We start from the raw sequence: 72,089 nt of genomic DNA on the forward strand, positions 1-72,089 counted from the left end.
CAGTACTCTCTGCCTCACCTCCCTTATCTTCCTTAAAAGCATCAACACTAGTCTGGAGTTCGAAGCAGAGAGGCAGAATGGCTGACCTGGAGGTGCTTTGCTTTCTAACCTACGCTCTGCTATTAGACGTATTAGAATAAGCAGAACCCAATGGACATTTTTCACTCCTTCCTATGAATATATCACAATATCTATTGAGTATCTGTGACTCATATGACCTTGCTTGCACTGGGCAAAATGCTGGGTAAATGAGTAGGTTCTCTACCCTCAGGTCACCTGTAATGTAGTCAAGGAGAATAGCTATGGAAACAAAGGAAACCAATCCAGTGTCTTTGCTGCTGAGATAGAACTCTCTCAGAATATACCAGGGGCACAAAAGGGGGAGGAATTCATTCTACTTGGCACTGGAGAGTCAAGTGACGCGAGGGGACATCGTGAAACGTAGGAGATACTGCCAGGGAGATAAGACAGCACAGACATTCAGGTCAGCAGCATATGTTCAGCTGTATGACCAGGAAACCACACATAGTGCACGTACTTCAGTGCCACTGCAGTGAGCTCTCAGAGTAGGGCTGGAGGAATGGGGAGGGACCCGATGGCCAGAGCCTCCGATGCTGGCTGAGAAGTCTGGACCAACTTCTGGCAGTAGGGAAATCCTGAAGGGGATTCAGCGGGGTGGTAACGTGTCTACTCATTTATTTATTCACTGTTTTATAAGATAGATATGTTTTGAACAGGTTGCACACCAGGATTTTTCCAGGCATTAGGTACGTATCGATAAACTAAGAGATAAAAGCCTCTGTCCCTGTGGGGTTTACTTTCTACTGGTGGGAAACAACTGATATTATCACTAAGTACACCACAGAGTACATTAAAAGGCTGTATGTGCTACGGGAAAATACAGGGCAGGTTAAGGGGATCCGTAGTACTGGGTGGAGGAAGAGTTGCATTTCCAAATGGTGGGGGCGGGGGGTGGGCGGTCAGAGATTTGAAGTAACTGGAGAAAATAATGCAGATTGATGGACAGAGAAGGTGTCGCCTGCAGCAGGACCTCTTGGTTCCCTGGGAGCAGGCCTGACTTGTGTGAAGAATCTTGGAGGCCTGAGGGGCTGGAGTTAAGTAAACTAGGAAGAGTGTAGGTGGGGATGAGGTGAAGGAAGTCATCAAAAGGGGCCATGGGTGCTGCAAGGCCTTGTTGACCACCATGAGGACTTAGGTTTATATTGTAATGAGATGAACAGCCATTAGGGAGAGACCGAGAGACAAAGGGAGAAGAGAGAGAAAAAAGAGAGAGAGAGAATGAGCAAGAGTGAGCAGAGGGCGACATGATCCAACTTAAAATTCAAAGAGACCACTCAGCCACTGAGCGAGGCGCAGATTGCAGGGTAGGGCCCAGAGCAGAATCAGAAAGAGTCACAAAGGGGCCGCTGGAATAATCTAGGCAAGGGATGCAGGTGGTCTGGACCAGAAGGGTAACGACAAAAAGAGATGGGAAGTGGTGGATTCTGGATGTATCCAGATTTTTATTGCAGAATTATCAGTTGAACAGTGTAGAGGATGCCATTTTGCATGGGGTTGACATTTACTGAGCGCCTCTTATGTGCCGGATACCGTCTACACACTTGCCGTGTATTTACTCATTTATTTTCCACAGCCATCCAGTGAAAGAGAAATCATTATTATTCTCCACTTTATGTATGAGGGGACTGAAGCAATAGTGGGGCTGGGAAAGTCAGAAGATTATTCCAGGCACGAGATGATAAGGGTCTGAGTTAATGCAATAGGATTGGAAATGAAGCGGGAAATCGGGCTATGAAGTGGTGGGGGAGACGAGATAATATTTTCCATCTTTAGTTATTTTATTTCTTTCTTCTTGAGCGGGGCATCACATAAGTGGCCATTAAGAAGGCGCAGACAGCTTGAACCTCTTCTCTGGACAAAAGACTTGTGGAAACATTTTCTCTGTGAAGCCACGAGAGACGTTTATTGTTTGCAGGAGCTATCGTTTTGATGCATGGGGAACCAGTATTTTAGGTGATAATAAAGCAGATCGTTGAAATAACTTCAGTATAAATATATCCTTAAGCTGGGAGAGGTGATGGAAATGTAAAAATTGAGAGGGCTGAGGGAAGGTTTTTATAATAAATGTTTCAATTTCTTTCCCATACCATTTTCTGCTAAGTGGATTTGTGAAAGAGGGGCGTAATTTCGTTGTCGTCCCTGGAATGATAGGCGATGCCAATCTGCAGGTCCAGGTTGACTTGAAATGGGTCTTATCCAGGAAGTTGTCAGCTCTAAGCGGCAAGATATGGCGTGCCAGATTATGTATTGGATTTGGCGGTAAAGACCTTGACTCTGGCTCGAATGCCAAGGCTTGCCTTATAAAACTTCCTTATGCCTTATTTATAAAAACAAAGACAACAAGAGACAGCAAGGGCAAGGGATGCTTTCTTGTTGTTGGGGTGAAAAGGATGCTAAGGAAATGCAAAGGTACATAATGAAAACGAAGATCTCACACTACGAAACTTTGAAGGCAGAGAGTTAAAGTTGGGTACTCACTCGGGATTTTTTTTTGCTGGGTTTACCATTTTGACAGTTTGCCCAAAGAAAGGGATACAGCACTTAGAAGTTATTAAGATTTACAAACGTCATTTGTCATCACAGCTGGAAGACTCAATAACAGCTTTGCTGTCTAGACTGCATTTCAAGTCTCACTCTTCTTCTTAGGGCATTGGCTGTAGTTACAAAGAAGCCTTCCTTTAGGTTTCTCTGCCCATGGGAATGGTGGCTGTGTTTTGGTGCAGTCTATGTTTGTTTCTACTGCTGCATAAATCTCCATTTTGTACCCTCAGGCCTCCTTACAAATATATTCCAGATAGCTTAAAGATGGTGGCTTGGGCTGTGTCAAAATCTAACCTATGTAACTCACATTTAAATGATCGGGTGATTGACGTTACTTTGGACTTGTTGATAGGCTACGAATGCAGAAGTGGTTCAATTGTATCAAGTAGGAGACCAAATAGACCATGATTTGTAAGAAATACATTTCAGCATTTATTTTTTATTTCTCTGGGAGCAAGTGAGCATATAAATATTATGGGCCATAAACCAAAAGGATGGGTCTTAAATTAAATTGCAATTTCAAGATAGTCTAGAATATGGGGAATCCTTCGCCATTTATATGCTAATTTGCTTTTTAAATTATTTTTTAAATGTCTAGTTTCACGGCAGATTTAAGCAGAAATAGTTTCTTAGTGACCATCTGGTCATATTAAACCGTGTTGGAAGAAGAAATCTTGACATGTTGTATTTGCATTTTATGGCTGAAAAAAAGCTTTTAGGGCCATCTCATCTTGGGGCCTCAGGATCTCCAGGTTAGGAGTGAGACGAAACTATCTGAATTTCCTTTTCAATACACAGCATGCCCCTTTCCAGTGCCAGGGAACTCATTATTTCCCAAAGGAATCTATTCTCTCATTAGAATGTTCACTGGGACTGAACAGTACGAATATAATTTGGTTTCTATGTGACATCTCTTCAAATATTTGAAGAAATCTCTCATGCAAGCTACCTGCCCCCACCTTCATCCTTGCCTATGTCCTCTCTGCTTAAGGCTAACCACCCCAGAAAGAACTGTTATTTATGAAACAGAGGCAAGAACCCTTGCCAGTCTGGTTAAGTTTAGCAACCTATCACCTTCTTCCCTTTTGGGATCGCTAATAAGTATGTTTCCTTATCTTCAGTCTTTTGGAACTGATTTCACATAGATTGCTAATAGCTCATCCTCTCCCCTCCCAGACCACTGTGTCTAAGAATGTAATTCATATGAATCAAAACACTTGAATTCATCAAAGGATTTTGGACTCTTTTAAAATCTCTATATTGGCTTTGGATTCTTTTCTTTCTTTCTCTCTTTCTTCTTTCTTTCACTTTCTTTCTTTCTTTTCTTTCTTTCCTGTTTAAGTTTATTTATTTTGAGAGAGAGAGAGAATGTGTGTGAGCATGAGCAGAGGAGGGGCAGAGAGAGGGAGAGAGAGAATCCCAAGCAGGCTCTATGTTGTTAGCATGGCCCAACTCGGGCCTTGATCTCACGAACCACCAGACAGATCGTGATCTGAGCAGAAACCAAGAGTTGGGTGCTTCACTAACTGAGCCACCCAGACATCCCCATTTCTTTTTCTTTTTACATTCTATTTTATTGCGGTAAGAAGACAACATGAGATCTACCCTCGTAACAAAATTTCAAGCATACAGTATATTGTCGTTGGCTGTAGGGACAGTGTTGTAAAACCAACTTCCAGAGTTTATCTATCATGATTAACTGAAGCTTTATGCGGGTAGATTAGTAACTCCTCATTTCTCCTTCACCCTGGCCCCTGGCCATCACCACTCTACTCCTTGATTCTATGAGTTTGACTATTTTAGACATCGCGTATAAATGGAATCATGTGATATTTGTCTCTATGTGACTAGCTTATTTCACTTAGCATAATGTCCTCAAGGGATATCCATGTCGTTGCATATGGCAGAAACTCCCACCTGTCAGTATGGTTATTATATGAAAAAACAAAAGACAACAATTGCTGTCAAGGATGTGGAAAAATTGGAACCCTTGCACACTGTGGGTAGACTATAAAATGGTGCAGCCAGTATGGAAAATAATATGGGAGTTCCTCCAAAAACTAAAACTAGAACTACTATATGATCCTGCAATCCCACTTCTGGGTATTAATGCAAAAGAATTGAAATCAAGACCTCGAAGAGATATTAGCACTCCTGTCTATGTTTACTGTGTCACTATTCACAATAGCCAAGATGTGGAAAGAACCTAATTGTCCATCGACCGATAAATGGACAAAGAAAATGTGGCGTGTACATGCAGTGGAATACCATCCAGCCTTTAGAAAGAAGGAAATTCTGCACTCATCTCAGATTTTGATACCTTTTCAAGCACTCTTCCTGCCTCTTTTGTTCTCCTTGGCAGAATAATTAAATCACACCCAAAGTAAAAACTTGTAAAAATGTGCGTGTGCTTGTGGTGAGCATAGTGTAAGGTAGAGACTTGTCGAATCACTATGTTGTACACCCGGGCTAACGTAACACTGATACACAATTTTTTAAAAAGCTAAAAATAGGGATGCCTGTGTGGCTTAGTTGGGTGAGCGTCCAACTTCAGCTCAGGTCGTGATCTTGTGGTCTGTGAGTTCAGGCCCCGCGTGGGGCTCTGTGCGGATAGCTCAGAGCCTGGAGCCTGCTTCAGATTCTGTATCTCCCTCTCTCTCTTCCCCTTCCCCACTCATGCTCTGTCTCTCTCTCTCTCTCTCTCTCTCTGTCTCTCTCTCTCTCAAAAATAAATAAACGTTTAAAAAAAGGGGGGGAAGCTAAAAATAATGTGCACGTACATCCCATGTATGTTGCAGCATTGGCCCAGAGTAAATTGGTCGTGAGCCCATTTGCTATTTTCATTGTGAACATAATTAGGGCAAACTTTCCATGCTCCCAAATCATTTTCATGTATCTCAGCTTCTTCAGATGCTATTTTCATGGGTCTGTGACAGTTGCTCTTTTTTCTTTTTAAGTCTATTTATTTATTTTGAGAGAGAGAGAGAATGAGTCGGGGAGGGGCAGAGAGAGAGTACCAAGCAGGCTCTGCCCTCTCTCAGTGCAGAGCCCAATTTGGGGCTCCAACCCACGAAGAGTGAGATCGTGACCTGATCCAACACGGAGAGTACAATGCTCAACCAACTGAGCCATGTGACAACCATTCTTATCTGCACTTGGCCATGTGACTTTCCCTCCAGCTTTCATAGAATTCTTAACTGGAATTGTTAATAATTACATGATTGGAGTCGTGTTTTTTGAGAACTTATAATTCTTCTCAAGCATTCACTCTTTTTAACTCCTCAAGCCCTCTGAATATGCCTATTTGTCTCCAACATGCCTTTGAAAGCCTGTCTTCTTTCAGTTGAGGCTGCATAGCTGACTCCAGCCTTTCTCCATGAGGCCATGACTCATTCTAGGGTTGCACTGTCATTTCTCTCCTATGTTTTATTCTGCCTTTAACTTTACAACCAATTTCACCTTGTGAGTTAGAATTACATACAAAACAGCAATCCTGGCCCCCTACCCCCGTATCTTCCTCTGTATTTTGAAGAGATACAATTTTTTCAGGAAGTCAAGTGAGGAACTCATTAGATACGCTGTGATTCCCGAATGAGACTTCCAGCAGGTGGCTGAAGGATTGACTTTACCCGCCACTGCTATTTGAGCTGCTTAAAGTCATAGTCAGTGGTTTACTATTCTGGGTCATTGGAGTTGAGGAACGTGCTCAAGATTCAGCATTTGAATATATGACAGCACAGCTCTGCCATAAATCAGCTCTGTGATTTTGGACAACTTCTTTAACTTCTGTGTCCTCATTCCCTTATCAGAAAGGAGGAGGGCAATAGTTGATCATTCAAGATATAGTCAGTGAGCATTAAAAACTTAGTGTACATAAAATACTTAGAATGGTGGCTGGTATACGATAAGCATCACTAAGTGTTCATTGTTACTGTCACTCTGGCAGAGGGATGTGGCACTTATGTCCTCTTAACTGAAAAAAGCCATTTCTCCCCTACCTGTAAAGGGGGTCTATGGAATAACTAGGGTGGACAGGAACATTCACCTTGCCCAGAGTGGGGTCAAAGATGCTACAGGCCGACCACCCTCGTATCTGATGTGTTTATTTGGGTCATCCCAGGACTTCCTAACATATGACTGGTACAAGGTAAGCATTCAGTATCTGTTTGATGAACTGGAATATAGGGATGAGAGCAGAAAAAAAAATTCTTTTGAACAATTTTGCCATTATACGGGTTAGGAAAATATTCTCTATCTGGCCAGTTATTTGCAAGATAGTCTCACAATAATGTTACTTGTATGCCTCTATCTCCCCCTTTCCTTACCATTAAAACTTTCCGCCATGCTTCAGAAGCTCTGTTTTCAGGACCTGAGATTCCCGCAGAGGTATAAATCTCTACCTTCTAACAAATCTTCTTTCTAATGTCCCGTACCAATGATCGCTATAATTGCACCACATCTTGGGATAACTTGGAAGCCATCTTGAGTATCATCATCATGATACTCAGTTAATACTGAGTACTTACTGTGTGCAGCCACCATGCTACATGTCTTATAGGAACTCTCCCTCATTAAACCTGCTATAAGTTTCAATTTAGAGATGCAAAACTTTGGGTGCGGAAAAGTTAAGTGTCTAGCCCAGAGTCACAGAGCTGATAAGGGACAGTGCTGAGATTCGAACTAAAGTTGTATCCTTCCTTAAGATTTAGATTTCAAGACTGCAGTTCTCCTCACTTGAACGTCTTAACTTACTTTTCGTACTTATAACATTAGCACATATAAGACAGTGTTGTCTAAAAACTTTCCCAAATTCTCTTTCTCATGGAGTCCATTGTAACTCTCATGGATTGAGTGTCGGCCACTTACATTAATCTCTAGGGGTGCTCTCTTTACCCCTCTGTACTTCATCCCAAGGGAGGAATAAGATATAATGGAGTCTCCAGACATTGACAATTGAGCCGCTGTGCTAAGAGGTGAAGTGCTAGATGGAGGAGTGAGGGATCATTGCTGCTGTTTCCTTCATGGTACTATATTCTAGTTTGGAGAAAGAAGACTTTCAGATATTGCAGGACCAGGATATGGTACAGGGTAAAGGAGGTAGACAGACTAGACCAGCTTTGCCCTCTATCTAAGGGAAATGGCTCTCTTGATCCTGTGCTTGGTCTCTTCACCTTCTCTTGAAAACTGTCTGATAAAAGTCAGAGGACAGGATCAGGATGTGACCTAGAGAAAAGGCACTGAAGAGATGGGTATATCATCTTTTAGTTTCGCTATGCTTGGTTCATTGTAAATTCTCCAGGAAAAATAACCAATGGAGTAATCAAATGATGAACTAGTTACTCTAACAATTCAGTTGACCAGGGGTTTGTTCACGCTTAATATTCTTTCCTTTGTTTCCACATTTAAATTTTTATAGTACATTTATTTGTCTTGAGAACTAATTAAGAAGCTGGAGGACATAATCAACTTTCTAGATTTTTCTTACAGGTTTTTCAGCAATTTTGCATCTTAATAGAGGAAGAATTAGTCATTGAGATTATTCCTGGAAGGTCCTCTGAATTTTAGCTGTCCGGATTTAGAACAGCTCTATCCCAGATTCATCCAGCTTTTCAGAGTCCTACCTTTTTGCTACAGTCTATAAAGTTGGTCTAAGTTTCCAAAAAGGTTAAATTCTCTTCTATTGTGGTTGCAGCAGTAAGATGCCATCCCACCAATGCACACCTCCCACATCCAGGCTCACGTGAAGAAGGAAAGTTTGTCAAGGGCCTGGAAGATTCCATCTTCAGGATATATGGCACCGTCCCCAGAACGCATGTATGTAATTACCTGTATTATGTCCCCTATCACTTGACTTTACCTTCACAGCTTCAAAACCAGCAGAGAGGCCTGATCTTATGTTAGAAAAGTCTGGAGTTCTAAATGATAGGCTCTGAGAGCGAGACTTAATTATATCACATCCCATGGATGCATCCTTAAGCAAATCATCTAATTTACTTTAGCCTTACTTTTTCATCTTTACCATGAGGGAAGTAACACCTCGCAGAGTTATGATGACAATTAAATGAGAAAATACAGCAAATAGATTCTTTGTATATTATCTCCATTGAGGTTTTATAAAATTAGTAGCAGATAGTTGCACCATTATGGTGCTCATCTTAACCAGATTTTACCTGTGTGAATAGCAGGCACAGGAAAAAGGCCTGCTCTCCCCAGGTTCAGCTCTACCCCAGGTCGAGTGGGGAGGCACCTAGGTTTGCACGTCCAATGAAATTCTACAGATCTTTCTGCTAGTGGAGGACTGTAGGCCAAAGTGGACCATAAACAAAATGGAGGGGAAGCAGACTGCCTGGGATTTCCCTTCCCTGAGCTTTCACTGGGATCTTTCTCCCTTCTCTTATTCCCTTGACACGGCAAGCTGACCTAATTTTGAGACTCGCATCCCAGCCAGCAGCCTTTAATGATGCCTTATGTAGCAATCAGAAACTGCTTGTCACATCTCACCTTTTACACTAAATTTGTTCATTGACTCCAAGATGATGGCAAATGGTATTATCATCTCAACATGTTATCTCTCTCAGGTAACAACTCTGAAGTTTTTATGAGCCCCTGTGGGAACTTTATTCACTGGAAAAAATAATTTTAGTCAATGGGAGTTTTAGCAAACCAGAGAAGGGCAGTTGAGTGTTTATATTGGAGGCCCCTGAAATCACACAGCTGAGTCACCAGCATGTCTGCTGAAACTGTGCTGCCCCAGACCAGGAGATAGAGGAGTTTATAATTTTGAGTTCAAAATGCCATATTGTATCTAATATAAAATCCCATTGATAAGATGCATATTATTTTATAACAGTTAAGAAGGTTTTTGAATTAAAAAATTTAAACTATAACCCATCCTTTCTTTTTTTTAATAATGTTTCTCTATTTTTTGAGAGAGAGAGAGAGAGAGAGAATCCAAAGCAGCAGAGACAGATGCTGAGCTCACGTTCAAACTCACAACTCACAAACCATGAGTCATGACCTGAGCCACCCAGACGCCCCGTATACTTTCTTATTATTTAGAATTTTAATTTTGCCCTAGTTGAGGTATATATACATAAACCTCAGGATTAATCACATTAATACATGAGTATTGATACATATATGTCAACATTAGATGTGCACAACAAGGAACACATAATAAGTGAAATAAATTGGTTAATATATTTCTAAGACTTTTTCAATTCCAAGTCCTATGTTTCTTAACCATGTTCAACTCTGAATCTTTGGCATTTTTGTCTTTTCACACATTATTTTCCCTTATGCCTTTAAAAATGTTGGTGACGTAGCATTACTTAAAAGGGTGTTCCCCTTTGCTCTACGGAATTTTCTTCTAAGCCTTTGCAACTGCTCACAAGCCATGGCGATTTCATTGTAACTGCTGCCCGACAGCAGCAGGGATACATCCTGACATCCTGACGTCAAAGTATCAGAAAATATGCAGCTTAGGATGGATACATTCTAAATTAGTCATGACTGGTAAGGGTAAATATTTACATTTTCAATATGTATTTTTTTTCAGTGCATGAAGCTAAAATGAGAAATCACCATGATACTTGACCCTTGTGTATAACTAGTTGTCAGAGCATTTTTATACACATTATCTGATTAAAATTTCAGCCAAGAACCAAGGTTAGCAAGAGGGTTATTTTCTCTGGTAGTAGATAATGAAGATCAATGTATTCACCCATGTATTCCCTTTCATCTCATTTGCTAGCTGGGGCAGAGGCTCTACGTCCACCCAAATCCATTCTTCTCTTTCCCCAGGGCACAAAATCCAAAAACAACAAATTTAAACAGAGATGTTTGCTTTGTTTTCTTTGGATTACAGTTCTTTGAATCTCAAAAGTAACTATTGGTGTGGACCACCATTAGGTGATAATGCTGAAGACTAAAATTATTAAAGACCTCCTGTAGTTATCAGGAGGGACAATAAAAACTTTTAATTCATCAAGCGAACAGAAGACCAAAATAGCAGGATACTCTGCAGGCACGATACCAAATTTTCTGCGAAGTCATTTGACAACATTTTACATCGGTTCTAACATTTTAAAAATACTGTATCAACGGACAGAGAGCAGGTATACATTACAGGGCTAAGGAAACATTTCAGAAAAAAAATTTTTTATGCTATGAGAAATGTGAAAACAATTTAAAGCTATCATTAAAAGAGCACGCATGGTTTCCTCTGAAAAACAAACTCAAGGGATTTTGAGGTTAGGACATAACTGAATTGTCTGTGGGAATCATAAGAGCCACTAAACTATATTGATCAGGTTAAAGAATTATTTCAAGCTTACGTCTCCTCTCCTTTCCTGTTTTGCTGCTTCCTACTTCTTACTCTCTCTTTTTTTCTTTCCCAAAAAGTTGGAGGAAGGAGAGGGAATGAGCTTCTAAAGCCTGGGGGGATTTATCTTCTACTTACTTGTGAAAAACTCATGGAACATTAATTTCTTTGACTTAAAAGATTAAAAATTTATTTCTTTGGTTGGAAGACTAGATAGCTCATTTAGTTGGACCTTCAAAACATAGTACTTTCAATTTACTGTTTAATAAATTATTATACCTTGGGTTCTATGTCATCTTGGTCTCTAAAGAGGAGGAATGAAAAGGAGGGAGAAGAAGGTCAGAAAGGTCCGAGGGAGGATGAAGAGAATTAGTGCCCAAATCCCTGGAATTTCAGGCCTAGCATTACTTTCCCATCAGGGTTTTGCTGGTACTGTTTCCTTCCCCCCAGCACAACTGTTAGCAAGAGAGGGCTAGTGAAAGAAGCCAGTTCCTACTTTCTATGGACCTACAAACAGATTTTGATAATAATATGACACCCCTAATGCCCTGAATAACTTCTAGTATGCAAGATTCTTGCCTTAGAGATATACATCATTGTGAATCATAAGGATTGCAAATCGTTACCATCACATTTTACAGATGAGGACACTGGGCTCAGAAAGGTGAGTAATCTGTGACCCAGGCCTCCAGCTCCAATTTGCACAGAACTAACATACTCAAAAACCAATTGTACATAATAGCCCACCTCTGTTGTCCTAGCCAGAGTGTCTGGGACCGCGTAGGAATGGATGAAGCCACCGTGGAAGGTTTTACTAGGTTGGGATGTCTAGGGCCTTGCCATATTATAGCTTTAAAATGACACCACTTAGGCACTTGCTTACTTTGTCTACACTAGGGCCAGCACAAAAGCCCAGGTTAAAAAAAAAAAAAAATCAGCATTTATCTTTTTGGTGTATGTATCAATGGGTAAAGACAAAGATCATAATGATGGGCTGAAACTAATAGATATAATATCACAGAGAAGATTATATCTTAGATTTTATTAAGTTTGTATTAAGCTGCCATTTTGAAAATATGGCAAGTCAAACAGATTGAGGCATATACATTTAAAAAAACAGCATCCCTAGGAAAGGGGGGGAATGGATGAAATAGGTAATAGGGGTTAGAGCATGCCCTTGTTATAATGAGCACTGAGTAATGAGTAGAAGTGTTGAATCACTGTATTGTGCACCTGCAACTGATATGACACCGTATGTTAATACCTATACTGGTATTAATGACCTAACTGGTATTAGGTATTAATTAATACCTAACTGGTACTAAAATTAAAAAAAAGCTTAAAAAAAAGATCCTTGAAAGACTGAACAGGAAGGTACAATACAATAGATAAGAAAAAAATAAAAATAACAATCCTCTCCTTCCAGAAAAACTAGATTGTAAAACCAAATCACTTGAACGCAACTTTTGGGCAGTGATTTTTCACTGGTTTTCCTTAGAGACTAGGTCAGTGATTTCAAATGGAATATTTAAAAGCTCTCTACATAGATCATACTACTAATTTTCAACGAACTACAATGCAAAATGTTTACCATTACAACAGAATATTATTTTTGAAAACGTTTTTCACCGTTCATATTTCTTTTCAGCCGCCCACTCTTACTGGGTTAAATAAGGTTAGTAGCCGTTAGGAAGTCATCCTATACTACTGAATGCCTTAAAGCAATAATGGGGAGAATACAGGCTGACCTAGAAAGAATACATTCCCACATTTTCTTTTCTACCACCACCTGTGGCTTGTATGTTGTGCTCACAAATAATCACAAGCTTACATTGTCCTATCCAGAGGTGGGAAGAGTGTCCCAGCTGGAGGCTGATCTGTGTAGGAGAAGATTCTAGCATGAAGGCCCTCCAAAGGAATCCACTCAAGCCTCATACCAGATTTGGGAGGGCTGGTTTTACCAGCCTAAAGCTGGCACAGGAAAGACACCACTAAGCAGTCACGTGGCCGGGGACAGTGGGGATACAAATCCTACCTTGTGACTCTGGTGGGACTCTCCTTCCATCCTTAGTTTACAATCTTAAGCTCAGCTTACAGTCTGAAACATTCAGACACACCTCAGCTACCCGAGTGAGGCCACAGAAAGGTCAGTTCTTACCTTGTACTCTTCCAAAGTTTATGGCTGAAAGCATAAGAGACTCTTAAAAACTGAGAACAAACTGAGGGTTGATGGGGGGTGGGAGGGAGGGGAGGGTGGGGGATGGGTATTGAGGGCACCTGTTGGGATGAGCACTGGGTGTTGTATGGAAACCAATTTGACAATAAATTTCATATATTGAAAAAAAAATAAAACAAAACAAAACAAAACAAAAAAAACAAAGTTTATGGCTGGATCACAGATTGACCTTCCTCCACCGAGTGAATGAATTGAGAGAGAGTGGGGGGGTGGGGGGGAAAGGAAGGGAAGGAGGAGGAAGAGAGGTAAGAAGGAGGTGAAGAAAGGTAGGAAAGAAGGAAGGGAGGAAGGAAAAGGAAAGTGGCTTGACCTTGAAGAGATTGGACCTCCAGTGCCAGGAAATTTGGAAGGCATATTCTCCAGAGTGCTTATTTTATTTCCAGCATTACATAAAACCCTTAGGGAAGGCTATTAATTGATCTGTGTATTAAATTACACTCTTTCATACTCTAGAGGCCTGAAAAAGTTAATTTACCATTTGAATGGTACGAATGATGAATACTTACACCAAGGCCAGGCACTTTACAATACTCGACAGGCATTTAGCCTTTTTTATTGTTTTGGTGTGCTTTATTTTTTATTAGTATCTATGGAAAAGGAAAATAAAATAGTTATGTTCTGTTGGGGATAGCAGGACAGCTCCTCGACAGTGAAAGATGCGTCAACATAGGGCCCTGGAGGAAGGAGAGACTATCAGAAAAGAAAAGAGAGGGAGGGAGATGAGGCCAAATCCCTAGCCTCCTGTGCACCAACCCTTTTTATTTGAGATGGGGTAACTTTCTTTCTCACAACCTTGGATTTCTTTAACCCCCATGCCTGTCCTATCAATGCTTTATGAGCTGTCATGTGGGGGCTAGAATGGGATTCTGAAAATGAACAGCTGATTTTTATTCCTCTGGATATATCAGTTGCCTGGAGCACTGAAATCACGGGAATTGGTTTTGAAATGAAATGTCACTTGTGGAAGACACGTGCATTACAATTTGTTTAATTTAAACAATGCGGGGGGACGGCCATCGGAACTGCATTTCACAGGCTAATGAATGTTTATTGGACTTTGGATACTATAGAACTGGGACTTCTGTACTGAGGGGGCGTGATTACATAGCGATCTTGCAAGACGAATACAGATCAGCATGAAAACAGCTGTGCCCTTTAGTTATTTTGCAGGCAAATATATTTAATCACATAAGGTAACACTGGATGTGGCGGTAAGGATGTCTTTCTGTTCCAGAAAATGATTGGTGCGGAACCATCGGATTCCACGTCTCCATAAAGAGAGGGTTTGATGAGGGAGCGAGTGCGGGAGGAGCCCAGGCAAAAAGCGTTTTTTAAATAGATCCAATACAGTGAATGAAAATACAGTGAATAAAGGAGTCACTGGGCACAGAAGAAAACAGAACGAAATTTCCAAAGTAGCTCTCGGTGAGCCAAACTTCCAGACACGCAACACACGATCCATGTGAGAGAAAGGCTTGCAGATTGCCAAAGGCCTGCGGTTAACCACAGCGAATGTTGGCTCTGGTCCCTCCGGAGACCCCAGCAATTGGTTGAAATAAGGGAGGCTAGCATTCAGGTCGCGCGTGGGGCTCCAGGGCGTTCCAGAAGTCTAGAGCCCGCGTCCCTCAGTGCTGCCTGCCGGCCCAGCAAGTGGGCCACCCCTCCGGGAGCATTCTTCTCTGCTCCCCACCTACCTGGCTTACGCCCCAGGGGGGAGGGAAACCGAGAGCCAGGTGCGACCCAGCAGGGGGAGTGGGTGAGCTGGTCCCAGGGCAGCCCGCATGTGTCCTCGAGCGTGGGTGTGGGGTAATTTGGGTGGGAACAAAGTGGAGGCTACCGCGACCGAGTCCCGCGCCTCGCTGGCGGGGTGTGTGCAGAAAGAGCGAGGATAAATAGGAGGCTCCCTCCTCCCAGCCCCACTCCCGGAGCCGGCCGGCCGCCCGCCCCGGGTGTTTGCCCGCCCTGTGGCCGGGGTGCCAGCCTGGGGAGTAGTTTCGTTTCCTGCTGTCCCGAGAGTAGTTTCCAGGCCCGCCCTCGGGCGCCCGCGGCCAGGGAAGGGGCGCAGGAGGAGGCGGGGGACTCGGCCAGGGGCTGCCCGGCCCCGCAGCGTGGGGTTGATGGACCGGGCCGCCCCGGCCGGCGGCGCCAGCTCCCTGCCACTGCTCCTGGCCCTCGCCCTGGGTAAGTGGCGCGCCGGGCACTGGAACCCCAGGAGGAAAGTCTGGGGTGGAGTGGCCGGGAGGGCGAACCCTGATCCGCGCGGGCATCTGGACCCCCGGGCGCACTGGGGGCTGCAGCTCAGGGGCCTGTCGGAGCACCGGGACCATCCGGCTAGCGCTGGGTTAAGGCTTGGGCACTTGGCACCTAAGGCTGCACCTGTCGGGGTTTCCGGAGGGTGGAAGGATCCCGTGGGCCCGGCTGCTGGGGCTGCAGACGTGAGCTCAAGTGCCGGCGGGGCAGTGGGGGCGCCTTGACCTCCCTCGAGTGAGGCGCGTGGGAGGCCAGTCCAGCAAAGAAGGAGCAGGAAAGACCGGCCGGAGAAGGACCTTTGGAGGGAAGCAGAGGACCGAGCAAGGTGGTGAGCAGTTTGGCAGGTGTGTGCGCGCCCTGGGCGTGTGCGAGAGTTAGAGACTTAGGGGGATGGCTCCTGGAGAGCCGCATAGATTCTGACACCCAGATCTTGTCAGGGCAGTTGGGAGGGGCTGGAGGAGAAAAGGAGACAACTTCTGAGACCTCAGTCTCCTGCTGCTGATAGGGAAATGGCATATTCTGCCGAGGACACTATCTAAGAAAGGCAGAGGTGTTTTGCTTGGAATATATTATTTCCTATTTTCAGAAGAAAGTGGGGAGGGAAAACTTTTCTTCGTTGAGAAAAATTACACTTGGGCTGTTAGGTTCAGGAGCACTGGGTGCTTTGCTGGTGAGGAAGGGTGGTGGGGATGGGGGACGTCTCTATAACTGAAGTGTCTGCATGATTATCATTCCTGCCTTCAAGCCTGGGAAGGACTGGAGGGGTCCATTTCTCACGTGGAGGGGAAAGAGGTGGAATCTATATGGACACTTTGATTTGGCTGTGGTCCTTGGAGTAAGAGAGGTGGCTAGGTGTCACGACCTTGGTTGGAAGTGCATCTGACTTAGGGCCGTGATTAGAGAGAAGGGACTGACTGATTTAAGAAACCCAGCAGAGGAAGAAGTCGGTAACCATGTGATAGGGGCATCATGTGGAGTCTGAAGAAGAGCAATGGGGGTAGGGAGTTAGGCTCAGAAAACGGTGCTTATGCTTTGGACGGCATCACTCAGCTGAAGCAGGTGTTTTCTTCCTCCACCTTGTCTGGACTGTCCAACAGAGTATTGACTGAGAATCTGTTACCATCAGCCAGATGTTAGAGTATATGGAGATAGGGGTGGGAAGAGGGCTCAAGAGATTCCTAAGACATGAGTCTTGCCTTCAAGAAGTTATGCTGAATTTGGGAATGCCAGACCCACCGGTAGGAAACAGTAAGAGAAAAATTCATAAAACCAGGGAAGGGCTGGCTCACCAGTGACAGACGGAGTAGGGGAAAAGGCTGTGGTAAAGGACATGAGTGGGTGCTTCGATGCTTGGGTAACATTTGAAAATAGGGAAGAGAGGCCAATGATAGAAGGTGCGGTGTGGGTCGAAATGGGGGACCTGTGGGCCCAAGGACCTGATTGTCTGACAGGCAAAATCCAGGGGTGAGCGAAGCAAGGCCTAGGTGAGCGCACTGTGCCAGCAGAAAGGTTATGGTAGGAGGGGTTGATAGACATTCTCCCCCCTGCACTATCACCTCGTGCTTTATTTTTTCCTCAAAACATGTCGCAAGGCAGAAATGGAAACAACAGCAACAACAAAACTCTACTCCGGTGCTGTTGTACCCCCAGGATAACCTGGTTGTACATCTGCCCTGTTGAATGTTCAGTTTAGGGAACTGAATCTAGGCTCCAGATCCCCTAAGCTCCACTGCTTGCAAAATTCCGAAGGATACAAGTGGTTGGCGTCAGCGTTCCCGTAAAGTGATTCTAGTTCTCTCGCACACGCTTAGCTTAACTTTTCAGTCTCGTCCCTAATTTAAATCACATGTCCATGTTATTTACTTTTTGAACAAAATGTGAGCAATGCACTGTGTGCTGCACTAACGTGTGTGTGTGTGTGTGTGTGTGTGTGTGAGACTGTGGAAAGTGCCTTGAGAACTCTGTGTGTGTGTGTGTGTGTGTGTGTATGTGTGTGTGTGTGACCGTGGAAAGTGCCTTGAGAACTGGCCTGGAGCAGACATGAGACCTGGTTCCAGCTGGGCCATCCTGTGACTCTGAGATGTCTATAAATGACAGGTTTCTGGACATTGTTTTTTTCATTTGTAAAATGAAGTGGTTGCTTTAGATGAGCCTACGGTCCTTAGCAACATGACATTGTACTCATCTTTAACTAACATTTCCACTGGGAAGTTTAAGAGAATTCTTTGTACAACACTTTAACTTCCAGTCACTTTGTAAAGGGATCTTTGTTTCATGCAAACTTTGTAATAACAGAGAGAATCATGGATGCATATTTCTTTGAGAAAGAAATTTCTTTGGGAAAGAGGCAACAACTGTGCTTAAAGTATTCTTTTTTTTTTTATCTCAAAGCAATCAAACTATTCCTTTTTAAATTCTGTTTTTGAATTCCTTCCTCTCATCCAATTTCCGTGTAAAACTAAAACTGAGGGGCTCCTGGGTGACTCAGTCGGTTAATCAGTCCCACTCTTGATTTCGGCTCAGGTCATGATCTCCTGGTTCTGTGGGATCGAGCCCCGAGTGTGGCTCTGGCTCCTCACTCTCAGCATGGAGCCTGCTTGGGACTCTCCCTACCCCTCTCTCTCTCATCCCCTCCCCTCTAAATAAATAAATAAATAAATAAACAAACTTAAAAAAAAATAACAAAAAACTGAAATCATAACCAGTGAAAAAGGTAAAAAAAAAAAGTTACCTTTTAAAAATTGAGTGAGTTTTAAAATTAAAAATATGTTCCCCTCCTCATTAGAATCAAACACATTAGTGTTTGTAAGTTGGTTTCAGTTCTGCTTGAGAATGCGGGCACTCATGCCCTTTACCTACCTTCCAAGTTATAGAGCAGGTAGGTGACAGCAAGCAAAATTCCCATTAAACAGATGCAGTAACTGAAGCCCCGAGTGCTGTAAGATTTTGGGCTTTTCCTCTTAAGTCGTACTTCCGGTTTAGAAGAACGGGAGGAGTGTTTTTTTTTTTTTTTTTTCCTCTTCAGAATCCCAGGTTTTGCACATAAGCAGCTGTTGCTAATTGATTTTTGCTATTGCCCCATTCTCAGTTGTTGTGTGGAAATTCCCAAATAATTCTGGAAGATCCCACCATGGCAGGCCTGCTTTGTCATGCCCACAGGAGGTGCCCCTGCTGCTGCTTCGGCCTGCCAGTGTCTGTGCTGAAGTCAAAGGCCCTGAGGATAGAGAGTACCTACGTCTGTCCCAGAGTCTCTGCTGACACCACTCGTCCCAGCACCCCCGTGTTCCTCAAGTCCTCAGAGAACGCAGCGTGAGAACCTCATCTTGTTTTTTCTCGCTCTTTTACTGTAGTCCGCTCGTGCCAGGACATAGACATGAGTGTCACGAAGAGGACAGTCAGGCGGATAGTCAGAGGCACGGGCACCAAGCTTGTACCTTGAATCAGCTCTCGGCACCACCAACTTGGCTTGTAAATGTCTCCATTAGGACTTAGCGTCTTCCCAGGAGGGTCCAGACAAGCCGGAATCTAGGCTGCATGCAGTTGGGTCTAAGCCATGGTCCTGATACGCTTCCAAAATTGTTATGACAGACTCCTGGATCCGCAAAGAATCCATAGACCAGTGTATCAGGGTCAGGAGGGCTCCGAAGTAATATGTAAGAGGAAAGCAATCTGATTAAAATGGGTATGCTTTGTAATGCTACTAACAGCTAGCTTTCCCAGGCATATTAGTATCTTAAAGAAGGAATCTTGGTAGCTCAAATGACTCTCTAATTGCTAAAACTTGAAGCAGTCAGAGGGTTTTTTAGATGGTTGGAGAGAGAGGGGGGATTTCCTCTTAATTCAGATCAGTTAGGCAATAACCTACTTTGATTGTCAGCAAAGTCCACTCAAATAGCCACGAAGTACTTTTGCTCATTCTTTACATTTTTTGAGAATATGTAGCATGTTATTTGGCTGACCTGTAGAGTAGAGGCACTGAGTCCAAAATAGTGATGAAAAGTGTAACAGATGTTTGTGTTCAGGCTTTTTATTGAAATGTGCCTGAGTTGGTGGTATAACAGGATGAGTTATTGATACAACATTTCCCCCTTTCCAAAGTCATGGATTTATTCATTCATGTAGCCTTATTTACTTTGGGGGGAAGGTGCATAAAGAGCGCCTGGCACATAGTAGGAGCTCAAAACATATTAGTTACTTGAGCGGGTGAATGCATGTGTCTGTTGGTGACAATGCCCAGTCACTGAAAAAAACGGCAGATTCGGTAAAGAAAGCTGTTCCATTTCTTGTTGGCAAAACACGTGCACAATCCAGAGATGCAGAAAGACTTGTCTCTTCGTCTCTTTTTACTTGGGACTTGCTTCCAGCAGCGCTAGAGATGCTTTCACAAAAGGACTTGTGTTCTGCCAGTAGGAAGTTTACTTCTGTTTCTTATGTGCTGTACGGGCGGCTCAGAAATGCTATAGGTCTCTCACATGTTTGCTTCGAGGACAGACCTCATCGTTCATAATAGGAGTTTTTAAAACAAGTGTTTAGGGGCACCTGGGGGGGCTCAGTAGGTCGAGAGTCTGACTTTGGCTCAGGTCATGATCTCATGGTTTGTGAGTTCGAGCCCCACGTCAGGCTCTGTGCTGACGGTATGGAGCCTGCACGGAGCCTGCTTCGGCTCCTCTGTCTGCCTCTCTCTCTCTCTCTCAAAAATAAATGAACATTAGGGGAGTCTGGGTGGCTCAGTTGGTTAAGCGTCCGACTTCGGCTCAGGTCATGATCTCATGGTTTGTGAGTTCAAGCCTCACATTGGGCTCTGTGCTGACGGCTTGGAGCCTGGAGCCCGCTTCAGATTCTGTGTCTCCCTCTCTCTCTCTCTCTGTCCCTCTTCTGCTCCTGCTCTGTCTCTCTGTGTCTCTCAAAAATAAATAAATGTTAAAAAAAATTGAAAAAAAAAACATTAAAATAATGTTTAGGGGTGGCTCGGGGGCTCAGTTGGTTAAGCATCAGACTATTTCTGCTCGAGTCATGACCCTAGGGTTGCGGGATTGAGCTCTGTGTCTGGCTCCATGCTGAGCATGGAGTTTGCTTAAGATTCTCTCCCTCTTTCTGCCTTTGTTGCTATCCCCTTCTCTCTCTTGCTCTCAAATAGATAGATAGATAGATAGATAGATAGATAGATAAATAAAGCGTTTAAAGGGGGAAGCAGGAAGGGCATTGGATTTAGGGTGTTGTCCAATGGGTCACTTAAAAATGCCCTTTGAATCCTGTGAGGTGTGAGGTAATTTGCGCTCTCGTCTGATGATGACTTTTCCTAACACACATACGTTGCATCGACTGGGCGTAACCGAGTTGCTATATTCATGGCTTCTGCTTGGTATTAAATGGAATAAAAACTATAGAAGTTGAGATAGATTTGCTGTGCAGGCCGACTGCAGTCTGAGTTTTTAGTGTGGAGGAATCCTTACGTGATCTAACATTGTATGTAAATATCTCACAGCCATCATTTGTCAGGAATGACAGGCCCATGTTCCCCTGTCTTGAGGTGAGTCACATAGTCCAGGCCTTTCCAGAGCAGGAGAGGACAGCCTGCCTCTGCCTCCTACTCCTGGAAGCCTAGTGGGAAGGCCAGGAAACTGTCATCAGAGCTGAATGAGGCCCCTTTAGGAGGATTCACCTTTGACTTTTTCATGACCACCTTCCCACTGAAATGCCATTCTGTGTTTCTGACACTTGACTGGTCCCGTCTCCTAGAGTGCCCGACCCAACACGTTGCTGATGACACAAGCAGATACCTGCTTGACCTTTGGTGATGGAATCTTCACATAACCCTTTACATTTTGGGGACATTTACAATTGAAGAAGCATTTTCGTGTCCTCGTCTCATTTGATCTTTACACCAAAAACAACCAGAGGGCAGTTATGTGGTATGCACGCCCGGCACTAGTCTAGAACCTAATGACCCATTGTATCCGTATGACGCTATCCATCTAACACACAAGCTACACATCGTTCCCGTTCCCATTTATACAGGAGGATATGAAGCACAAAGGCATTAAGTAACTGGTCTAAGATTCTGGCTCTATGAGCGTGACCTATGGAAGATCAAGTAATGGTGCCTGGATCGTAGTCGGTAAATACTTGTTGCTGAAGGAGGTAAACAGAGGGGAGATGGGACAATGATATCTCATTGGATTGCAGAGGAAGCATTGAACTTCATCCTAGCCGTTTTCTACCATCTTTGCTTTCCCTTGCTGCCTGCCCATGTATTTGTGGCATCCCCAGCTCTGGATACACCTCAGCTTCGTGGATTCCTGGCTCTTTATCCCAGCCAGGAAACCTGCCTGCTTATATTTTAGGCCCAGGGCATCTTAGCTGTTGGTGAACAGTTGGGGGAAAAAATGTTCCTAATTGAATCGCAGGCCTATGGCTAAGAATGGCTAAAAAGAACATATCCTGAGGCAGTATGGTGTTGTGGTCAAGAGTGTAGACTCTGGGATGGGCGATGTCTGGACATGACCCCCTGGTGCGGTGACTTACCAACTCCTTAACCTTGGGAAAATCTTTTAAACCCCCGGGCCTCAGTTTCTTCATCAATAAAGGCCAATAGTGATAGAACCAAGGCTATTGTATGGTTCAATTAGCTAGTGCATAAAGCACTTAAAATGTGCCCAGAACATGTAAATTCTGGATGAACATGGGCTATTATAATAGATAATAGGAAATCACAGAAGAAATGATTAGTTATAATCTGTGTATTTTTAAAATTGTGGGTATTTTGATTTGGGGTACTTCTTTCATGTAATCCAGGTCTACCAGTTGATGGGGTAACTGTCTCTTATCTTTACTGAGAAAATTCCTTCTCCCAGTAGTTATGAAATAGGAACTAGACAAAAATTCTCAAGAGTTCTATTTGACTGCTTTGTTAGAAAGGAACAAATGTAAAAAAATAATCCTGCAAAAGCCAAATGCCTGTCTGCTTTCTAAAAATGTCTCTATAGATTCTTCTTCATCTGCCAAATTTGATCCTAGTTTTATGCCATGAAAAGCTTTACAGCGCTCGCCTGGCATTGACACTGAATCCCAACATCTTAAGGTTGAACCAGACCCAAAAGTCATCCTGCACCAGCAAAGAAACATGAAATATTTAGGAGATCTTTTTAATATTTTAAGTACTCTCATCAAAATGGGGTTATGTCACTTATTTGAATTATACAACTAATTGGCTTAATTAAAAAGAAATAAAACTCATCTTGGCAAAATGGATGATAGCACAGTGTCAAAATTTGTTTCTAGAAAATCAGAAAAATGGAAAAATAACTAGAAATTATTTTAGGGAGTGCTCTTGTGACAAAATAATTTTTTTCAGGTTATAAAGTGTAAACAGCCATGCATAAATATTGTTGTTCTACAATATTGTCTTGTAACATTGAGGAAGTTATTTAATCTCCTTGTGCTGCGTCATCTCACCTATAGAATGATAGTGATAATGATGTCTGCCATCTAGGGATACAGGATTGTTTTGAGGATAAAATGAGATAATTCAAGAAAAGATTTTAGCAGAACAATTGGCTACTAAATGTTCAGTATGTTACTAATATTCTCCCAACTTTGTGAAAATGTAGACTGAAGAGGAGAAATGGAATCATTGTGTTTTGTAAGCGAATTCAAGTATTAGTGTTTGTGCTTTGATCAGAGGAAATTGCTGTAATATTCACCACTGGAAGCAAAGGGGAAAAAAACAGGAATCTGCTCCATCATAACCATGCTTTCAATAGTGCTTTAAAGAGTTCCATTGGAATGTAAGTTCCATCATGGCAGAGATTTTTGTGTGATTTGTTCCCATCTGTATTCCTAGAGCCTAGAACAATGACTGTACATCGTAAGTGCTCAATAAACATTTGTTCAGTAAATGAATCTGAGTGCCCATCAAGGAGTCCTCCTAGACCAGTAGCTTCTCATAGTGAATCACAAAGATTGTGATGTAAACTTTGTGTATACACACACACACACACACACACACACTAGCTTCTATATTCAAAAACAAAGAACCCTTTATGTCTTCAATAACTCTTTATATTTCATCTTCACTGTCTCTGAATTTGAGAACAATGACTTAGGTAATTCTTCACTTGGATGGAAGCTCTGCCTGGTTTTACTGAGTAAGCTGACCTGATAGAATGAGATTTGCTCATGAAATTTTGGTATTGACTGTCACCACCAGCAAAAACATGAACTTATCCAAAAGCAAGGGTCTCTTGCCCATGGCATAGTGTTGGGGGGGGGGGGGGCTGTTGGAAAGTACTCTTTATTTCTAAACCATGTACTGATAAAGAAGACATAATCTAAAATTTTTTGCTAGCGTGTGTCTAATAGCATTATAAAATGTGTCTAATACTGTGTTTAGCATTAAGGAGAATGGTCTAAGTATGCCATTGTCTTTCCACAAAGAGTTTGCATTATAATGGGAAAAATGTTCAACAGAAATGAATACCTAATAATGTTCAAATTACATAGTAAAACCTAAATATGACCTCAGAGAAGGAGAATCTGTTATGGGCTGGAGGGATTGGGGAAAAAAAATCATGAAGGAAATAGGGAACTGCGTTAGTTTTTCCATGATGATGGTGGAGGAAACAATGGGAGAAAAATTAGAAAGTGGACAAATTAATAATTACCTTTTCTTTGTGAGTGCAGCAGAGAGTGAGCAGACCCAAATGTCTAGAACAAAGAGGTAATTTTGTTTGGTATTGAGGGAAATGTTGACTGGATAAGGACCTGGTTTCCAGGATGAGAATATTAGTTAGGATCCTGAATTCTTGATGCAGTGCCATTTTTTCAGGATTTTCTAGGAATTAGAGCCAGAAGATTTTGTAATTTAGATAAATACATGCATTTAGTTATATGTTAAGACTTTAACTTTAAAATGTTACATGGTCTCCTACCTGGGGAACTTGTTTGAATACTATGGAAACATCCAGATGCCATTTTACTGCATGCCCTGTAGCTTGGTGAAGAGCTGACCTCGTCCCTGTTTAAGTCCAGATTAGAGGCTGACCTGAGTGGTTTGTTTCTCATTCCTAACCATGTACTGCTAGGCTTTCCATGGCTGAGGGTGGCTTATAATCATGAGGTAGCCCCAGGCCCATCTTAGAGTAGTGAATGCATTTGGTGAAAGAGGCTAATCCAAGAGGACCGATTCAAGAGCGTTAACTCCTGACCATAGAACGTTTAGAGAAAAACAGAAGTGAATGAGCTTAATGTGCCTAGCTCTTGACAGAGAGAAAGCACATTAATGGAAAATTGGTGGAGTTAGAACGAAGTCTTGAGTTTATTTATTCTTCTCACTGGCTCCCCCACCCCCGTTTTCTATGACAGCTTCATTCTCTAACATTAAAGATGTCATTTAGTGCCTAACTCATGTCAGAAGGCCTCTTTCTTGGGAGTGTAATAATAATGGATAATGGGTAGCTATTGTAGTATTTTCAATAGGGGATTAATACAGGGAATGCAGTGGTTTTAAGATTGCTTTTCATTTGCAGAATGGATCAGATGAGGAGAGGTTAATAAGAGGCAAAGCAGAAGCTACTGTTCTAGGCTAGGAAGTAGCCTAGAAAGTCTGGGCCAGGCATCGGAGAGAAAAGAATAAATTCAATAAATACTTTTAAGTAAGAATTTATGAGACATAATGACAAGTCATGTGTAGGTAAGAAAGGGGAAAGAGGAATGAATTAAGGTTGTCTCCAAGACTGCTAACCTGAGAGAGAAAAAGAATTTACGATGCCATATGTGAAATAAAGCTGCTTTTTGTTTTTTGGGGGTCTTGTTTGTTTGTTTTTTGTTTTTTTGGTGGGGATGTGAAATGCTTTTGAGACATTCAAATGTCTTACTTATGAGCATTTGGAAATTTGGAAATTGACTTCAAGTTAGAGCAGTGGATCCCAAATCTGATTGTTTTCCCAAGAAATGTAAAAAGTACAAATTATCAGTCCTCTTCCTAGACCTATTAAAGTCTGGTAGAGATGTCCCTATGAAACTAAATTTTTAAAGACTTTCCAGGAGAAAAAAAACCCCAAGTATTTCTTATGGAATAATTGCAAATAATATATGTAGATTTTCCCCCAAGTAGGGAGTAGAGATTAATTCCTTGCTCCTTTTGAGTGTAGGCTAGTTTTAGTGACTTGTTCCCAAAGAATAGAGTATGAACAGGAGAAAGAAAATGGTATCTTTATAGTGTAAAAATCTGGCAAATGCTACTTTAACTAAGTGGCCAGGATTAACATAACAGGGTTAATGATGTCATATAGATATCATGTATCTTTCATATAATGTGATGAGGGAACACGTCTCTTTAGTGTTGTTCCTAAAATCCATAATCCCAGTCCAATCATTACAAAAATACCAGTCAAACCCAACATTGAAGGGAATTCTACAAAATACCTGACCAGTGCACATCAACTTTGTCAATGAAATCATAAAACTAGCAAAACAAAGCACAGAAAGAATGAGAACCTGACACAGACCACAGGAGACTAGGAAGCTTGACAGAGAGAAAGCACATTAATGGAAAATTGGTGGCATTAGAACGAAGTCTTGAGTTTAGTTAACAGTAATATACCAATGTTGGTTCTTCATTTTGATAAATATACCACCTCGAATGATGACATTAGAAGAAAGAAAAGTGGGTGAGGGGAGTACAGGGGTACAGGAATGCTCTGTATTTGCAACTAGTCTATAAACCCAACATTATTATGAAATAAAAAGTTTAGTACAAAAAAAAAAAGAGGCTTTATAGGAAATTCTAATGGCTACCTAGTTTGGACAGTCACCTGGTCAGAAAATACGGCTAAAAGCATAAAGTAATTATTTAGCTGATGATAATTTCAGGATCTACCACAGTGCCTAGCACATGATAAATTCTCAGCCAATATTTATTTAAATACTGAGTCCATGGGTATTTTGTGATATTGTCTGGCATTGTGAAAAAGAATACCAAGGCAAAATCATAGCGATAGAAAGTAGAATGGTGGTTGCCAGGGGCTGGAAGAGGCGAGAATGGGGAGGCATTATTTACCAGGTAAAGCATTTCAGTTTTGCAAGATGAAAAAAGTTCTAGAGAGGGATGGCGGTTATGGTTGTACAATGGGTATGAATATGTATAGTAGCACTGGGCTGAACACTTAAAGATGGCTAAGATAAAGAATTTTATGTTATGTGTGTTTTACCACAATAAAAACATTTGGGAAAAAAAAAAGACTGAGAGCAGAGTGCTGGTGGCACCAATTTATGTGGTGTGGGAGACAGGAAAAGGGTTGGCAGAGTTGAGTGAAAAAGGAAGGACAAGTCAGGAAGCCAAGAACGGGGGTGGCTTTTAGATGGAAGATTTGGGAAGGTCAACCATATCAAATACTATGGAGGTGGAGGAGGCTGAGGATCAAGAAGATGCCACCGGTCGGTGAGCTATGAGGAAATCACTGGTGCTCTTACAAAGTCTGAGACAAGACACTGGTGGTAACTGAAGACCCCCCCCCCCCCCGCCCCACACACACATGACTGAGAGGATAGAAGTTGAAACGGTGGGTAGAAAAGACAAAAGTTTGGCTTATGAGAGCCGATTTCACCCCACTGAAAAGTTGTCTCAACAAACGTTTCCTCTGTGCAGTTCAGAGGGCACAACTTGGATTAATGAACTAAAATTCCAGGAAGACATCTCTCACCTTAATTTTCTCTCGTGTGGAGCTTTGAAAAAAGTGGAATCAGCTGCTTGGGATGTGGTGGCTTCCCATGCGTGGACATGTTTATGGTCTGCTTACACTTATGGAAGTTGTGTAAAAATGATTCCCGAGTTAGGTAGGAAGTGTGTCAAATGACCAGCAAGGGTTCCTGTGTCTCTGTGAACATACGTCATGTTACTGCACTTTGGGAATGCTTTGGAGTTTGGAAGATAGGGTTTTAAATCAAGACACTGTCAGAGGACCTCTCTGAGAAGAGAAGAGGCGGGACACTTGGAGCCTTGTGAACCAATGGTGTTGAATTTTGAAAAGTAGCTTGAGTTTTTCCTTCCTAAACTGTATTCAGCGACCTGTCTTCTCATGAATGGAGATATCAAGGTTAACATCATCAGTGATGTCACGTGGGTATCATGTACTCGTCACATGATGTAATAAGAGGATATTTTGGGATTTAGAACCAGTCCCATGCCCAGGCTATTTTGATCTTCTATTTTACCATTTATTAGCACAGTGATTTATCAGTGGGGATCTGATTATGAATGCAAAAAAAAAAAAAAAAAAAAGAAAGAAAACCCAAAACCTCTGGCATAACTTTAACTGATAAATTATATTGACAAAAGTTTCAACTGTGATTCTTTCAGGAGACACATGTTTAACAGTGCCATCCTTTGTTAGGAAACATCTATGTGAAAATCCTGTAATCACTTTTAGATACCTGACAATTGCAATGGAGGGTAAAAAAAGTGATTGAATGTGTGATTTAGACGCAAGAAGAAACTACACCCAAGAATAAGCTATGCTTCCCATTTGCCTTTGCAGAAGCCCACCAAAGGAAACCCGTCCCTTTTTCTTACTCGTGTCTATCCATCAGCATTCACCACTATTAAATACTTCTTAAGTGGTTTTCTAGACTGGTCAGATCCTTCTGTTGGGAATCTGTCTTCCAGGATGTGGTGAACAGACACTACAAAGCTTCATCTGGAAATATGTGGTGTGACCATGTCTTAATGCATCTTATTTTCCTAGGTCACACAAGGAAATCAATTGAATTATTGCACAGTCACACCATGCACATCAAGAAGGCCCTTGTTCTTAATACCCTTGGTGGAATTCTTCCCTCCAGCTGGACAGCTTTACTCATTATCTCCCAAACACACTACACTCATTTCTATGTCATTGCCTTTGATTCAGTTTAGTTCCCAATCTCTGAAACTTTTCCCTATGATTTCTCCAGCTTAACACATTGCCTCTTTTTGGGGTTCCAATAGAATCTGTTTTCTATATGCCTGACACTTAAACTATATGGCCTAATATTTCTTTCTTTCTTTATACTTTTGGTCTCTGCAAATAGTTTTATTGGTAAAGAAAATAATTTATTAATGTTAAGTTGGATTGGCTTTCCCTAACGCATTTTTTTTTTAAATTTTTTTTTTTTAACGTTTATTTATTTTTGGGACAGAGAGAGACTGAGCATGAACGGGGGAGGGGCAGAGAGAGAGGGAGACACAGAATCGGAAACAGGCTCCAGGCTCTGAGCCATCAGCCCAGAGCCTGACGCGGGGCTCGAACTCACGGACCGCGAGATCGTGACCTGGCTGAAGTCGGACGCTTAACCGACTGCGCCACCCAGGCGCCCCTCCCTAACGCATTTTTAAGACCCTAAATTCTGGGGCTTTTTCAGGTTGGGTAAGCATCTACTCTAAAATTCTATGTTCTTTTCCTTACGATTATTAAAGTTTGATGACTGTTTCGTCATGGGTCAGAGACTGTGTTATCACTAAATCCAGAGGCCAACTCCACATTTTCTCCTCATTCTGCAATCGGATAATCCTCCCTGATAACAAATTGTTCTTTTGGTTGGTTCCTTTCGCCTCCTCTCTATGAACTACTATGGAAATTCAGTGAGCCAAGAGCTTTTCATTTAAAGTATTATAATGTCTGACTGTCTGGAATGGTCTTATCATAAAGGAATGGGAATCAAAAAGTCAAGTTTTGACAACTGATGATTTCTAAGAAACTAGCTCTAGGTTATTATGGGGCTCCCATTCAATTTAGTCATTGTCACAGATTTAATAATGGTCATGGTGAGAAAAAAAGAGGTTGATTTACTGGCAAAGGCATTATTGTAGTGTTGACAGTTTTCAGATATATTAGTTAGTTTATGTGTGACAGGTTGTTAAATTATTTCCCTCTCTGGGCTTTAAAATATGAGATTGTGGAGTACTCTTATCAAAAAAGTGTTATCCATCATTCCTTAGCCTTTCTTAAATAACAAGATACTGTTTCTGCCATTTGGGGTAAAATTTTACATTGGAGAAGGAAAGAGTTTATATTTTAGTTTCTTAATTTTGAATGAACATAAAGTATTTGTGAGGACCCCCTTATTTTTTTCTGTCCTATCGCTGCTTCTCTTCCTAGCTCTGAAAATCCAGAAGCCTGTCCTTGAGTTTTATAGCATACGCAGTTTTCCAGGTGATTTGAGAGATCTTGGAAAAATACATCCTTATCTTAGAACATGTCTTTCCGTGAGATGTCCTGATGCCCCAAATCCTCACTGTCCTGGGACTCAAATATTACACCCCTCTTAAGAGTCTTCGACTATTTCCCTTGTCTCTGCTCGACTCCCTACCCATAGCAGACTGCTGTTCTTTTTTCTTTTAAAGTAAGCATTTGTGTTTTTTTTTAATGTTTATTTATTTATTTTTGAGACAGAAAGAGAGAGAGAGAGAGAGGCAGAGAGAGAGGGAAATAGAGAACCCCAAGCAGGCTCCACGTTGTCAGTGTAGAACCCGATGTGGGACTCAAACTCATGAACCATGAGATCGTGACTTGAGCTGAAAACAAAAGTCAGATGCTTACCTATCTGAGCCACCCAGGCACACCTAGGTTGCCCTGTTTTGGGACTTGGATAACACCATGTCCCAGGACATCAGTTCTGGCCTCTCATTCAGCAAGGGCCAGAGATGGAAGGAGTTAGCACTCATTATAGGGAATTTTGTCCAGGAAATGGGTGATGAAAGTGATTGAGGCAGATAAATTTCTCCTTCATCCTTTTTTCCATGATCTACTTCAAGATGCATTCTTGAAAAATGCTTTGTGTAGCTTATGTATGAGTGAACATGTTGTCTGAGCAAATTTCAGTGTCTTTTTGTGGTGCAACTTGGAGCTGCATCGGTGTGATGAGTACACACATTGCATTCATTGCTTTGCCTTCTTCTTTGCTTCATTTCCTTTTTTTTTTTCATTATCATGACCCCAGAGCATGTACCTCCCAAATAAAGTCATAATCCTTTCATCTGTATCTCAGACTTTGCTTTCTAGAAGACTCAGGTTGAAGCACTTGATTTTAGAGTATTTGAGTTAAGCCATTTCTCTCCTTGTATATCTGCACTGAAAGCAAATACATTTGGAAAGGAAATTATATTTAAAAGCTATCCTCTATTTGGAGGAATTTCAGGCCAGGACAGAGATTCTGGTTTATAGGAGGGCAAAACAACAATGGAAAAAGAGGTAGTTAACAAAACATGCTGGAAGAGAACACTAATGTCAAACTTCACCTATTTCAGTTTTTGTCTCAGTCAACCACAAGCCCACGGTGATAAACATCATTCCATTCCCTTATAGTTTTTTTCGACTGCGTGTTAAACATTATTTCTTTTTTCACCTTAGAAAATTCTCTCTGTATAGTATTCATACTCAGGATTCTGTTTTTCTTCTTGACAATGAAGATACAATGAGAAAATCCCCCAGATCCTGATAGCTTTTACTCTGAATGTTGATTAAAACTTCGAAGACTGTATGAACTTTAGTTTTTTTAACTAGAGATATGATTTATAATCCACTTGGTTGTTAGTACCATCCCAAGGATCTGCCTTTATCTATTGTTTTTGTATCACTGAATCACTTAACCAACCAACTGAATCAGTAATCCCATCAGACATACACAGTGTGCTAAGTCAGGAGCAGAAGTGTCCTGAGCCTACAAAGAAGCATACAAGTAGAAGATGCCATATTTCTATTCATCAATTAAAAATTCTGGAAAGGAACAGTGCGGGGGAAAGGCCAACATACAGTTTTGCCTCGCTAAGTACATACATATAATTACACTGTAGGAATGTGGTGTGGTATGCATACATATATGTGTATGTATCTTTTGTACTTTATTTCATAACCATGTTTTATACGTGGATCAAATCACAGCATAGGTGTAGAAAAATGTCAATATCCACTTATGAGAATGATAATTTACTGTTTTACCAGAGTAATTAGAATTCTCTTTTTTACTTCAGGTCTTTATAGCTGCCACCGTGTGGAGTACCTACCCTGTGCCAGGTGTTACCAAGGTTAATAATTCATAATTTCTTTTTCTTTTTTTTTTTAATTTTTTTTTCAACGTTTATTTGTTTTTGGGACAGAGAGAGACAGAGCATGAACGGGGGAGGGGCGGAGAGAGAGGGAGACACAGAATGGGAAACAGGCTCCAGGCTCTGAGCCATCAGCCGAGAGCCTGACGCGGGGCTCGAACTCACGGACCGCGAGATCGTGACCTGGCTGAAGTCGGACGCTTAACCGACTGCGCCACCCAGGCGCCCCAATTTATTTTTCTCTAAGCACATAGCTCTATCTCTACCATGTAAGTTACTTACAGTTTACAGATGGAGACCCTGAAGTTCAATGTTCAGTGTCTTAATCATAATCACAAAGCTAGTGATGAGAAGGTGTACCCAGGATTCAAATGCAGTGCCATTTGACTCCAAACTTACTCTTTCCCCATTAATCTGTACTGCTCCTTTCTAATATAAATAGAATTTTAGGGATTTGACTATGAAATATTCTTCCAGTTTCTGCTTACATTCATAGATTGATAAATTCTCCTCTGACTTACAGTTGGATTCTCTTTCTTTTTCTTTCTTTCTTTCTTTCTTTCTTTCTTTCTTTCTTTCTTTCTTTTGAGAAGAAAAGAGGGTGCAAGTGAATGAGGGGCAGAGAGAGAGAGAGAGAGAGGGTGAATTCCATGAGGGGCAGAAAGAGAGAGAGAAGTGGGGCTTCCCTAAAGCAGGGCTCACCCAAAGCGGGGCACGAGCTCTCCAGAAGCAGGACTCGAGCTCCCCAACTGTGAGATCATGACCTGAGCTGAAGTCAGACACTTAAACTGACTGAGCCATCCAGGCACCACTACAGTTGGACTTTCTAGTGGGGCATGGAGTGTGGTTCAAATCCTAAAATCAGATATATATGATGTCGTAAGAAATCATTGGATTTGAAGTTGTCCTACATCATCAGAATACAGATGAATGGCCATTTTGTGATAATGTTATATTTTTTATTTTTAAAATATAAAATGCTCTTGGCTCTAAAAATGGAAAATTCAGCTCAGAGATGAGGCAAACACAACGCACATGACTGTTTAGGTTGGTCACATTTGATTTTTTGAAATAGTTGACCCAGCTGGCGTATAACTTACCTCAGCATTTAGCAGTTAGCTGTGAGACAGTGGGTCATGCTTCTTGTCAAGCTGTGTCTCTTTCAATGCTTATATTGTTCCCAATGACTTCATTCTCCGTGTTGGCTGACAGGGATAATACTTTTAGTAAATTCAGTCATTTTTAATTTGAGCATCTTGTAAATGGAGCTTTGACGCACGAAAGTAGAATTGGGTTGCTTTTCTTTTTTATCTTTAATGTTATGAGTACGGTGGATATTTAAAAGCTAGCACCAGAAATACTCAATTTCCAGTCACTTTGCAAACAACTGATCTAACGTTATTTTGTTTTGTTTTGTCTTTATCGCGTTAATGCATCTTTCAGAAATTCTGCCGGCCACATGAAGTAGGTTGGATGAAAGAATAAAAAAGGAAAAAAGACTGTGAAATATATGAATGATAGGTGACATCTAATACAGTTCTAAAAGGGACATCTAAAAAGTTTAGAACTATTTTTTAGGTAAAAAGTAAAATATGAAACAAAACAGAACAATGACAAAAAAGAACAAATAGACCATCAATATACCACTTCCCAGGAGTACAAGAGATTTAGCAGTTTCCTTTAATTGTACGGAGACTAAAACCCCCGTGTTTAATCAGACAGCCAAAAATGGCCAATGTGCTATGGGGCTGCATTACCAGAAATAAGGTGCCCTCAATTTGGGGGCTGAGAGCCCCATTCTATTCTGTCTTTGCCAGACCATGTGAAATGGCACCTTGGTTTGACCTTACATATAGAGGACCGTGGCAAGGCTTCTAAGGGTCTTGATGATGACAGGGAAAATGTACTTGAAGGATCCAGGATGTTTAGCCTGAAGAGAAATTCTTTCAGGGAGACTTGATAGCTGGTTTCAGATAGATGAGAATCTGTCATGGGAAAGAGTAGATTTATTCCAGGTGATTCTAATGAGCAGAGTAAAATTACAGGAAGGCAAAACCCGGCTTCACATAAAGAAGCATTTATAGAGCTTAAGACATAGGTGCTTAATAAACGTTTTAAAAAAGATGTTTTTTAATGTTTATTTTTGAGAAAAAGAGAGAGAGAGAGAGAGAGAGAGAGAGAGAGCACAGGGGAGAGGCAGAAAGAGAGGAAGACACAGAATCAGAAGCAGGCTCCAGGCTCTGAGCTGTTAGCACAGAGCTGGAAGCAGGGCTCGAACCTACCAACCAGGAGGTCATGACCTGAGCCAAAGTCGGATACTTAACCAACTGAGCCACCAAGGCACTCAATAATCTTTCTGAATGAAGGAAGGACTGCAGTTGAAAGAATGGATGGATGGTCTCATTGAAGTGGACTGCCTTAGAAGAGAGTGAATACTCTCTCTACTGAAATTTTGAAGGCCAACTTGGTGAACTCTCCCAGAGGATGATTTTAGTTGGTTGGTAGGATATTTTAATACGTGTAAAATTCTTACTAATTCTGGAACTGAAATTTAACAAAATTTGTGACTCTTCTGAATGAAAATCTTGTCATGTTTTCCACTCTGAGTACGATATTTTCTCTCATTTTCTCTAAAGTAGAATCCATACTTTCTCTGATGCAAATAGGGATTATTTTAATAACATGTTGTTTTAAACAAATTCTTTTACTCTATTATTTCATTTAATTTTAATGAACTAGATTATTGGATGGGCAGAGAACCTATGATTCTAATTTTTCTTGAGGGAAAAGGTCAGGAGAGGTTGCTAATTAGCTCAAGGTCACATAGTGAATTAATGACTGAGTTCAATGATCTTTCCGTGAGATAATGGAACTCTCCTTAAGAAAATTTTTAAGAAGCCAAAATTCGAGCCTTCAAGGTTGTGTGACTGATTTATATTAAAACAACACATTAAAAATGAAAGCTGTATTTTAGAGAAAAAATATTAAAACAGGTTGGAGAGATTGCAATGGTTCTCAACCAGGTCAATTTTCCTCTCAGGAACATCAGGCAATGTCTGGAAATTTTTTGATTGTGACAACTCAGAAGTAGGGGGCGGGGAAGGGGTGGGATGCTACGGGAATTTGGGAGATAAAAGGCAGGACTAATCATCCTAGAATGCACAGCCTCCCATAACACAGAATTATCCAGTGTGAAAGTTGAGAAACCTTTGGATGTTTTGCATCCATTTAAACCAGAACTTGGATTCCTTTGAACAGTGAGGTGAGATGTATAGCATGTAAAATACCTTTAAGCTCTTATTTTCTAAAGACTTTTCATTTACTCAGAATAAAGTTATATTTGCCAAATTGCTACCTTTGACTGCCAAGGATTATACGTTGCGGAAGAAGCCCTGCCTTTCAGGCTAAGCACTGTAAGTCTTTTCTGCCTCTACTAATAGTCCTTTCTTTGCCTCTTTCCTATACCTTTGGCATCTTTCTATCAATTTTCTCTCACAATAAAACCAAAAACAACCGGGGCCCCTAGGTGGCTCAGTCGTTGACCATCCGACTTCAGCTCAGGTCATGGTCTCACGGTTTGTGGGTTCGAGCCCCGCATCGGTTTCTGTGCTGACAGCTCAGAGGCTGGAGCCTGCTTCGGATTCTGTGTCTCCCTCTGTCTCCGCCTCTCCTCCACTTGTGCTCTGTCTCTCTCAAAAATAAATAAAATGTAAAAAAAAAAAACCAAAACTTAAACCAAAAACAACCCTCTTTTTTTCTTTATATATTGACTGATCTTTTGCCTCTCTTTCTCAGTTTGACATCTTTGAAGAGTCATCTGCAATTATTTGCATGCTTTCTATGCATTAATGTTTCTTCCTAATGTTTGTTTTTTGGCATCCCTCATACCTGCTTGGTACAGCAATCCAGCGAATCACGCAAGCCACAAACTCTAGTCACTCTAGACTTCTTTTTTTCTCACTGCCTACCTTATCCCACCAGTCACCGAGTCTTTTCTATTTTACTTTGTGACTGAGTCTCGCAGATTCATTTCTTCTCCTCCATACCCACTGCTGCCACCTTTGTGTTAAAGTACTGGTGTTAAAGTAACCTTTCCAAACCAAAAAAATAATTTTGTTGTTTCTCACTTAAAGGTTTTCAGTGACCCCAACTTAAGTGCCTAAGAATCCAAAGTAATTAATATGGTCATTTGTTGTTACCTACCCTCCCCCAGCCTTCTCTCCAATCACAATCCCCACCAGACAAACCAGAATAAGTTGGGTTATGCATATTGTGTCTTCTTACAAGTTGTCCCTTTTGTTCAGAATGCCTTGGTCAATTACAACTTTATGTGTCCTTTTCTTAAAAATTAATTTTAGTTTAGGGCTCCTGGGTGGCCCCTCATTGGGCTCCACACTGGCCATGAAGCCTACTTAAAAATTAATTTTATTTTAATTAGTATGTATAATAAATCATCATAATATGTATAATAAATATTTTAATTAAGTTATGTATAATAAATATACATAGGTTTTTAAAAGTCCAACAGTACTAAAAGGTTTATAACCAAAAATAGCATAAAAACTTAAAAAACAAAAATAAAACACACAAAATAAAACAAACCAAAAACAAACAGCAGATCTTTGCACCAAAGCTTCCTGCCTCTCTGCCTCCTGGAAGCAACCACTTTTGTCTATTTGAAGTGTCTCTTCTGCATTTACCTCCCTCATGCTAAATAACTTGCTTGTAATGCTATTTCTTGGCTTGCCAACTTAAACTTTCCCTACTGAATTTCTCCTCTCCCATAATTTCAGTGGGGTTACCATTAGGGATGCCGCTGAGAACATTGAAAAACCAGCACAGCAAAGATACTGATTCATCGCAACGGTCTCCCCACATGGTGTAGGTGGGCTAATTACTGGCCTTGATTTTATGACAGTTTTTGATGTAATGGATTTAAATAATCAGTGTTTACATCACTATTACCATGTAAGTACTGTCTCCTGCAGAAACAAATAACATCAATGATTATGTCATCTTGCTTACACAATTTTTTTCTTTCTAGAAGTTACTGGTTGATGTTTTCAACAATCATTTCTTCCTTTCTTAAAACTCACCACAAGCCTCACCTGTTCTATCAAGTCTTTGCAGCTAGGTAGAGCCGATTCTCCATCCTGTGTTACCTCTGTTGGTGTCCTTGCTACATGCACGACCCTTCAAGATTTCTGTGTCTCTCTTCCTCACCAGAATGAGAGCTCCTTCAGGTTAATGACAGTATCTGTTATCTTTGAACCCTCAGTGTCTTGTGCCAGTGCAAAACACATAGTACTTACTAAATATTTGTTGCATTATGGATGGAACAAGAGTGTCTTTTGTCTTTGAGGCTGCCTTCAGTATCGAGCAAAATGGTTTTGTGTGCATTTCTCTGATTTCTGAGTCACTTCGTATAGATCACAAACTGAAATGCCTGTCAAGATGTAGGCAGTTAAAATAAATGAGTGCGGCCACGTCTGATGGGGTCCGTGGCATTAAACGGGTCACCTGCTGCTTGACTCCGGCTAGTCGCTGCCCGGAAGGTGTTTCAGACCTGTGTTGCCAGCCCTTCTGCTTTTTCGGCGGAAGTAGAAAAATCCAGGTTTGCTACGAACTGCCATGATTCAATTTTTTAAGACTATGCAGACTGAGAACATGATTCCTGGGAGCGGATTTGGTTCGTGGCCACCAGCTTGTGACGGTGGCCTGAAGATTGTGGGTGAGCAGTGGCATAGCACATGCGACTCCAGTGCCTTGTGCTGGGTGTTTGGTTTGCCTGGGCATGGATCTTCCCTGGGGGGGTCCTCTCCAGGGCTGTCCCAAGTGGTGGCATCCCTTCACCAGCTGACGCCAGCGTGTGGAGTGAGTCGGAACAGGAGAGAGTCTGGGCACAGGCCCCAGCCTGCCAGAATGTTTGAAGGCGCTGGGCAGCGTTTCAGTGGAATCAGGGCTCCCACTGTTAGGTGGAAGTGGAGAACGATGGGTTAAATAATACGTGGTAGAAGAAAGCACAAGTAGACTAAAAACTGTATACTAGGTGCCAAGCCATGTGCCTTCTCATACGTTATTCAATTTTTTTAAATTTTTATTTATTTTTGAGAGAGAGAGAAAGAAAGAGATATAGAACATGAGTTGGGGAGGGGCAGGAGGAGAAGAAGACACAGAATCCGCAGCAGGCTCCAGGCTCCGAGCTGTCAGCCCAGAGCCCGACGCCGGGCTCGAACCCACAAACCGTGAGATCATGACCTGAGTGGAAGTTGGACATTTAACCGACTGAGCCACCCAGATTCCCCTTATGTTACTTAATTTAATTTTTACAATAACCTTGAGGAGATGGTGTCATCTCCAGTTTGCAGAGGTTGAATCTCTGTAAGATTTAGGGGTTTTTAGTAAAATTCCCACCATTAAAATAGATTAACACCAGAATTAAGGCTTCCTGATTCTGCCCATGCAGAAAGCCCATGTATGGGATTTTAAAAATGAATTAAACCTATTTTATTTATTTTTAAAAAAAAATTTTTTTTTCAACGTTTATTTATTTTTGGGACAGAGAGAGACAGAGCATGAACGGGGGAGGGGCAGAGAGAGAGGGAGACACAGAATCGGAAACAGGCTTCAGGCTCTGAGCCATCAGCCCAGAGCCCGACGCGGGGCTCGAACTCACGGACCGCGAGATCGTGACCTGGCTGAAGTCGGACGCTTAACCGACTGCGCCACCCAGGCGCCCCATAAACCTATTTTATAATAATAAAGACATGGATTGAAATTTTCAACTAGAAATGGATCCTGGGATCTTTGAATCTGAAAGTTGTTTTCTTCATTTACAGATGGATTATTCATTCTTTCAACATTTGTAGAGTATCTATTGTGTTCTGTGTTAGTTACCAGGGTTACAAAGATGCATAAATATACAATCCCTGTGCTTGGAGAGCGCTAAATGATTGTATGTTTCTGGTTTGTTATAAGTGTGAAAGGAGGGTGGCAGGTGTTGGGATAAAAGATATGAAAACTCTAGAAATTTGATGGCCAAATTGTTTTTTTTTTTTTAATTTGGGAGATACTCCTTTGTTTGTTGTTGTCACAGATAAAATATGCTAGTAGGAAATTGAAAAATGAAAATAAGGAAAATTAAGGCAAAAGTCTCCTAACCAGTGTGAGCAACTCTATGTACTTAATTACCTACCTTTTGATTATCTATCAATATAAACATTTTTTACATTTATCACACACAGATGCAGAGAAACACACAGATCACACTGCATTATTATTCTATAGCCTATTTCTCTTATTTAGGAATATATCAAAATGTTCTATTACTATTTGAATTATGCCTGAATAATGTTTTATTGCATGAAAACAGTTCTGTGTATTTAATCAACTCTACCTTGTTAGATATTTAGGGAATTTCCAATTTTTTATAATCTATGTCATAGAGAATTTTTACAGCTAAATCTTTTTATGTATCTTCAATTATTTCCTTAGGAAAGATTACTAGAAATGAAATGACTGGATTTAAGCATTTGTATATTTTTTGAGTTTTTTGCTTTTAGAACGTAGAGCACTAAATTGTCCTCCAGAAAAGTAGTGCCAATGTATCCATCACCAGTGGATTTGATTTTCCATTTTTATTCACTATTTCAAATGCTAGTTACAATCTTTTTTTTTTTTAACTTTTCTAATTAGACAATTAGAAAAAAGTCTCTATATTGATTCTTTTTGAAAACTCTTTTGGCCTTTGAACTTGCTAGATGCTATTGTCCTCTGGTATAATACTCTCACTTCTTATTATGGTTAATTGGTTGGCTGATTACTTGCCTTACTAGCTTTGGAACACTTTGAAGGTAGAGCATGTCCTCTCTGCCTGGGTGTTTCTGGATGCTCATGGATGTCTGTTGAATTGAGTTGAATTAAAGAAGATGCATAGCTTAGAAACCATTGGCTAGATGGATAAATGTCAATACACCCAGTGGGCAAGTTATTTGATTCCTGCCAGTTACATGATAATGAGTAATTTAAGTGATCATTGGTCACATGCCAGCACTGTGTGAAGTGCTTTGCATACTTACCTGATGGAATCCTCACAGAAATGCTCTGGAGAAGAGATAATAATTATCTCCACTTTGGCAATGAGGAAATTGAGAGATTATGAAATTTGCCCAAGGTACATGGCTGTAAAGTGGCAAAAAAGGTCATGAACTCAAGACTAGCTAACTCCCAAACTCTCTTATCTTTTCCCATCTGTCCTCCCTTACCTTCTCCTCCCCTCTCCAACTTATAGATATTTAAATATATTTATACAAAAGTAGATAGAAGAGCATAATAAACCTTGGTTTCGCCAACACCCAGCTTTCGTAATTATCAATATGTGGCCAATCTTGTTTAATCTGTAAGTTTCTCCCTCCCCCTTGCACCCATCTTCTCTTGTTGGATTATTCTAAAATAAATGTTGGATACATTAATTTCATTTATAAGTTTTTAAATATATATCTTTAAGAGATATGGACTCTGTTCTTTGACCTAAACCACAATATTATTAGCACACTTTAAGTTCTCTAGAACAATTCCTTAATATTATCTAATGTGTAGTCAGGGTCTGATTTCCCAGATTATCTCATAAGTGACTTTTTACATTTGACTTGTTTAAATACAATCTGCACATTGTATCCTAAACTGTGCTAACCACAACACAGTATTCCTCTCTCCCCCATATTTTTTCATGAGACCTATCCTTCTCAACAACAGAGATACTTAGCTGAGGGAAACTCAAACTTTCAAATAATTCCCACAAATTGAATATCTAGTTCACATCTCCCAAGAAGGAAGTACAAACACTAGTTAATACCAGAGAAACACTGAGTCTGTTTGGAATGGAGAAAGTACGTTGCCACATGGGTTTGTCATTCATTCTCCCTGGAAATTCATCAGTGTATTTGTGCAGCGGCTGAGAAGTCTTATTTCTCTGCCTCTGTGATGTCTCCCTCACAAGCTATGGCCAAATCTCTTCACTTAAGATGCATACTTAGTTGCAAGTGTTGCTGGCTTTTAAATTCTGTCTTTGGCATTGAGCTTAAAAAACGAGACGTGCTGGCCTGTGTACCACCCCCCCTTCCTGTGGGAGAATGCCTTGGGAATGGAAGGCACAGGCTTGTTATTTTCATAAATGGGTCATGGCTTCGATAGAGTATTTTGCATTGAGGAAATTTTCAAGTTTTCATGCTTGTTTGGTTCTGTTTTGAACTTGAAGGTCTAGTGATCCTCCACTGTGTCGTGGCAGATGGGAATGCAACCAGAAGTCCTGAAAAGGATGGCCTTCTCTGTGGAGATCCTGGGGGAAACTGCGCAGGTAAGGCTTAACACACAGTGCCTTTGTGTTTTACCAGCCTCGTGTTCAGTCTTGGAACGTTGATTTCCCTAAGTTTTAATTTTTAATACTACACTAATCATAAGACTGGTTAGTTTTGTGAGCATATATAATGGACCAGGCTCTCTGCCAAGTGCTTTATATACAGTAATGTGTTCTCTCCTCGCGAGAGCCCTCTGAGCTGGATCATATTTTTGACTTTATTTCAAGGTGAAGTCCAGAAAGATTAAGTAACTTGCCAAAGGCTACCCAGCAGGTAAATTGCAAATCTGGGATTCATACAGGTCTTTCTGATTCTAGTGCTTCCATTTTTAATCATTACATTATTTTAGGTATTGCAGGTGTATGCTCCAGACTCTGGCATGGGATATTTTGGACTGGATGCATACAGAGTTGGCATATTCTATTCAAATTAACTTCTTTCTATTCCATAACTTAAAAGAAGGGAAGAAGGCAATGACTTTTGCATATTTTTGCCCTAGAGATGCTTCAATCAGTATTCTCAAAGTTGTTAGTCTAAAGCAAAGGTGAGCCTTAGTAAAGGGTCAGGTAATAAGTATTTTAGGTTTTGTGGACCATGCAGCGTTTTTTTGCAGCTACTCAAAATTGGCCACTGCACTGTGAAAGCAGCCATTGACACTTTGCAAATGAGTGGCGTTGGATATGTTTCAATAAAACTTTATTTAGAGAAACAGGCTGTGAGCCAGATTTGGCCCTTGTGCCATAGTTTGCTGACTCCTACTTTAAGGTTCTGTCTGTCCTTTATAGATGCAATGGTCTGTTCTTCTCCAGGGTTGTGTCTGATTCAAAACAAAACAAATCAAATCAAAACACAACCCAACACAACGCAACACAGACCAATTCTAAAAGTAGGTGGGAGAGATTCCTGTATTCCCTGGAAACGTTTTGGAGCTCGGAGGGTAGTGACCTGGTGTAAGTGCTCCTGTCCTAGCACCCTGGAGAAGTCATAACTGAGCTGGGAACACGCTGAGCAAGTCACCGTGACGTGAGCCATCAGTTCCAGCCCAGTCTTCTGCTTTCTTCCCTCACGCTAATGGGTGGTCTGGAAAGTGCCTCCAGGCTGTGGAATCTGTTGGTGTCTTAGATCATGCTTGTGTGGGTCTTTTCACTCGCGTAGAGAGAAGAACAAGGCCCGTGTTATGTGTTTGTGTGCTTTTCTTCAGTTGGGTTTTAAATATCTCCAATGATGGCATTTTCACATTTCCCTTGGGGGTTATTGCATGATCCAGTGACTGACAGTTCTAAAAAACTTGCCTCATCATTATCCTAAATGTGTTTCCTATTTTTTTTTTATTTTAGTGAGACTATTTAACATGAGATCTATTCTTTTAACAAAATTTTAAGTGTACAACCCAAGATCGTTAACTATGGGCAAGATGTACAGCACCTCTCTAGCAATTATTCATCTTGCATGACCCAGACTTTATACCCAGTGAATAATGACTCCTCATTCCCACCCCCCCTCCTCCCTGGCCCCTGGCAACCACCATTCTACTCTCTGCTTCTGTGGATTCAGCTGTTTAGATTTTTTTTTTTCTTTAATAAGTGGAATCATGTAGTATTTGTCCTTCTATAACTGACTTATTTCACTTTGCATAATTCTTTCAAGGTCCAATCATGTTGTTGCAAATGGCAAGATTTCCTTCTTTTTTAAGACTCAATAGTATTCCGTGGCTTGCATAAACCACATTCTATTTATCCATTCATGTGTTGATGGATATTTAAGTTGTTTCCACATCTTGGCCATTGTGGATTGAATAGTGCTGCAATAAACATAGGAGTATGTGTGTTTCTTTGAGATTCTGATTTCTGTTCTTTTGGATAAATACCCAGAGGTAGGATTGCTCAATCGTATGGTAGTTCTGTCTTTAATTTTTAAAAAAAACTCCGTACTATTTCCCATAGCAGTTATAGGTTGCCTTGTCAGTCTATTGTTTCTATCCTGTGCAGAAGAATTTTAGCTCATTGAAGGTCACACAGTAAGCAGAGTAGCCTGACATGAATTTGGAGAGACTGACTCCATTGTTAATCACAATGCTAAACTCCTAGAATCGTGGGGGAAGGTCAGAATGCTGAATATGTGAAGGAAATTCTGAAAAATAATCCTTGAAAGTAAAGCCCAAATAAGGGCAAAATGTTCTTTTTTTAAAAAAAAATATTTTAAGTGTTTACTTATTTTTGAGACAATGTGAAAGACAGAGTGCAAGCAGCAGAGGGGCAGACAGAGGGAGACACAGAATCTGAAGCGGGCTCCAGGCTCTGAGCTGTCAGCCCAGAGCCCGACGTGGGGCTCGAACTCACGAACTGTGAGATCATGAGCTGAGCCGAAGTCGGACGCTTAACCGACTGAGCGACTCAGGCGCCCCAAGGGCAAAACATTCTTAAAAAGGAATTAATATGGAGTAGGAGAAGATTGTCCTTATTGACTGTGTGACCATGGGTGAGTCACTTAAGCTTTCAGACATCAATTTGTAATCTATAAAATGAAGGAATAGTTCAGATCATCTTTAGGAGTTGGTCTTTTTTTTTCTTTCAATTTTTTCATTTTTTATCTTTTAATTTTTTTAGAGAGAGAGCACTCAGGCATGCAGGCAGAGGAGGGGCAGAGAGAGAGAGAGAGAGAGAGAATCTTAAGCAGGCTCCACACCCAGTATGTATCCCAACACAGGGCTCAATCCCACACCCCTGGGATCATGACCTGAGCTAAAATCAAGCATCAGGCAGTCAACCAGAGCTATCCAGACACCACAGGAGTTATTTTATTTATAAATGATTTTATTCTTTTATTGTCAAATAGCCCCAATCTCTAAGCATTTCACTTTTAGTTTGTCCTTTTCTATCTTGAGTAAGGAATTTGTTCATTCCTACCAATACTTCTGCAGCAGGCTCTGTCCCCGGTACCAAGGATGAAACAATGAACAACATAGTCAAAGATGAGGTCAGAGAGGTAATGCAGAAAGAGAGGTAATGAGTAATGTCATGCAGAGCCTTGCCAGGGATTATAAAGCCTTCAGGTTTGAGTTTTAATAGCATCACTCTGGTGTCTGTGTGCAGACTAGACAGTTAAGAGTGGACAGGATAGAAGCAGGGAGACTAGTTAGATGTTGTTGCCATGGAGACTACTTCCAGCCTAGAGATGCTGTCAGGCTTAGACCAGGCTAGTAGAAATAGAGGGACGATTCTGCATGCATTTTTAAATACAGCCAATAGAGTTTTCTGATGAATTGGATGCATAGTAGAAGAGAAAGAAGTGAAAGTGGCTCTAAGATATTTGGCCTGAATAACAAAGAAAGTATCATTTACTGAGATGGAGAAAGACCAGACTTGAGGGAGAAAATCAGGTGTGCCCTTTGGAAGTGTTCATTTGAACTGCCAGTTAGGCAACCAAGTGTTGGTTGGACAGTTGGACACTGAAGGAAGAGATCGGGGATGGAAACATAAATTTGGGAATTGTTACCATAACGGTGTTTAAAACCAGGAAATGCCCAGAAAGGAGTGTAAAAGCCCTGAGTCCCAATGCATTGCAAAATGTAGAGGTTGGGGGATATAGGGAAGAACCAGCAAAGGAGACTGAGCAAAGGAGGCATTATATACATAAGAGTTCCCAAACATGCACTCGTGAAAAACAAAAGAAACACAAGTTTTCTTCCCGTTCATTGTTCTTTGTTTGCCCCTCAGCTATGGATAATTATTAACATGCAAATATACACACACATCTACACTAAACTCTTTTTTCTTCCTTTAGAGGGATGGCATGAAAAAGGACAGCTCTTTTTTGTTTTGTTTGGTTTTATTATTATTTTTTGATTTTTAAATTTTATTTAAATCCAAGTTACTTAAGATATAGTGTAAAAATTTAGTGATTCATCACTTACATACAACACCCAGTGCCCATCCCAACAAGTGCCCTCCTTAATGCCCCTCACCCATTTAGCCCATCCCCCCCCAACACCCTCCAGCAGCACTCAGTTTGTTCCCTGTATTTAGGAGTCTCTTATAGTTTGCCTCTCTTATCTTATTTTTCCTTCCCTTCCCTTATGTTCGTATATTTTGTTTCTTAAAATTCTACATGAGTGAAATTATATGATATTTATCTTTCTCTGATTTATTTTACTTAGCATAATACCCTCTAGTTCCAACCACGTTGTTGCAAATGGCAAGATTTCATTCTTTTGATCGCTGAGTAATATTCCATTGTATATACACACCACATCTTCTTTGTCCATTCGTCAGTCGATGGACATTTGGGCTCTTTCCATACTTTGGCTATTGCTGATAGTGCTGCTATAAACATTGGGGTGCATGTACCCCTTCGAATCAGCATTGAAAAAGGACAGCTCTAAGTGAGGGCCCACTCTTGTAAGCTGAGAAATCATTGGCCTAATCCTCCTGCTTAAAACACATGCTACCTATTCTGATTAGCCCCCTATATGAACATATTCTAGTAACACTGGAGGGTTAGCAAGGACATCTGTGAGATCTATTTTTCTTTTCCTGGAGTAACGAACTCTTTTACATTTCTGTAGGGAATGGCATTGGATATGAAACCAAATGGTAATCCTCAAATAAGAGAAATTTTCAAATTTTGCACTTCTTCAAGGGCATTGTGAATTTACCTTCCCCTGTCTCAGGGAGAGAGTGGGCAAGATAAGACGGAAAATTAACTTAGAAAATACAAATTTTTTTCCTCACCTCCTGGCTTAACACGGTTGTAAAGTGAGGAAACTCATATTGAGAAGTTGCCAGGAAGCCAAGGACTAGATTAAAGGCTTAGGTTCTACTTCATGGAGTAGGAAGAAATTTTTCTTCAAATTTTTCTGTGACTACTTAAACTCTTCTGTGCATTAGCTCTTCCCTTTTTAAAAAATTGTTTATTCATTTTTGAGAGACAGAGAGACAGAGCATGAGCAGGGGGAGGGGCAGAGAGAAAGGGGGATACAGAATCCGAAGCAGGTTCCAGGCTCTGAGCTATCAGCACTGAGCCCAAAGTAGGGCTCGAACTCATGAGCTGTGAGATCCTGACCTGAGCCAAAGTCAGATGCTCAACTGACTGAGCCACCCAGGTACCCCTACCTGTTCCCTTTTTAAGATCAGATAGCTATGTGGGAAGATAAATTTATAGGTATTTGTTTCACTTCCTCTCTGTCTTTGTTAACACTTATGGGACTTTTATCTCAAAATTTAGCACCTCCTTTTAATCTCTTGCACAGAGATTTAACTATGTATTTAACTAGGGGGTTAGAGATACTATGAGGTTATCCACATTGTAATGAGAATTACATAAAATAATTGTATATTGTAATTTTATAATAAGTATATATTACCCTTAGAGTTGATTTTAGAAGAGCTGCTGATATTAATATTTATGAAATCATTAAATAAATTTGTAACAAGCACAACTAGAATAAGTAAGTGAATGTTTTATGAAAAATAAACCTAATGTGTCAATTCTGAGGAGTTTTTTTTTTTTTTTTAGTTTATTTATTTATTTTGAATGAGAGAGAGCCAGCATGAGCAGGGGAGGGGTAAAGAGAAAATCCCAAGAAGGCTCCGTGCCGTCAGCACAGAGCTAGATGCAAGGCTCAAATTCACAAACTGTGAGATCGTGACCTGAGCCAAAATCCAGAGTTGGGCATTTAACGGACAGAGCCACACAAGTGCCCCAATTCTGAGGGGTTTTAAGCAGAAAAGCGTCGCAAGGCCTGTTTTGGTTTGAGAATAAGAGTTATGTACAAGAAAGACTAGAGAGCCATACTGTTTAATCAAACCATTCATCCATCTGAGGAAAATTCCACATTTAAACTAAGTCATTTGAGTGTGTGCTATATTCCTCCGATTTAGTTTGGCCCAAGAGAATCTCACGTCTCATCGAACTATTCATAGGGTTCAAGAAAGATGACCGCTTCTTGTCTGTCTGCCCATATGAGGGAAGAAAGACGTTCTCGCTTAGAATTAGGTTTTGACGTACACCGATCTGCAGTAACCCTAGTAGTTCCTTATTTAACTGGCTTTAGCATCTTTGGAATATGGCGTCTCAAGAAGAGATTGAGATACATTACCCCACAAGTAATGTGGGGCCCATTCACTTAGGAGATCGTGTTGCAACCTGGCCTGCTAGTGGGTGTAGCTTTCCAGTGCGATTTTGTGGGAAAGACTCAATCCCAGAGAATGCTTTGGTTTTGGAAACGGGTTAGAAAAGAGTAAGGGCGGCGGGCGGGGGGGGGGGAAGAACGACTAAGTTCCAGCACCCCCATTACCAGGGGAATTTTCATGTCGCATTTTCCGGACCAGGCGATTCACTTCTCAACAGAGAAACACAGTACATGGGACTAATCATTCTTTTGTCATAGGATTAACTTTTCCTTCTTGATAAGCATCTCTGGAATGGAAGGACAGATTTTGCCATCCTCTACCCTATGTCATCGGGTCTCGTGACAGGCAGAAAATGTTAGATTTCACAGTTGTTCAATTTTCAGATAATGTGACCTTGATGAATATTAGACGAAAGCAACTGGAATTTTAGGTGCATTTTGAAAGGGGGTATGCTGATAAGCCTTCTCATTTCCATCAGAGAACTGAGATGATCCCATCTGTTTTGGGGAGGGGGCAGTGTGTGTGATGTATTATTTTTTTTTTCCACGTTTTAAACTTCCATAGAGAAATCACTGGACATTTTCTGCGTGGTGGCATGGAAGGGTTTTCAAATCCAAATAATGCTGGGAATATTTAAGATCATGTTTATTTGGCAAAGGAGAGAGCTCTGGGAATGATCCGAACAGTGCCTGGCAACCGTTTCCCTGGCATGGATCTGTGCTGCTTGGATGGGCTGAGGCTGGTCAAATCCCTGCACCCAGCAGCTGCCGGTTAAGGCACTTTTTGGGATCATGCTCTGTATGATGTTTATTAAAAGGGCAGCTACATTTAAAGGGACATAACCACTAGAGAAATTAGTAAAGCTCAGGATACAGAGCCATATGGCTTATATTTAAAGTCAGGTATGCTTTGCAAAGTAGGAAGGACCTTCCTGGATCACAGCAGATCCATGACTAAGTCTTATTGCTTCTTACATTCATCTCCTTGACCTCAGTTCCCCTCCCACAGGCCCACACGACATATATTTGCATGGCTCAGGCATGCCTTGGTTTTCTCCTTGCTCTTGGCATCTTCCTACTCTAACTCAGCCTGCAGATTCCTACCTAATACACTGAAAAATGTAGTTTTTACATATACCATTTAATTTAATTCACGAGAACCGTCTTCAGCTCTCCTTTGCCTTGTATTCAAATGTAAACACTTCAGCCTACTGCCATTTGATGACTCTAACTTCCATTCACAGACCCCCTTGGCTGTTCCCCTCCATTTCCATTAAATCTGCCTCCCACTCCCCACATGATGAGGCTTGCATGTTCCTGACCTTGAGTTTTTGCTCCTAACATTCTCCATAGCTGAATAGATTGCTTGCCTCCTCCTAAAACAAACAAACAAGCAAAAAAAAAAAACCCCAAAAAACAAAAACCATTTCCCAGAACTTTTTCTTTAATTAGATAAGTGCTCTTTGTAATGATACAACATTTCTCTTGGAATTGCTAAGATCTTGAAGATTCTAGAATCAACTCATTGACTGAGGACTTTATTGTGCAGGGTACTCTGCTAGGAACTTGTGCATGCACTCTTTATTTGAGTTCCTCAACAGCCCTTTGAGGTAGATGCTATTATCTACAGGTGAGGAAACTGAGGCTCAGACAGCTTCATAAGCTTGCCCGGACCCATCCAGCGAAGGAGAGGCAGAGCTGAAAATAAGACACGATTTTTCCTTCCTCATCTGATGTTCTTTCCTTCCCCTGTTTCCAGTGTGCCACAACTATCTATGCGGTTACTATGGTTGTTTTTACGGGTTGGTTGCTTATTTTGTTACCTTTTTGTTGTTGTTGTTGTTCTATTGTTCTAATTTAGATAGACAAGATATGCTTCATTCTTTTGATGTTTTCCAGTGCTCACTACAGGGCTCTGGAAATAGAAAGTAGGCATGAAAGTTGGCCAGTACATTTATTTGCCAAAACCTACAGATCTTTGTTTTTGAGACACTCTGGAGTTATTTCCGGAAGAAATTTCGGTAAGAGTCCCATTGACCGGTATGCGTGGGAGCAAATGTCTGGCGTGTAGAAGCTGTCAGCCTAGCTGGTAATCAGGTCACCCTCCAAAACCAGGTCAGCTAGTTCCTCAGCAACATCCTGCCACCCCCTGAAGCTTTGTGACCTGGCATTGTGGGAATTGAAACTTTGTGACCTGGCATTGCGGGAATTTGCTGTGTATAGATTATCTGAAGTTCTTGGCAATTCCTCCCTCTGGTTGCCCTGGGGATTTTTTGTGCTCATTTTATAATACTAATTAAGAAGTTTAGCAGTCATTACTATTAATATCACTCAGATGCCAGGTGAGTGTGAAATGCCCTTCTGAAGTGAACATCACGGTCCTTCTGGCTTCACAGGTGGCTGAGTCTGTAAGCTGTTGGTCATAGCATGAATGTGAAAAAGTCCAACCCTGGGCTGGAGCTGGCTAGTTAGCTGTTGGCTCTGGGTGTGGGCGCATGTCCGGTGTGAATCAGCACATGAAACAGCAAGTCAGTATTTCTGTACCGTTACTCTTGTCAACCCTTACTTATTAAAACCTTCTACATGCACAGATGGGAGAAACTTACATATCACCGTCCCTAGTTGAAAAATTAGGCAATGAAAACTCTAAATGGTAAGACAAGGAAGTCAGAGCAGGATGAAAATCTGGGATATGAGGCTTCCAGTATCTTCCTCTTTCTTTAGAGCAAGAGAAACCATTGAGGGGTTAAACGAGAGGGAGAATCTCCCATTAGGCAAGCGTGACTTCTGGATGCATCAGGCTGAGAGCAGATGACAGCTACCTGCTGAACGGCTGACTTGGCAGAGTGCCAGAGTGGAGAGGTCAAGAGCATGGACTCCGGGGCAAGACCTGTTGGGTCTGAGTCTCAGTTGGACACTTCCTAGCTGTGTGATCTTGGAAGATGACTTAGCCTCAATGTGTTGTGCTTTGTTCATCCATAAATAGCAGATAAGAATGATGCTTACCTCACAAGGCTGTTACGAGCATTAAATAAGTTACTATATATTAACTATTATGTATATAACTATTATAACTATATATAGTAGTACTATATATAGTAGATATATATATATAAGTACTATATACTATATATATATAGTTATAGTTATGATAGTTACATATATGTGTGTGTGTGTGTGTGTGTGTGTGTATATATATATATATATATATATAGAGAGAGAGAGAGAGAGAGAGAGAGAGATTGAGAAGATGACCAGTATCTAGCTCTTGGTTACTGCTACATGCATGTTTAAGGGAAGGGAAGGGAAGGGAAGGGAAGGGAAGGGAAGGGAAGGGAGGGGAAGGGAAGGGAAGGGAAGGGAAGGGAAGGGAAGGGAAGGGAAGGGAAAGGAAGGGAAAGGGAAAAAAGGCCTTTTCTTTTTTTTAATGCCATGTGCCCCATGGCTCCGATAACCTTCACAGAAAGAATAGCCTTCTCTCACAAAAACCATGCTTCCCCCTTTAAACAACACCAAGGTTTCTAAGAGGTAGGTTGGGCACCAATCTTTGTTAAAATACGAAACATTCCCAGGGCATCAGGGTGGCTCAGTTGGTTAAGCATCCGACTTCGGCTCATCTTGATCTCACAGTTGGTGGGTTCGAGCCCCGTGCCGGGCTCTGTGCTGACAGCTCAGAGCCTGGAGCCTGCTTCGGATTCTGTGTCTCCCTCTCTCTGTGCCCCTCCCATGCTCATGCTCTGTCTCTCTCTGTCTCTCAACAATAAATAAACATTAAAAAAATTAAATATGAAACATTCCCACCAAGATCCCCATCACCCTATTGATAGAGCTATTTGGGGACCACAAAAGTCTGGCTTTTATCCCAGTGTTGAGAGAAAGGGATACTCTATAGGAGTATCTCCTATAGAAAAACCTGCAGCAAAGAGGGGAATATGATTCCACGTAGAGATAAATGTGCATCTAAAGTGAGTTGATTTATTGGGCTTTTTCTCATTTGTCAGCTACCACCATGCAATCGAAGCGGAAAGGCCACTTCTCTCGGTGCCCCAAGCAATACAAGCACTACTGCATCAAAGGGAGATGTCGCTTCGTGGTGGCCGAGCAGACGCCCTCCTGCGTGTAAGTGGACCCCTGAGCCAGCAGGCAGAGGGCTGCAGAGCAGTGCTGGCCGTGGACTTGACAGGGCCGGGAAGTCTGAGCTAACAGAGCCCTCTGTGTCAGGACACAGCTCCCCTGGTCCTGCCCTCGGCCATTTGTTTAGGGACCCTTTCTGCAGCCACTTATGGAGAAACTGACACACACTTTCCTTCTGAAGTAGGAGTCTGCGAGAGCCCAGATCGGCTCCCAGGCTGCGTCCTCTGCTGCCTTACGCAAGCAAGCAGAACTTTGTGTCCAGTGTTAAGGATGCTTTTCAGCTCCATTCATCTCCCAGGTGGTTCGAATGGAAGCAAATTCTTCTGGAACGTGTTAGGTGGTTTGCAGTTAATGTAAATATGAAGGATTTTCTGCCAAATTAAAAGTTACTTTTGCAGGTGTCAATTAAGTACCAGGAAATTAGTCCTGCTTCTAAGCAGAGATTTGTTTGCAAAGCCTGTTTATTACAGAAGGGAATTGGAAGAAAAGTGCTCTTTCTGCCTCTTAGTAGACTGATTCCAAGTTTAGTTTTTATTCAGGCACAAACAACTTTTTTGCACTTACAAAATATTTATTTTCTTCTAAAGAGATATCCTTCTAGGACATCTAAAGAGATATCTAGGTGTTCTCTGAGACCTCTTCTGAAAGATGAGCAAGGTGATTGTTTAAGTATAATTTTGACCTAAAGTTTATAGAATGTTTATGTTTTTGTGTCGTTCCCTCGGTATACATTTTTTTTTCATAAGTGTCTCAAAACAGTGATTCGGAACCCTAATTTAGTGGAACATTTAAGGGTCATGGACTTCATAAAAATTTAATTATAATTTAATTTAAAAATAAATATACTGGACAATACTTTGAGGGGATAAGAATTGCTAATGTAAGGAAATAAGGGAAACGTGTGTGTGTGTGTGTGTGTGTGTGTGCTGCGTGTTGGGAAAGAATAGAGTTTTTTTTTTTTTTTTAATTTCCTCTAATTGCTCACTGGCTTAGAAGAATATATTGCGTTTTGAAAATATTAATGCCCTTTAACCTAGTACATTTATCTAACCTGTCCCTACGTCTGCAGATTTGTTGTCCTTTAATCCTGCTGCCTTCTAAAATGAAAACCGCAATATGTAATCTCCCTGCCTAAGATCGATACACAGCTTGTCCCCTTCAGTGTGAGGCTAAAACTCATTTCCATGGTCTCCACAGCTCCTCTGATTCCGGCTTACCTTTCTAGCCACATCTCTCACCATATTCCCAGCTGTTCCTCTGAAATCCCACATTCCTTTCCACGGTTTATCACACAAGCTCTGCTAGTCTGGAAAGCTTATTCGCACTGATGTTTTGGATGCAGCTCAGACCTCAGCTCCTCCTGGATCCCTGCACTGACTTCCCTCTTCTCGGACACACACTCAGGTGTGTTAGACGTCCTGTCTCTGAGATCTAGTCTCCCTTCCATGAAAGCTCTTTTCCTCTGGAGCATAGCTGTTGGTCCCTGTGAGTGTCCCTTCCGTGTCTGCGAGCACCCAGAGGCGGGTCTCGGGGCGTATTCGTTTTTGTGTCCCAGGGCCAAGCGCAGTGTCAGAATTCTAATAGGTGCTCAGGAAATGAGTGGCGAATAAATGAAGAAGTCCCTCTAGCATGGCGCATCGAATGCTACGCTGACAACACCCAGGCCTTACTCTGAGCCAGGAACAGCTTCTTCGTGGTAAAATGGTGCAGAATGAACAGCCAGCAGAAGAGCAGAGAAGCCAGCACACAGATTTTGAAGCCAGGTAGACCCAAGTTAAGGTTTTGTTTGTACCGAAAGAACTGCTAACAACAGGTCAGTTACCCTTCCCGAGCCTCAGTTTTATCATCTGTAAAAGGGGGTAATAATATCTCCCTCTCAAGTGTCGAAAATAAAGCAGGAGAATTCATTAAGCAAAAATACTTTCTGTCGTACCCAGCACAGAGTAGGTGTTCCATACATTGTCCTGCTGACGAGCGGGGTGTATGTGACCTGGGCCTGACCTTTGAGGTGACTGGTCATAGCACAGGTTCGGGCAAAGCTGTGTTGCCATTGGTGACTCTGCCAGCTTGGAAAAGCACAAGTATCTCCTTTTGCTTGGAATTACAGGAGTGTGTGGACTCCTGCTTTTACATGAAAAAAAAAAAAAAAGTGTGTGTCTCAAATAACTCAAACCCCTTAGTCTTCTTAGTATTTTCTTGGAATGGGAATGATTTCTTTCCAGATACATATCTTCACGTATCAATGTGGTACAGTTCATTTAAGCAGTATTTCGTGTGCTTGGGGCATCAACTTGAGAGTCAAACAGCTTGAATCTGAATTTCTCTATGCCCTCAGTTTCTCCACCTTCCAAATGGGTTAATAACGACACCTACCTCAGAGGTTGTTGTAAGGATCAATTGACTTAATAGTTACAAATCCCTTACAACCGTGGCTGGTGATTATTTCAGGACAGTGATCCTAACTCTGACTTTTCAGAATCCTGAAGGGTCATGGGTGTCTTTAAAAGTGATTTTAAATGCTATAAGATGTTTACTAAATAAAAACTGATGTATTCAGCTACTCAGCGTTTCATAAACATCTGCTAGGATCTTGTACTCTTTGCCTCTTCTTTTCCCATTGAAATGACCATTAGCTGACATGTTATTGGTTTGATGAGAAGTGAAATAACATGAGAGCCATGGTAACTGCCTGTGCAAAGGTTAGCCTTCTGGCCTGGCCTCATTGGGTTATAGCTTTTGCAGGAAATCCTGCTTACTGAGAAATTCAATTAAAGCACGGCTACACCACTGAACCCAGAGCCATAATAATAATAAAAAAAAAAAAGACAAAAAACATTCTAAAAGAGCAGCAAGTCATTTCTGTGTATTTTATGGGCAAATTGATGGTTTAAAAATGCCAGATTTAGTGAATGTGTTAGAGAAGCCCTTAAGCTAATTGGAAGAGACTCTATATATTGGTAAGATTTTCATTATGACCTTAAAAAAAAAAAAACTCTTAAAAAAAAAATCTCCCTCACACACACGTAATAACAAGTGATTCCCCCCACGAGTTCCAGTTCTATGTGCAAGAGATTTTTGATGTTTCAAGATCTTTCTAAGCTCTCTTCCTGTTATTTTGACCTTGCCAGGAAGGAATTTTCTGGCAATAGACGCCATCAGGTATCGTTTCTCTACAGCTTGCACTGATCGTCACCTTTCTGTATGGATGTGACCAAGCCAGATGTTTCTTCGTGCTGTTGTCGCAAGCATTATATTAGCGATAATGTCGGCATTATGGGATCTCCTTCCTTGTGCAGGATAGGCTTTGTGGGAATTGACTGCACTGCTCTTGTCAAACACGAACCAGAAAATGATCTGGCAGTAGATCCTTTCTTGCAAAAACAAACAAAAAAAAAAGAGAACAAAATAAAACATTAGCTAAATAAATAAACAACCGAGGTAACACAGAAATCTTTTTAAGAAGCAGAATTTCATCTTTTGGGGATTTAAGCAATTATGTGTACGACCACTATCTCTTTTGTTTTGAATGAGTCTGAGGAGAAAAAAGGGAAGATACTTGTTAATGCAAAGGTACTGATGTTACAACATAGGATTTCAGTTTTGCAGCGTCCTCAAACTTCTTACGTGCCTTTTAAGTGTCTAATGGGATTCAGAGAATACTGTGGATAGTCCCCAAATCACTGAGCCTTTAGCTGAGTGTTGCTCAGACAAGCCTTGGCTTGGACAAAGGGAATCTGCCGGGTTGGGGTAAATCCTAAGGCTGTATTGATAAAACGTTGAGAGATTGAGGAGAGTGAAAGTCACTCTTGGAGATTCCTTGACTTGTGGCCACTGCGCTTTATGAGGGCCGCAGAGAAAGGGGCCATTTACAGGACAGTGGAGGGAACGGTATGCACGTCTGAAAATGGGCCTTTGAGCATCAAATAAAGGAGCTGGAGAGGACAAGACCTATTGTATTTTGGGGGGGGGGTTTAGTTGGAGGGGTGAAGAGCATCACGTAATCTGTGGCCACTGTGAGCAGAAGAATCACAGCTAGTGGGTGGCAGTTAAGAGAAAGGAATCCTGTGGAAAAACATTTACGGAGCTTTCTATGTAGTTCATAGGCTATCGGTCTATGAACTTCCACACACGTTACCGCGTGTGATCACATGAAACAGTATAATTTCTAACAGTTTGGAGCAGGAGGACTTGGGCACATTGACAGCCCTCCAATGACATGGGCGGTCGTGGGGATTTTGAGTTCCTTGTCATGGCGGTATTTAAGCACTTGGGGGGCACCACGGAGGGATTTTTGCCATCTCCTCTCTTTCCAACTCAGTATCAAAAATTTTAAAGTAAGTTTTAGTAAATTGTGATTACCTCTGTTTATTTAAATTAGCCATGTTGCAAATGTTCAAGTGATGACAGGCTTTCAGCAAAGCAAAGAAAGTGAAATTACTTGTGAACACAAGTATCCAGCTTTATTTGAAAAAAAAAAATTTTTTTTTTTAAGGAACTGAGCCCTTTATTAATTCCAGTAAATGACAATAGTGTTAGTTCCTTCAAAAAAAGAAATAGTAGAGGTTCTTAAAAGTCTTGCACGGTTTCCCTTGTTGTTTTATTTTCACAGCTGTGATGAAGGCTACACTGGGGCAAGATGTGAGCGAGTTGACTTGTTTTACCTCAGAGGAGACAGAGGGCAGATTTTGGTGATTTGTCTGATAGTAGTTATGGTGATTTTTATCATCTTGGTGGTCGGTGTCTGCACATGCTGTCAGTAAGTATTTTTTTTTTTTAGTATCATTTTAAGGAAATCTGAGAAATTTTTATTTTGCGATTTCTTTTCTTCTTGCCTTCTTTCCCTCCTTCCGATCTTTCTTCTTTCCTTTTTGTTATGATTGAAATAAATCACTTACAGCGAAGTGTCTACTTACAATGAAACACATGATATACGGCATTTGTCATTTTACTGAGCATAAGTATTATCATTGAAAATAAAATGTGGGGGCGCCTGGGTGGCTCAGTCGGTTAAGCGCCCGACTTCGGCTCAGGTCGTGATCTCGCAGTTTGTGGGTTCGAGCCCCGTGTCGGGCTCTGTGCGGACAGCTCAGAGCCTGGAGCCTGCTTCAGATTCTGTGTGTCTCTCTCTCTCTCTGACCTTCCCCTGTTCATGCTCTGTCTCTCTCTGTCTCAAAAATAAACAAACATTAAAAACATTTTTTAAAAATAAAATATGTATAAAACTCTTCATTAAAAGAAGAAGAAGAAGAAGAAGGGCAAAAAGTATGAAAGTGATCAAAGGTACAAACTTCCAGCTGGAGGATAAGATAAATAGGTCCTAGGGATGTCATGTGCCGCATGGCGACTGTAGCTAACAACACTGTATTGTATATTTGAAAGTTGCTAAGAGAGTAGGTCTTAAAAGTTCTCATCACAAGAAGAAAAATTTTGTAGCTGTGTGTGCTGACAGATGTTAACTAAGCTTACTGTGTTGATCATTTTGCAATATATGTAATATGTATTTGTGTATATATATATGTGTGTGTGTGTGTGTGTGTGTGTATGTAATCATTGTACACCTGAAATTAATCCAATGTTATATTTCAGCTACATCTTAATAAAAAAGCCAGCTATGTAGTCTTAAATTCAATCATGTTTTATGTGGGTTTGTTAGTAGGCAAACTAAGAGTTTTACTACCTTACATTGTATCATGACCCAGTAACTTAGGAAGGTAGAGACAAACACACAAAAACATTTTTTTTTCCCCCTTGGCCACCGTAAAATAATGGATTTTATTTACAAAAGATGATTGCACTGGTTTTCTTGTTTTTACTTTTCATGATGTACCACAACTTTGGAAATCAAGAAACACCCTGATTTTTTTCGCTGAGACAGTGTTTTGATACACTTCTTAAGTTAGTTTCTTTCGTGAAGCTATCAAAATTTGTATCAGACGGGGACTCCGACACAGTATGCTAAAAAGACCTTTCTTAACGTGCTGTGTTCTTGTCTTGCGAAGCTAGTTGAGCCTCCTGAACTTCTCCCTTTACTTTTGGGCTACTGGGCACACCAAAGAGGGTGTCTTGTGACTCCTTTCTTCACAGAAAAACTTCAGCGTAGCTACTAGGAGTCTAGAGTCTTGGATTTTTAGCCCAACTCTGCTATTCAATATCTTTGGGACCCTGGACAAATTTCCTAACATCTTTAAACTTGAATTTTATTTTTTTGTAAAACAGAAAGATTAAACCAGGTAATTGTAAGATTCCTTGTAGCTATAAAATTGCAGGGTATTTAAAAATTTTTTTTACCTTCAAAATGGCAAAAAAGAAAAAAAAAAGAGCTTTTATAACAGCAGATTTGGACAGATCTGAGAAAATTAATTATGACATCAATTTTGCATTATACTTTAAGAAACTGGACTATAACCCAGAGGATCTAAGACATGTTTTAATGTATCTATAAGCTTAATTAACAAATCCTGAGGCTATCTTCACCCTCTTGGTTTTCTTACGTCTGTTTCCAATTTGTGTTATTCCTTATTCACATACTACACAATGCTTATTAGTCTGTTTTGTAAAATGACGTGTCCTGAACATTTTTCTTGTGCTAACCAAGCTCCATCAACAGCCAGGTGCCCTATTCTTTCTATTTAGGTAACTCTATTCACCCTTTTGCCTACTGTGGCTATCATGGGAGCCTAGAAAAAGAGACAGGTTAAAAGAGAACTTAACATAGTTAAGAAAAAAATGAACCTACAAATTTTTAACCATCTAGAAATAAGATCAGAGGCCCTCTTGATGGTTAATTTTGTGTTCATATGAATTAACAGGTCCATACTAACTTCTAACACCTTATCTTCCAAGCCCTCTTCGGAGGCGTCGCAAAAGAAGAAAGAAGGAAGAAGAAATGGAAACTCTTGGTAAAGATATAACTCCAATAAATGAAGATATTCAAGAAACTAGTATTGCTTAGTGGTAAGTATGAAAAATTTGGTAGGCGAGAAACTATTCAAGTGATAGTTACCTGGTGAGATTGGGCTTAACTTGATGTAGTAAATCAATGATTCGAATTTAATTATGCTTAGAAACATCTGAAAGTAAATAGATTTTTTTCATAGAATCTGAAGCCAAATGAAAGACTCTCATATCTTTCTTTTGCATATCTTACCACATTGACAGGCATGCAGAAAGAGGACTTTTATACACTTTTTCTAGTTTACTGAAATCAACCTGCTTTCTAATTGTACATGGTTGTGGTGGTGATTTTATATTTTTTTCTTCCTTGCTTTTGGGCACAAGGAAGAGGTATTGTAGCTTAAATATCTCACACTGAAGAAAAAAAATAATAGCTACGTTTTAATCATAACCACATTTACATAGCATTTACCGTATGCCCAACGCTGTTCTAAGCCCTTTCAACGTTACATCCGTTAGGATCCCAGCAGGATGGAACAGCGAGATTTATTGAGGGACTGGGAGGGCAGGGTTGAGGGACCCACAGGAACTTCAAGGCTCCTGGAGCCTAACATTGGCAGGAGGCCGCTCCCCTCCCCTGCCTGGAAGGGCCCGGGAAGCTGGCCACCAGAGGGCCTATACTCTGTAGGAGCTGTACCTGCGGTTAGAAGTAGTCACTGCTGGAACCTCAACAAGGAAGAGGAGCAAATGAAGAAAAAAACTCCCCAAACTGTCTCACCACCTGCTTCAGATCTTCAGCAGGTGCCTCCCATTAGCCAAACCCAGTGAAGATCCAGGGGACAAGGGGGCCCTTGTGATGTGTCAGCCCCCCCCCCCCCCCCCCGGAGCTCAGAGCAGGACAAAGAATGGCTCCAAGGGGGCAAATGGATCACGGCGCTCGTACAATCGGCTAGGGTAGTTTGGCTGTGATAGCGTCAAACCCAATCGAAAGGATTTCAAATGAAGGGAATGCGTTGGCTCATGTGAACCGGCAGTCCGGAGGAACGGTACTCTGCACACTTCGGTGAACGAGAGGCTCCCACACGGGGAAACGTTATTTCTGTTTTTCTGCTCGCTCACCGAAGAGATGGCTTCATCCTTGGCCGGTTCCCCTTAAGTCATGGCAGTAGCAACGGGAGCCACATGCTTCCTTGTTCATAGCCAGCAAGAGAGAGAGCAGTGACTTTCCCTAGCTCTGCCAGCAGCGTAAAGCATCTCCTTCCCCCCCAAACACCCAGCGGATGTGTGGGGTATAGTAAATGCTTATGGAGAAATCGTATGTTCCCCTAACTTATTACAGGATGACGCTAATCATTAATGAATGGAAAACAAAACTATTGGCTCTAGATTTTTTTTTTTCTTTTAATTTGCACGATCCATTTGTATTAACTAGCGTGTTCTCTTTTCCCTTATTTCTCCAGGCTGGTGCAAGCTGCAAAATGCCTTGCTCATTCGAAAATGGACAGGATGTGTCTCAGGAAAACAGTCAGGAGAAAATGAATTTTAAATAATGTATTTACTTTTTGTTTGTAATGTTAGTCTGTGTTTTTTACTATTTTTGTAATAATAAGTAATTTCAGTATTGTTTCGGAATTGGGAAAAAGCGCTCACTTAAGACATTTTAATAAACTTCCACTTAAAGTTTTGTTACCAGGATTACTAGTCGAATAAAAAATAGAAGTGAAAAGGAGTTTAGATTTTAGGAATTGGATTAATCATAAAGCTGCCATTTAGCCAGCACTTGCCATGGGCCAAGAGTTTCAAGTATATCATTTCTTCCAAGCCTTTCAAGAACCTATGGGACATCTATCATGATCTTCATTTCCCACATGTGGAAACAGACACAAAAAAGTTAAATAATATAACCCTGATTTATACAGTTCGGAATTGGTGGAGCTAGAATCGGAGCCAAGATTTACCCAATTTCAGTTTGTGTTCTTAACTGTCATTTTTGTTGATCTGAGTGGGTGCAGCTTAACTCACTAACATAGCTCAGGACTTTATACTAAACTGTGTTTCGCCAAGACTCTGAGATTCCAGGGCTATTTTCCTGCAGATACTCAGAAGGCAGAGTCCTGGATTTATATTACTGTTACCATCGCGTTTTCTATAGCGTTGACCTCTATTATGTTTCTTTGCTCTTTTGTAAATTCTCATTGACATGAATAAATTCCTACATTAGTAAAGCAAACAGGTTTTCCCCGTAGCTAGGGTAATGAATAGCGATGGAAAATAAAAAATAAACAGGTAAGTGTTTGCAGTCACTAAGGGATAAATGATAGCGCTGGAAGAGGTTGTTTATTCCAGAGCAGTGGTCAGTGATAGCCCAGCAGAGCCCAGCAGACATGGCTTGTGACCGTATCCTCATTTTTCTTCTTCCTGATGGTTCTCAGGTGGATGTTGTTGCAATGAAATCACGACCATAAGAATCGACTACTTGGGACCATCTCGCCAGATGTTCCTTCAACTCCATAGCATATTTAATAAAGACTCTTTTAAAATTGAAAAAGCTAGGGGCACCTAAGTGGCTCAGACAATGAGCTTTTGAGTCTTGATTTCAGCTCAGGTCATGATCCCAAGGTTGTGGGATCAAGCCCCATGTCAGGCTCCACACTGAGCATGGAGCCTGCTTGAGAATCTCTCTCTCTCTCTCTCTCTCTCTCTCTCTCTCTCCCTCAGCCCTTCTCCCCAGCTTGCACTCTTTCTCTCTCTCTCTATATAAAAGCAATTTAAAAAGAAAAAAAAAAACACTGATAAAGCTAAATCTCCCTTTAGCCAATATTCCATAGAAACTGAAACTTTCTACATTGATCGGGTGGGTAATTTACGAAAACCAATAGAAGATGTCCCCAAATTGCTGTACTTTGGCTGTTGTGATGTTAGCCAAGCAGCTTCTTTTTTTCCAGAATCTTTTCAAATTTTACTTTGCAGTGTAGACTTCATACACAACGTGAAGTGGAGAATTCAGACAAAAGGTGAAGTTGTGTATCACCTTCTATCACACATTGTGTTTTGAGAATGAAGCTGCCTTCACAGAAATAGCTCAAATGTATTAAGAACTAAGCCAAACAACTAATCATCTTCTAAGTCAATTTTTCTTCCGACTTAATAGCCATCCTTGAAACAGGATTATATCCAACTGATTCATGCTGCATATGCTTTATTCTCAAAAGTCTTTTGGGCTCATTTATGCCCTTGCTTTTTCTCGGTGTTCTTTGATGCCAAAGTGCTTGAAACAAATGCTTGTTAATAGTATTTAAAAACAAAAACACAGTGCTGTAAAGGTTCCTACCCTGAATTGTTGTTGGTTGACCAATGGACTCTCTTAAGCCAACCCAGGCTTAGGAATTTTGTTTTGATTCTAAAATGTAAATGGTGTCTCTTGAAATTTAGTAGGTCCCACATCAAGAAAGAACTTCAAAGATTTTCGTATCTTTTTAAAATGTAATTTTATAATTGTTTTGCATGTTCTAAATGGTGTTGTTTATGTAAACTGTCAACATTATCATATAATAAAATACGTTTATTTTTAAAACAAAGCAATCTTATTTCTTTGGAAATTTTTTAGTGGTACCATGAATTACGAAAAATAAATTTGCAGATTATTGCTTTGAAGACTTTATATTTTATAGAGATGACCATTGATACATTTGAAATAGTCCATTTTGATTATGTGTTTTTCTTAGAAACTAATGAATTTGAAAGTGTGGTGGACGCCTATGAGACTGTCTGCCCAACAGCCTGGCCATATTTTTGAACCCCACCAGCAGCTGCATTTGGTTGGTTTAAGGTGAGCGCTTCACGAAGGTGAGCAATTTGGAGTCATTCCCGGTAGGACAAGGAACCAGAACAGAAGTTAATCTTTTGGGGTTCTTGGCGCATAAAAAATGTACATTTTGAAGATACTGCCGTCATGTCTTGCTCCATGTGGTCCAGAAAAGCAAAAAATGCTGGTCAGAGAACAACAGAGACCAGACTCAAGTTTCCTGATGGTCTGAGTCCCCATTATGTGTATTCTCAAAGTTTAGCCTCATTCTGCTCCTATCTGGGGGCTCTATGAGACATATTATCATTATAATAAGTACTCTGTTTGGATTTCTGGAACCTGGAACCAAGGTCCTGACCAACTCTGGTGCATCATGAGATTGTGGACAAGTTTCTTAAAACGGAAATGGCATCCTCTCTGAAACAGAATATCGAGCTATGGTTTCCAAACAGTGCCTTCGATTGTAGGAGAGGAACGTTTCCAGCAACAATATCCCATCTTCATCATACAGTCTTTCAAGACGATAGTTGCGACAGGTATGGAATTCAGGAAGCACTGACTGGGCACCTACTGTTTTTAGGCGCTGTGCCACCATGACAAATGCGAGGGCTCAATAAGACATGGCCTCTTAGGAAGCTTACGGTTTAGTGGGAGAAGCAACAACGCACTGATGATTTCAATATAATTTGGTGCTCTGGGACAGGTTCGAGGTAAAATGAGATTCGCGGACTAAACTAGCTTACAAAGAATTGGGGTAGGTTCCTGAAAGATATTACATCTGAACTGATGTCTCTGAGAAATAAAGGTTTCTGCCCCAAATTCTGGGCCAGGCCAAATATTTCTTGGATCCTTGTCAAATTCTATAGAATTTCTTAGGAAGTTCTAGCAGTGGAGGAACAGGGAATGAAAGAAAAGAACAAATTGAGCCTCTATACCTTTTTCCAAAATGCCCTGGGCATGACAGGCTAGGGTATACGGACGAGTGAGCTGAGAGGTGAGATGTTCCTGGTTCCAGTGATGTTATATTATTAATTGATGGGCTGAGATGGGGAAGAAATGTTGATGTCCTTCCTGAAGTGGATTATGTGGGCCTTTCACATTTCCCACTTCCTATCGTTGCCCATGGAGTAGGCAAGTTACACAGAAAATGGAGTAAATGCTCTGGGACACATAACTTGCTACTTGGACAAAGCTCTGGTTTATGCAAAATTTTGTGACGTTTCAGTGCCCATGGCTTTAAGACCAAGCTGATGCCTCAATGAGACCTTGATTTTAGTATGTTCCGCATATATTCTGTTATGAGAGCCTAAATATATTGGGGCATTGCTGTCATTCCCAGAATATTTAGTAAGTACCAAAAGGGCCAAGTATCTTAGATGTCGGGGCTACATCAGTGAAGAAAAGGTTAAAAAAAAAAAAATCTGTGACCTCATGGAGCTTATATCCCAGTGGATATAATCTTTCATAGCATGGAATTTAAAACTAGGCTTATCCACAAAGCATAAGAGACTGTTAAAAACTGAGAACAAACTGAGGGTTGAGGGGGGGTGGGAGGGAGGGGAGGGTGGGTGATGGGTATTGAGGAGGGCACCTTTTGGGATGAGCACTGGGTGTTGTATGGAAACCAATTTGTCAATAAATTTCATAAAAAAAATAATAAAAAAATAAAACTAGGCTTATCCAGGAAGTTACGTTGCCCAGAGCACGTTGTCGTTAGACTTTTAACCTATGCCATGGTCTCGGAGCGTGAAACTCCAGATGAGCATTCACAGCAAAAAACTCGTCATATGGAAGGACTAGCAGATTCCTCTTGATCTCCAAATGATTTACCTGTTTTGATAGTGACTTTCAAGAGCAAAAAAAGTATAGCCATGTGTCTTTGGTGTAAAAATCTTGGTTTATGCTTTATTTTGTTTTATTTTTTTTGCCATGATTAATGAATAAGTTGTCACATTTGCGCATCTGTTCTTTTTCAAAGCATCCTCTATGCGTCAAAGAATTTTTCAGAAAAGGACCCTGTTCCCATGTGATCATCTTTGGCAGCTAAGCGTTAATACCAGAACATAATGTGCAAATAGTTTATTCTTGCCTGTTTGTTAATGTTACTGGATCCTGAGAATGCGTATCTTAACAATAATATCTAGGTGGCACTTCTGTAAACTGATTCTTCCCCAGAACCTTTGAGCTATTGGTGTTTGAAGCCATCTGAAATTCTGTATTAGGAAACTAAATAAATTGTATAACTTCGAAAAACTCTATCAGCAATTAATTTCAGGTGATAAGTTATAAGGAAACTTTCTGCTACTGGAAATATCAAAATGTGGATCTGTAGGTATGTTTAGCTAACAATTCCAGTCAGTACTTGTATTATAAAAACAACGGTAACCAAACATGTTTGTGAGGTTTTTTTTCCCTCCATGTTTTATTTCGTTTACTCAAGTTTAAGTCACAAAAAAGTAAATGTGCAACAGAGGTACTTCGAGAGTGGTTTTCTTTTTTCTTCTTTGGTTTATTTAAAAGACGTCAAACAGGATTCTTCACAAACACAGAGCTCCTTAATATTGCTTGTTGTGGCAAGTATAATTATTTTTGTAGGACGTGTGCAGAATAATGAAATATTCCAAAACTCTGTGATCCAAGCTAGATGAAGAATTTTCATACACTGGGTTTTAGTAAAAAGTGAGAGGGCACCTTTTTCTGACTTGCTCTGTAAAATGATTTTTGAAATACTGCAGTGTATGAACTAATTTTAGTAAGCCTGTTTCTGGCATATTCTTTTTTAACACCTAAAAACCTTTGTTTACTCAATGAACTAAAACTAACAATTCTAAAAAAAAAAAAAAAAAAAGAAAAGAAAAGAAAGATCATTTACACAGTGTTTTTTTTGTTTGTTGGTTGGTTTTTGTTTTATTTTATTTTTTTGATGTTTATTTATTTAGTTTTGAGAGAGAGAGGCACAAGAGGGGAGGGGCAGAGAGAGAGACACAGAATGTGACGTAGGCTCCAGCCTCTGAGCTGTCAGCACAGAGCCTGATGTGGGGCTCAAACCCATGAACTGTGAGATCATGACCTGAGCTGAGGTCAGACACTCAACCATCTGAGCCACCCAGGTGCCCCTGTTTGTTTTACCCTTAAAGATAATCTAGTCTTGGGTACTGGACCTCCACCCCTCTGCCTCCTAACTCTGACTGCATGTCAAAGTATCTGAAGTCTTTTTTTTTAATTAAAAAATTTTTTTAATCTTTATTTATTTGTGAGAGAGAAAGAGACAGAGCATGAGCAGGGGAGGAACAGAGAGAGAAGGAGACACAGAATCCGAAGCAGGCTCCAGGCTCTGAGCTGTCAGCACAGAGCCTGACACAGGGCTCGAACCCATGAACTGTGAGATCATGACCTGAGCCGAAGTCGGACGCTCAACCAACTGAACCACCCAGGAGCCCCCAAAGTATCTGAACTCTTAACCAATCCAGTGCCCCTCATCATTCCCTAAATGGCATAGAGATGGGGTAACTTGCTGCTGAGCTCTTAAAATGTAAAGGTTATGAGCACAGAATCTTTGTTCAGACAGACCTGGGCTTTACTCCAAGGTATCTCACTTACAGTGGGGCCCTGGGCAGTTTCCTTAACCTTAACTAATGTTCTCATCAACAGGTGGGAAAAAACAAAAACAAACAATAAAACCGGGTGGGCTGAGAGGATTAGATGAGATAACTCAAGCAAAATGCTTAGTTCTCTGCACCTGGAATATTTTAAACACTCTCTGGGGGAAGGGTTCACTTAATATTAGTTATTATTAGTAAGATCAATAATAATAGTGATGATGATGATGATGTTCTCGAATAACTGTTATGGAAAACAAGGAATTCTTTTTGGAAGTTAAGTCATGGCACTGATACCGTGAAGGTTTCTGTATTTTAAGGATTCCTGAGCCCTATGGAAAGGCATGTCTCTCTACTGTTGTCTGAATGAGCCATGAGCCATAGGTAGGTGAAGAATTCCACCTCAGTGACTGACTCTGAGGTTGCCTCTTTTTTCTCCCTATCTTCTTCTCTCCCTCCTTGAAAGTACCCAATGCAAAAAATTAAAGAAGAATTATTACAATGCTGTTGAAGATACTTCAAAGCCTAATAATTTTTAAATGATGCAGAGATAAGTTTGCTGTTTTGGGAGATGGACTTTACTACTTGCACACTCGACATCACTAGAAAAAAAAAGCTGGGGCTAGGGATGCCTGGGTGGCTCAGCTGGTTGAGTATCCACCTCTTGACTTTGGCCCAGGTCATGATCTCACCACAGTTCATGGGTTCAAGCCTCACACTGGGTGAGCTTGAGCCCCGTGTGGGGTTCCACACTCTCTCACCCTCTCCCTCTGTCTCTGTCCCTCACTTGCTTGTGCTCTTTCTCTCTAAATAAATAAATAAATAAATAAATAAAATTCAATCTTCTGTGCAAGTTTACCAGGCTTGGCTATTTCTTCTTAAGTTAAAATATCGGAAAACAGGAGAAAAGGACCTTGAGCAGAACACATATTGATTTAGCAATATAGCATGCACACTAATGTAACATACGCATACCATGCTCTTACTGGAGAGTAGTTCATTTGGTGGGGCCAAGATAATTTTTCAAACCAGGAAGGATGTGAAGAGGTCAACAACCTGGAAAATATTTGGCTGTTCCTGAAGCTTTTATAATTAGTAGAGTTTTGTACACACCGATGTAAGGGACAGAGAAAGACAGAGCATGAACGGAGGAGGGGCAGAGAGAGAGGGAGACACAGAATCGGAAACAGGCTCCAGGCTCTGAGCCATCAGCCCAGAGCCTGACGCGGGGCTTGAACTCACGGACCGCGAGATCGTGACCTGGCTGAAGTCGACGCTTAACCGACTGCACCACCCAGGCGCCCCCACACCGACGTAATTTTAAGAATATCTTTTGGCAGCTACAATTAATTCCACATTGCTCAAGTCTCTTGAATTCAATGGAGCCTCATTAATGTAAACCCACCAATCCAGAATTTTCAACCATTCAGGCATGGACGAGGCAGATGTTTACCTACGTGATAATTAAGAAATAGTATTTTATAAAAATCAGTGCTGCAACCTTTTCCAGTACATTGAACATTACACTTGTACAGCAGCATCTTGTAATTGTCTTCATGGTAATATCATCACCTCATGTAACATCACTTATATGTTTAGAATCAAACTAATCATTTTTATAAACTACCTTCAGATCCTAATTCAATTGATTAAATACTACCAAAAGCTGACAATGGGCACACACACAAAAGTGTCTTAAGTGCAGGGAAGGTGGGGAGGAGAACAAGAGACAGCATATTTTTCAAGTAGGAGAAAAGACAAATAGCTATAATAAAAATCAGAATAAATTCATTCATTCATCCAATGAATATTCAACATTTATTATGCATAAGGTAGCACCCAGTGCTTCGGATAAAAGGATGAATGGACTAGACTTAATCCAGGTCCATATGAATTTATCTTCACTACTAGAGAGTAGAGAAGATGAGAGGTTTTTTTTTGGGGGGGAGGGGTTTAGTTCATTTATTTATTTTGAGAGAGAGAGAGAGAGGGAGGGACAGAAAGAGAATCTCAAGTAGCCTCTGCACTGTCAGTTTGGAGCCCGATGTGGGGCCTGAACTCACAAACCATGAGATCATGACCTGATCTGAAATCAAGAGTCTGCTGCTTAACCAACCGAGCCACTCAGGCACCCTGAGAAGTTGAGAGTTTTAAATCTATGAAGAATGCCTTGCTAGTTTGTGCAAGGGATTGTCGTGGTTAGGGAAGACACAGAAAAGGTGACATTTATCTAGTCCTGGAAGAATGAGTGGATGGAGTAGGCACATTTAGGTAAGAAGACATTCTTGGAGGCAGGTTCAAGCTAAGACCAAACTAACCCTTTTTCCTGCTGGGTCACTGTCTGTATGGAGATGCTCCGAGTAACCCCAGTAGCCCACCTTGAACCGGTGGCTTGTCAGCCTGTGACCAGGAGAGGGGGGGCACTCATCAACTTTGCCTGAAAGTGAACATGTACTGGATTCCATCCCTGAAGAGATTTCTGCAATTGTCCGCAGACTGTTCAAGCTAAGAACAGATGGGGAGGAAGCTGGCCTCAATCAGGGCTGTCCCAGGACTTCAGAGGGTCTTCCAGTGCCTAATGTCTTCCCCTCTACTTCCCCTCAGGTCCACTCTCCCTTCCCCATCTGTTGATCCCATTCCTCCTTGATCAAATCTCAGTCTCCTCAGGTCCTTCTGGCGTCTCACAAATTTAGCAGCCTTAGCCATAGAATGCCCATGTTTTTTTCACAAGAAAAGATGGGCTTCATCTCAAGGTTTGCCGGCTTCTTTTCCACCCCCACCCCAGGCAAGGTGGACAGGGATTCCACTCTTTCCCTATTTCCAAACAAACAAAGCTTGGCACTAGAAGAATTCATTCTCTGCCATGCATCTCCCAAAGAAATCGGAGTCCCTTTTATGATGAAATTTTTACTCTTTTTTTTTTTTTTTGAAAAGTGAGTTAACTTGGCATTATCATGCTAGACAAGCATTTCTGCCTCCCCCTCATATCCCCTTGAGCTACATCACAAAACTTTCTCTCTTTAATAAAGGGCACCTTAAGAAAAAGGAGAGGGGACTCTCAGGTTTACCCCACTGCAGAGCTTTAGATGAGGTCTATGCCCCAGGAGGGAGAGGAGCTGGATCTCTTCTATTGGTAAGAGATCCATAGGATGGATGGGAGATAAGGGCAAAGAATTCCACTTGAAAAGAACCACCATTACAGATGAGATCACATGGGTTTGTAAACGTGGGGCATATTTGGAGAAGACTGTATGGGACAGTGTCACAAGATAAGTGAAAGACACCCAGTCAAATCTGAATTTCAGATAAACAAACTTTTTGTATAAATATTTTCAGGCATTGCTGTCTAAGTGGGCATTCTGTATTTGTATTTATTATTATTATTATTGTTATTATTTTGCTAAGTCTGACAACCCTAGTGTGGGAGAGTGGACCATGGGGTGTTGAGGGGAACACAGTTGAAGAAGTGGCTGTCGGGTAGGGACGGGGCAAGATAATACTGTACCTGCCACGTCGTGCTAAGAATTCTTGGACTTTACTGGATGGGAAAGACAAAATGTTTTGGGCAAGAAAGTGACATGATAAGATATATCATTGAGGAAGACGAGTCTCTAGACATCATGAAGGATAAACTGGAAAGCTGGGCGATGAGAGCCAGGAGCACTGACAGGAGCTGGAATTGAAAGATATATGTATAAACACTGTGATATCCTCAGGGCATTTGGTAAGAGAATCCCCCATGATGTCGTGATCTGTTGCATTTGGGGATGTGAGAGGAGGAAGAGGCAGAGAAGACTGATAACTCTACATTGACAACCAGGAAGCTCTTGGTGTGATTAGTTGAGATATGGATCGAGGAGGAGGAGCAGGCAAGGGGAGAGGCTTGGGTGAGGGAGTCAAGAGGATGACTTGGGCTTAAAAAAATGGATTGAGGACTCCAGGAACATCTTTGTAGAGGAGCACCAAGCAACTGAAATGAAGACCTGGGGTTCCTGGCATGTCCAGGTCAAGAAAGAGGGAAGCCTTGAGCAGAGAAAAGATATAATGAAATTACAGCTTCAGGAAGCATCACCCGAGAGTGCTGGAGAGGGACCGAAGAGTATAGATGCTGAGCTCATGAGCAGAAACTTGTACGTTGGTGGGCATTATCTTGATGTGTGGTAGTAATGTAAAAATGGGAATGGAGAAGTAAGGGGTAAAACCTAGACCCACCTGGCACTGGTTGCAGCTTGGGACGAATGAGAAAGGGGGGAGACAGAGGTGCCTTTGATTCTGTGAGCACGGGACACTGGGATGTAGAAATGTCATGTTCATGAGAGCAAGGGCAAGGTAAAACTGGAACTGGAAGTTAGGGAGAGAAGACAGGACAGGGTCCAGCGGGCATTCACCGAGCTTGAGATTGCTTACGGACCATCTCCGCTAAGGTGCCTTGCTGGTAGTTTCAGTATATAAATTATACACAAGGACTGAGAATACAGATTTTGCCAAGAGGTAAAATCAGAAGTGATTGGTATTTCTGAAGCTATGAATATAGAGTAGGAGTCTTTGCTCTCAGAGGTGCTGTGGACTCCTTGAAAAGAAATGCAAATTTTGAGCGTTTTAGAAAAAAAAAAATGCAACTCACACTCCAAATTGGTTGTGCAGAAAAAAATCCTGTAAATTAATTTGGTTCATTACTAATTAGTTTTTCTCTCCTAAATGCTTATATGCTAGGAAGTGAGAAAACAAACTAATTAAATGTCCAATCTGGTTTAAGTTGAGCCCAGCTGAGTAATGTAAAACACTCCATCCAGAAATTTCCTGGATCCCTCAGAATGCAAAGCTCAGGCTCTCAGAGATTCTCCATCTCCCCCTGTCTCTCTCAGTAAGGTGGTACACAGGGGATGAGAAAGGGGACTTTGGCCTCGTGTGGGTCCTTGGAATGTTCTGGCAAGTGTTGTCCAGGGGCATCCTCCTTGGCCCCCCTGCTCTGTGTTCTGCTGCCTTGAGGGCTGACTCCTGAGACAGGTGACCGAGATGGGGGAAGAACAAAGAAAGTGTATTGTAAGGAAAGAGGAAGGAAATATGCAGGAGCAGGTGACCTGTCCTGGCATCTGTCATAAGGATGAAACCAAGAAACAGTCAGGTTTCAACCAGCCATAGCAATGATCTATTCTCTACATGATACCGAAAGTTGCGTTTTCAACCCACTTGCAGATGGGGCCATTCCGAGGAAAGCTTAAAGAGTCAGCTCTTAGTAGATGACGGAAAGCCTATGCGCAAGTGTCTCAGCACAGTGATTTAGCTCAAATAGAGAACCCAGGAGGAAGAGCAAGATTCAGGTACTCGGGATCATGGGGGCTGTCGTGGGGTAAAGTGGTGAAAACGATTGCATATTTGGAAGAGGTTTAGTAAAGGCTAAGATGTTTTGTAGCCTAGCTAGGGACATCTGACAAGTCAGGGTGACTAGTTATATAAGTTTAGTACAGGCTTATTGTTCTAGAAGTCTCTGATTTAACTGGTTGAACTCGAACCTCTCTGCATTGGGGCACCTGGTGGTTCAGTTGATTAAGCGTCCAACTCTTGGTTTCAGCTCAGGTCCTGATCTCACGGTTGGCGGGATCGAGCCCCACGGTTGGTGGGATCGAGCCCCAGTGCAAAGCCTGCTTTGGATTCTCTCTCTCCCTCTCTCTCTGCCCCTTCCCTGCTCACTCTCTATCCCTGTCTCAAAATAAATAAATAAACATTAAAAAAAAATGACATGATATGTGGTGGTCCTCATGGAGTCTAGAAAAGAAGAAAATGAGTAGCCAGGATCTGGGTTTATCCAGCACTGCCCGAGGTCAAGCTTCTGACCTCACCAGGGCATCCTACCTGTGTGTGCTGAATTATCTGCTATAATCTTAGCATGACCACTTCCTTTTCTACATTCCCCTCGGCAATGCAGGGCAGAGACCCGGAATCCTCTAGGATTCTTTTCCTCTTATGGTTCCAGGTGAGAATCTTCCAACCCCTACAAAATTTGAAAGGTGGAAGAAAAGAGAAGCTGTTTTCCTCCAGTGACACTGACAAGCCGATGTCTGGCCAGATGATGGACATAAAGTTTGTGGTGTTTTTCATGTGCATGCCCGAGGATCACAGGCTTCCGGCTGGAGCTTTCCTGACCTTTGACTCTCCAGCTCGTCCAAGGGTCGTACAATGGGCCTCCAATTCCCTGCAGTAACACTCTTCTACGTGGAAACCCAGGGGGGTTCTATGTCTCTGATGGAACCCAGAATGAGTCATTGGGACAGCAGCAACCCTCAGAAATATCAACTTCCTTTTGCTTTAATTATCAATACTAATAATTACTAACATTAATTTAATTATTAATATTATTTCCCCTGTACCTTAATGCCAGGAAGGGAATACCCTAGTACTTTAGGTCCAACTCACCTAAAAGCAGACTTTGACACGAGGCCTTGGGAGAAACTGTTTATTTGGGAACCAGCTCCAAGATACACAAGTGAAGAAGAAGGGAAAATGAGGCAGGGGAGCAAGAGAAACTCCTGCCTAATCCTACTTGGGGCCATTTGAGGAACGATGTACAATGCCCCTCGGAAGCATTCCACCAAGGCTTGTGTCAAGATGGAGTTTCTATCCACAGACAGCCACCCTTCATTGAGAGAGGGTTACCTCCA

At 41.3% G+C, this 72,089-nt stretch overlaps 1 protein-coding gene across 2 annotated transcripts; it reads left to right on the plus strand.

Moving 5' to 3' along the window:
* Positions 1-14,784: 14,784 nt before the first annotated feature.
* Positions 14,785-59,721, plus strand: BTC (betacellulin). 2 transcript variants are annotated; one of them, XM_043572472.1, is made up of 6 exons: positions 14,785-15,362; positions 40,769-40,867; positions 51,000-51,117; positions 55,742-55,888; positions 57,976-58,086; positions 59,487-59,721. In XM_043572472.1, the coding sequence occupies exons 1-5, from the start codon at positions 15,299-15,301 to the stop codon at positions 58,082-58,084; spliced, it is 537 nt and encodes a 178-aa protein (XP_043428407.1). In that variant the 5' UTR covers positions 14,785-15,298; the 3' UTR covers positions 58,085-58,086; positions 59,487-59,721. The 2 variants fall into 2 exon arrangements, with proteins under 2 accessions (XP_043428407.1, XP_043428408.1); XM_043572473.1 differs by lacking the exons at positions 55,742-55,888; positions 57,976-58,086; positions 59,487-59,721 and adding an exon at positions 52,330-54,517 and having other exon boundaries at positions 14,821-15,362.
* Positions 59,722-72,089: the final 12,368 nt, after the last annotated feature.

Source organism: Prionailurus bengalensis, chromosome B1 (assembly GCF_016509475.1).
Source record: "Prionailurus bengalensis isolate Pbe53 chromosome B1, Fcat_Pben_1.1_paternal_pri, whole genome shotgun sequence".
Lineage (NCBI taxonomy): Eukaryota > Metazoa > Chordata > Mammalia > Carnivora > Felidae > Prionailurus > Prionailurus bengalensis.

Excerpts from the sequence above, each read along its gene's own strand:
- BTC (XM_043572472.1), top strand. The coding sequence starts at position 15,299 with ATGGACCGGGCCGCCCCGGCCGGCGGCGCCAGCTCCCTGCCACTGCTC. Across the intron at positions 40,868-50,999 it reads TCCTGGGGGAAACTGCGCAG|CTACCACCATGCAATCGAAG; the intron begins GTAAGGCTTAAC and ends CTCATTTGTCAG. Across the intron at positions 51,118-55,741 it reads GAGCAGACGCCCTCCTGCGT|CTGTGATGAAGGCTACACTG; the intron begins GTAAGTGGACCC and ends TTATTTTCACAG.